General features: G+C 39.4%; 4 protein-coding genes and 1 long non-coding RNA gene across 7 annotated transcripts in view; 4 read left to right on the top strand and 1 right to left on the bottom strand.

Annotated features, from left to right (window-relative positions):
* Positions 1-8,901: 8,901 nt before the first annotated feature.
* Positions 8,902-9,550, bottom strand: LOC147845279 (uncharacterized). The gene is made up of 2 exons (XR_015484422.1): positions 9,420-9,550; positions 8,902-9,228 (listed from the first exon to the last, which is right to left on the bottom strand). It is a non-coding gene; the product is annotated as an uncharacterized LOC147845279 (long non-coding RNA).
* A 2,258-nt stretch (positions 9,551-11,808) lies between these two features.
* Positions 11,809-35,502, top strand: LOC147845278 (uncharacterized). Its single transcript, XM_088649909.1, has 7 exons — positions 11,809-11,849; positions 16,116-16,265; positions 21,562-21,703; positions 21,791-22,583; positions 24,106-24,169; positions 26,177-26,293; positions 31,374-35,502. Exons 2-7 carry the CDS (start codon positions 16,181-16,183, stop codon positions 32,510-32,512), a joined length of 2,340 nt encoding a protein of 779 aa, XP_088506035.1. The 5' UTR covers positions 11,809-11,849; positions 16,116-16,180; the 3' UTR covers positions 32,513-35,502.
* Positions 32,208-52,053, top strand: si:ch73-266f23.4. Of its 3 annotated transcripts, none has more exons than XM_087250105.2 (3): positions 32,208-32,629; positions 36,896-37,044; positions 50,514-52,053. In XM_087250105.2, the coding sequence occupies exons 2-3, from the start codon at positions 36,960-36,962 to the stop codon at positions 51,752-51,754; spliced, it is 1,326 nt and encodes a 441-aa protein (XP_087106231.1). In that variant the 5' UTR covers positions 32,208-32,629; positions 36,896-36,959; the 3' UTR covers positions 51,755-52,053. The 3 variants fall into 3 exon arrangements, with proteins under 3 accessions (XP_087106231.1, XP_087106229.1, XP_087106230.1); XM_087250103.1 differs by lacking the exon at positions 32,208-32,629 and adding an exon at positions 36,388-36,433; XM_087250104.1 differs by lacking the exon at positions 32,208-32,629 and adding an exon at positions 36,388-36,790.
* Positions 52,054-59,110: 7,057 nt separating this feature from the next.
* znf1015 (zinc finger protein 1015) lies at positions 59,111-70,417 on the top strand. The gene is given in 3 exon segments (NM_001030170.1): positions 59,111-59,143; positions 62,906-63,067; positions 68,543-70,417. Coding segments are annotated over 2 exon segments (1,311 nt in total). The 5' UTR covers positions 59,111-59,143; positions 62,906-62,982; the 3' UTR covers positions 69,769-70,417.
* LOC100333228 (uncharacterized) overlaps positions 69,514-72,089 on the top strand; it is a 21,273-nt gene continuing 18,697 nt past the window's right edge. Inside the window, exon 1 of the mRNA XM_087250047.1 lies at positions 69,514-69,881. The gene's annotated coding sequence lies outside the window, so the exon portion shown is untranslated. The remainder of the gene's footprint in view (positions 69,882-72,089) is intronic.

Here is a 72,089-nt window from a genome sequence, read left to right as displayed (position 1 = left end):
GAATTTTGACTTACTAACTCGCAATTCTGACTTAACTCGGAATTCTGACTTACTAACTCGGAATTCTGACTTTATAACTCCGAACTCTGACTTACTAACTAGGAATTCCGACTTTATAACTCTGAATTCTGACTTAATAACTCTGAATTCTTACTTAATAACGCGCACTTCTGACTTACTTGCAATTCTGACTTACTAACTCAGAATTCTGACTTAATAATTTGGAAATCTGACTTAATAACTTTGAATTTTGACTTACTAACTCGGAACTCTGACTTGATAACTCGGAAGTCTGACTTTATAACTTGGAATTCTGACCTATGAACTCGGAATTCCGACTTAATAACTGAATTTTGACGTAATAACTTGGAATTCTGACCTAATTACTCACAATTCTGACTTACTAACTTTGAATTTTGACTTACTAACTCGCAATTCTGACTTAACAACTGTGAATTTTGACAATAACTTGAAATGCTGACATAATAACTCGGGATTCTGACTTATTAACTTGCACTTCTGACTTACTAATTCGGAATTTTGACTTACTAACTTGGAATTCTGACTTACTAACTTTGAATTTTGACTTACTAACTCGCAATTCTGACTTAACAACTGTGAATTTTGACAATAACTTGAAATGCTGACATAATAACTCGGGATTCTGACTTATTAACTTGCACTTCTGACTTACTAACTCAGAATTCTGACTTACTAACTCTGAATTCTGACTTTATTACTCAGAATTCTGTCTTACTAATTCGGAATTCTGACTTAATAACTCGGATTTCTGACTTTATAGCTCTGAATTCTGACTTACTAACTCCAAATTCTGACTTAATAACTTGGAATTCTGACTTTAAAACTCGCAATCCTGACTTAATAACTCGGAATTCTGGCTTTATAGCTCGGATTTCTGACTTAATAACTCAGAATTCTGACTGGATAACTCGCAATTCTGACTTAATAACTCAGAATTCTGACTTTATAACTCTGTATTCTGACTTAACTCTGAATTTTGACTTATTAACTTGGAATGCTGCTCTAATAACTATAAATTCTGACTTACTCAGAATTTTGACTTACTAACTCGGAATTCTGACTTAACACACACTTCTGACGTATTAACTTGCAATTTTGACTTACTAACTCGGAATTTTGACTTACTAACTCAAAATTCTGACTTATTAACTCGGAACTCTAACTTTATAACTCGGAATTCTGACTTAACTGTGAATTTTGACAATAACTTGAAATGCTGACCTAATAACTCGGAATTCTGACTTAATAACACGCACTTCTGACTTACTTGCAATTCTGACTTACTAACTCAGAATTCTGACTTAATAATTTGGAAATCTGACTTAATAACTTTGAATTTTGACTTACTAACTCGTAACTCTGACTTGATAACTCGGAATTCTGACTTTATAACTTGGAATTCTGACCTATAAACTCGGAATTCCGACTTAATAACTCTGAATTTTGACGTAATAACTTGGAATTCTGACCTAATAACACACAATTCTGACTTACTAACTTTGAATTTTGACTTACTAACTCACAATTCTAACTTAATAACTGTGAATTTTGACAATAACTTGAAATGCTGACATAATAACTCAGGATTCTGACTTAATAACATGCACTTCTGACTTATTAACTTGCACTTCTGACTTACTAACTCGGAATTTTGACTTACTAACTCTGAATTCTGACTTATTAACTCGTAACTCTGACTTTATAACTCGGAATTCTGGCTTACTACGAATTCTGACCTAATAACTCGCAATTCTGACTAACTCAGAATTCTGACTTACTAACTCTGAATTCTGACATTATTATTTAGAATTCTGTCTAACTAATTCGGAATTCTGACTTAACTCGGAATTCTGACTTTATAGCTCTGAATTCTGACTTACTAACTCCAAATTCTGACTTAATAACTTGGAATTCTGACTTTAAAACTCGCAATTCTGACTTAATAACTCGGAATTCTGGCTTTATAGCTCGGAATTCTGACTGTATAACTCTGAATTCTGACTTAATAACTCTAAATTCTGACTTAACTCGGAATTCTGACTTTATAGCTCGGAATTCTGACTTACTAAGAATTCTGACTTTATAACTTGGAATTCTGACCTAATAACTCTGAATTTTGACTTAATAACTTGGAATGCTGACCTAATAATTATGAATTCTGACTTAACACTCAATTCTGACTTACTAACTTTGAATTTTGATTTACTAACTCACAATTCTGACTTATTAACTCGGAATTCTGACTTAATAACTTGGAATTCTGACTTTATAACTCCGAACTCTGACTAACTAACTAGGAATTCTGACTTAATAACTCTGAATTTCACTTATTAACTTGAAATGCGGGCGGCGCAGTGGGTAGCACATTCGCCTCACAGCAAGAAGGTCGCTGGGTTGCTGGTTCGAACCTCGGCTCAGTTGGTGTTTCTGTGTGGAGTTTGCATGTTCTCCCTGCCTTTGCGTTGGTTTCCTCCGGGTGCTCCGGTTTCCCCCACAGTCCAAAGACATGTGGTACAGGTGAATTGGGTAAGCTAAATTGTCCGTAGTGTATGAGTGTGTGTGTGAATGTTTCCCAGATGGGTTGTGGCTGGAAGGGCATCCGCTGCGTAAAAAAAACTTGCTGGATAAGTTGGCGGTTCATTCCGCTGTGGCGACCCCGGATTAATAAAGGGACTAAGCCGACAAGAAAATTAATGAATGAACTTGAAATGCTGCTCTAATAACTATGAATTCTGACTTACTAACTTGGAATTTTGACTTACTATCTCAGAATCCTGACTTAATAACTCGGAATTCTGACTTTATAACTCCGAACTCTGACTTACTAACTCCGAATGTTGACTTTATAACTTGGAATTCTGATTTTTTAACTCAGAATTCTGACTTAATAACTCTGTATTCTTACTTTATAACTCAGAATTCTGACTTACTAACTCGGAATTCTGACTTAATAACTCGGAATTCTGACTTAATAACTCAGAATTCTGACTTAACTCTGAATTCTGACTTTATAGCTCGGAATTCTGATTTAATTACTCAAAATTCTGACTTCATAACTTGGAATTCTGACTTAATAAATCTGAATTTTGACTTAATAACTTGGAATGCTGACCTAATAATTATGAATTCTGACTTAATAACATGCAATTCTGACTTACTAACTTTGAATTTTGACTTACTCGCAATTCTGACTTAACTCGGAATTCTGACTTACTAACTCTGAATTCTGACTTTATAACTCTGAATTCTGACTTAATAACTTGGAATGCTGCTCTAATAACTACGAATTCTGACTAACTCAGAATTTTGACTTACTAACTCGGAATCCTGACTTAATAACTTGGAATTCTGACATATAAAACTCTGAACTCTGACTTACTAACTCCGAATGTTGACTTTACAACTCGGAATTCTGATTTTTTAACTCGGAATTCTGACTCTATAACTTGGAATTCTGACCTAATAACTCGGAATCCTGACCCAATAACTTTGAATTTTGACTTAATAACTTGGAATTCTGACCTAATAACACACAATTCTGTCTTACTAACTTTGAATTTTGACTTACTAACTCTGAACTCTGACTTAATAACTCGGAACTCTGACTTAATAACTCGGAATTCTGACTTTATAACTCGCAATTCTGACTTACTAAGAAGTCTGACTAAATAACTCGGCTTCTGACTTTATAACTCGGAATTCTGACTTTATAACTCCGAACTTTGACTTACTAACTAGGAATTCTGACTTAACTCGGAATTCTGACTTTATAACTCAGAACTCTGACTTACTAACTAGAAATTCTGACTTTATAACTCAGAATTCTGACTTCATAACTTGGAATTTTTACTTAATAACTCGGAATTCTGAATTAATAACTGAATTTTGACTTATTAACTTGGAATGCTGACCTAATAACTATGAATTCTGACCTAATAACACGCATCTCTGACCTACTAACTCGCAATTCTGACTTACTAACTTGCAATTCTGAATTATTAACTCGGAGTTCTGACTTATTTACTCGGAATTCTGACTTAATAACTTGGAATTCTTACTTTATAACTCAGAATTCTGACTTACTAACTCGGAATTCTGACTTAATGACTTGGAATTCTGACTCTATAACTCTGAATTCTGACTTACTAACTCCAAATTTTGACTTTATATAACTTATTTATTTATTTATTTTTAAACATTGCTTCACTTGGACATTAAGTTTAAGTGTTAGGATTATACAAATGTATCATTTAAAATAATAAAAAAATTATTATAATTATATATTCTGTTTAGTGTTTTTAATTTAAGTTGAAGCATTTTTTCAGCAACTGAGATATCTTAAGAGTCAGTGACATGAGACTGAAGTGACAGCTTGTTCATACCGTATATGTTTAAGACTTGGACTAACTGGCATCTCTATTTTTCATATGCAACACATTCTGTAATGACAGGTTCTCTCGTTTTAGTTTTCCCACATTTATTACAGCAGCCGGTCTTATGTTTTCCTGTTCTGAACCTTTATTGATTTAGCAAACAATCACAAACACGCAGCCTTGTTATCAGCACATCATTCCTTCTATTACCAAACTTATTGCTAATAACACCCACACATCCTTCAATACAATACCTTTATCTCCATTATCCCACTCCCTCTGCCCTTTCCTACCTATTTCCTTCGCAATCATGCCTTTCACTTCAGGCTTTTTTAACATTTTTATTTCTACTTGATTATGTTGTAATATTTGTTTAGCGAGTTGATCTGCCTCTTCATTGCCTACTACTCCCATGTGACCAGGAACCCACAAGAAGCTCACAAAATGTCCACAGTGTCTTACTCTAAATAAACCTTGAACACCTCATTCACCATGTCCTGTCTTGCTTTAGATCAGGGGCGTCCAAACTTGGTCCTGAAGGGCTGCTTTCCTGGAGAGGTTAGCTCCAACTTGCTTTAACACACCTACCAGGAAGTTTCTAGAATATCTAGTAAAAGCTTGATTAGCTGGTTCAGGTGTGTTTGGTTAGGGTTGGAGCTAAAATCTGCAGGACACCGGCCCTCCAGGACTGAGTTTGGACACCCCTGCTCTTGACATTCTACTAATTAAGCTATTTAGTACTGACAGAGAGTCTGTGCATATTACTGATCTTAAAGGTTGCTCTTCTTCTATCCACTAAAGAGCGAAGAGCATAGCTACTATCTCTTAAGTGAAAACAGATACAGTCCAAAATTCTTTTTGATATTTTAACTTGAAATTTTGGGAATGTACTGCAGTTTTCTCAGATTTATGGTCTTTTGAACCATCCATCTGTACAGAGTTGTAATATGATTGAATGATGTATTGCTGCAGTGCTTTTTCTGTGTTTTTCCTCATATAAATATGAATCAACTGCTGGCATAGGAAAAAGCCAAGAAGGAATTGCAGACGTTGGCACAGCAGGGGCTATATGTACCACGTAAACCCTCCTCCCTTACTGAAAAAACAGCTTAAACCAGCCTGGGCTGGTTGGCTGGTTTTAGCTGGTTAACCAGCCTGGTTTTAGAGTGGTTTTGGCCATTTCCAGGCTGGTTTCCAGCCATTTCCACCCTGGTCTTAGCTGGTCAGGCTGGGAGATGACCAGCTAAAACCAGCTTGACTAGCCTAGCCAGGCTGGGAGCCCAGCTTTATGTCCAGCTTAAAACAGGCTGGTCAAGCTGGTTTTAGCTTGATTTAGCTGGTCATTTTCCAGCCTGACCAGCTAAGACCAGGCTGGAAATTGCTAAAACCCCTTTAAAACCAGACTGGTCAACCAGCTAAAAAGAGCCAACCAGCCAAGGCTGGTTTAAGCAGTTTTTTTCAGCAGGGTCATTTGCTGTCCATCCAAAACTATCCATCTTTTTATATTCCCAGCATTCCTTCAACTGGATGACTTGGCTTTTTATGTTTACCATCTAATCTTTATCTTAAGATATTTCAGATTATCTTATATATATATATTTCACCCATCTCTACTTGTATTGCTGTTATAGCTGTTGTTCTTAATGCTCAGTCGAAACGCATTGTTTTATTATTTGTGTTTTACTCCCCTAACAAATCTCTTCTTCTTAGTTTTTTGGCGAATTGCATTCTTTATGCATATCGCCACCTATTGTGCTAGTTGTGCTACTGGATTCTGTCATTGCTCTGCCCCAATCCATGTCGAGCTAGTGTTTTTGCCATACTGATAAACTTCCGTTGACCTGTTATCGTGATCATTTTTTCCCCCAATTTATATGGTTCCTTTTAGGGTGCTTTCACACCTACACTTTTGTTTCGGAACGTGTCTCGTTAGCCCGGTTCGTTTGGTATATGTGAACAGGGTAATCGCGCTCTGTTCCGCGCCAAAGTAATCGCTCCGAGATCGCTTGAGTGAGGTGGTCTCGGCTCGATTGAAACAAACCCTGGAGCGGTTCGATTGCAGTGAGAAAGCGATCCGATCCGAGCGCGGTTATATCACAGTGTTTTATGGATATGTAATAGGCTTACGGCTATATGAAGAGAGAATTATGAGAAGGGCGGGAAATTTCGTGAGTCTCCGGATGCCCGCAAACGAGTGATGATCTCCCGGTAATCTCGCGTCTCCCTCCTGGTCCTCAACTAGGCATCGTTGCGTACCCTTCTCAGCCCTCCCGACCGCATCTCTCCTCAGACACGTCGCGCGCGCACCCTGTCAATCACCACCAAATCACCACCTCTCCTGACAGCTGAGCGGGACGCTGCAAAATAAACCCTGACACTCTGACCAATGGGAGGAGAGTTTACTCACACGTGACTTGTTTTAGCTCTTTTGGTCCAATTAGAAACTTTGCAGTGTGAAAGCGAAGCGCTCCAAGAGCAAAGAGCAACAATGTAACAATTGTAATCTGTTTCGGAACAACTGAATCGATTCACAGGTGAGAAAGCACCCTTACTCGCACGCGTCCATCAGAATCGGCAGGCTAGCGCAGAAGCTCCATTGAATATACTGGGGTAAAATAAATGCTAATATTAAAAAGACATGGCGGGGGAAATGTAATTTAATGCAGTGCTTCTTGTACAATCTGAGATCCTCTTTAAATCGGATATCACTCAGCCAGTGGAGATCACTGATTTTTAAAGAAAACAAACCTTAAATGTGCTGATTTTGCAATGGCATACACAGGCCCGGCGCTACGAGGGGGCAAAGGGGGGCATTGCCCCCTCAGAAAGAGTTTGTGCCCCCCCCCCCAGTTTTTATTAAGTATTGTTCACTCAAACTGAAAATTCTTTCTGTCATTAATTATTAACACCCCCGTGTTCCAACCTTAACACACATTTAAATATTGTAAAATATATGACATAGTAATTGAATTATGAAAATGGTGAGATTAAAGCTAGTCCTATAGTTCAGAGATCCGGTCCCCGCGTCAGGTCAGGTGCGCCCGTAAATAGCCGTCAAAACGCGCACACAGGAGGCGCACTCAACTCACAAGGGAGAAAAGTGGGTGACATGATAGGAGTGTCACGGGTAGAAGAAGGAGTGAACTCAAGTGCAGAACACAAAGTGTTTATTAAGGAGAAAGTCTTTGCAAAGGAACAAAAAACCCAATCGGGTGAGTGCCGGGGGAGTGCCGTGGAAAAACAGTCCAGAAACAACGGGAGACTCGTTCACTGGCAGCCCTGGACACAAATATGGGGTGAGTAACAGACCGTTATACACACACACCAACGACAACAGACTGACAAACATGAAGGGAAATGCCGTGCTATAAATAGGAACAAAGGGATGAGAAACAGGTGGAGCGAATCACTCCGATGACCTGTGAATACTAGAAAAGCAGGTGACTGAAGGTAATCTGTAACATTGAACTGGAGAGAGTGAGAACTAAGGTACGGTGACAAGGAGCAGCTTAATTCATTACATGTTTTGGTTAACTAATTCTTTAAACACAACTCTCTTGAGCTCTAAAAGGAAAAAAACACATAAGAAACTTGCTGTTAATTTTAGCAGAGACGCAACTGCCAGTCATTTATTAGTTCGGGAAGATGTAGCCTAATAAAAATGTTTTAATAAAAACAAATAGTTCACTGCACAGTCCCACAGTAGGCTACAATATAAATAATATTTTAATTTATTTATTAATATTATCATTAATATTATTACAATTAAGCTAAAATTGACAAAACGCAGAACTCTTTGAATGTTTGCTTTCATTTTGCTAAAAAGCGCACTTTTACAGTTGTGTAGAGAAACATCCCATTATGCAGCAGCAGTCAAGGTATAACACTTAATAAATGCCTTTTGCGTTTATTAAGTCAAGTTTGCAGTGTTATAAATGGAATAGGTATAGTGCTTAAGTGGATTTACCGCGGATCAACCGAGAAACCTCTCGTGCTGCAGGTAGGCAGAATGATAATCTTTTAAAAATATGTAATTTCGGCTATACTGCTATTTGCTCATGCAAAATTAAACAACACAAAATATGTTGTAGATCTATTTTAAGAGCTAAAATACAGCATATCGAGTTTGTTTTGACTTGTAGCCCTAAAATGAAAATAACCTGAAAACAAGCTATTAAAAAAGGCTTAATAAATAAAATAAATAATAAATAAAATGACGGGTAGGCCTAGTAACCTAATGGTTTATGATGGTTTACAATATATCACGAAAAAAAGCACACTTATGATAGCCTAAGATAAATCTTTGTTTTTACATTTAAAACGATGAATAAAAAAGTTACATAGCATATTGAGTTGCGTGTTATCCGTGCCAAAATTTAACCAATTTTCACGGTAATTACATGTGAATTTTGGTATCTTTTTTATGTAACCCATCAGATAATGATGAGTGAATAATAGCCACAAAACTTAATCAGAACTCTATGACTCATTCAAACAGTTTTTATTATAAAGTACAAAACCAGTTACTCGTTAAAACATTGCATAAATGGGGCAATTTCAATTTAAAAAAGAGAATGCTAAAGTAAGCAACACAAAATAACAAAACATTCAGGGCAAACCTCAGGCCTACAACGGGGCAGGACGAAGTGTGAGAAGATGCAACAGATGAGAAGCTCTTAACTCCCAGTAGCACAGCAATCACACTACAGCAACCACAGCACTCCAAAAATATACACAAATCACCACAAACCATTAAAGGGTCCCACCACCTCACCAGTGCCAGTCACACCCACGGAGGAGACGAGCGGCTGCCCTTTAACACACAAGAGTAACAAAACAAACCAAAGAAAAAGTTACAATAATATTTGTACACAGCACACAACAAACAGGGCCTTTCACCTAAATCAACAAACAAAAATAGTAACAATAGTCGTGCTAGTCCTTACATAACTGGACCTAACCGAAAGGAATTAAAACCCAACCCAGAGTTTCTTCTTAGAGAACCTTTTGAATGTAATTCACACAAGTAGCATATCAGTTAAAATCTGCCGACTGTGTCACCAGGCCAATCACCATTAACACGGGTGGGATTCTGCTTGATACCCACTTGTTTGTAGCCTCAATGAATGACAACCAAAAGCACGCTATGCTGTTGTGCGTCTATTTATAGCGTGTACTGACACCTATTACGCTACGTTACGCTCTGCTACGGACTTATGGGAAATGTAGTGCCAAGCCCATACGTCGCCCCATCACATTTAGGTATTTTATTGGCTACACTAATGCATTAAAACGTAACTAAGTAATTGTTTTAAATGACAGTAGATTGTAACCTTTAGGTTTTCCCTAACACTGATGTTGGTTGGGTAATACGTGAAGCAGGATGACTCGGTTAAGCTGATTTGACTATATTAATTTACCGGTTAAACGAATAGTCTGATCGTGGGTCAGCTTGCATGTGTGGCCATAATTTGACGTCTTTACCTAAAACTTTAAACATTCATAGGCCTGTTATTTGAAATAAAACGGAAATAAGGAGAATAACATGTGATTTAAAGCACTCGTTTGGCACTGAAGCTATGATCCGTCTGCATTAATAAGCGGTATGCATTACTATCTTTAATAAAATTCGTAATAGCGAAACTGCATATTGTTATTACTATTAAAACGTAGCCTATATTACTGCCTTGGGTCAGTAACTTAGGCAGTAATGCAAAGTAATAATAAATGTGAATAAATAGCCTAAATGAAAGAAACAAGGCACCAAAATCAGTCACCAGGTCTAGTGCCCCCCTATGCATTTAAAATGCCCCCTCAGTTTTGACTTCCTGGCGCCGGGCCTGGGCATACAGTTGACCGGAAGCGATTAACCCAGGTTACTGGCAAATTCAAAGTCCTATTAGCATACTTCGGCATATACCCTATTGGGTGTGCCTAGGATCCTATTGGTTCACTGGAGTTTTAATAGGTATAGTTTGTAGCACCTGATTAAAATATACACATATATAAATGCAGTGAAATCTCGTTTAAATTTATGTAATTTAAAATAATGTTATAATGACATAAAACTATTTTAAATTATGTATTTCGTATACTGATGTACAACTAAAGGCATGTGTAAAGCTTTTATTTTAGATAGCCTACGACGTGCTACCACTTCTTATGTAAATATATGTAACATATAAATGCATAAAAACATCAAAAAGACATCATTTAATGTTTACAAACGTTTCAATTATTTTAACGATGCGTATCTTTAACTTGTAGTTACCGATAATAATGCTACTAATATGGTTAGTGTTGTTAAAATGTCAAGACTGAGAATAGACTATAAAAAGCACCAAATTTGATTGTAATGTGGAGAAGTACAATAGTTTTTGATCAGGCATTCAATGCAGATGATCCATTGGGGTCCTAAGCGGATTCGATTGCGGTTGCTGCTAGATCGGATTTGGATGCAGTCCGAAGTTAACGAGAATTAATTATATTATTTATTAAATTTCCCATTTATTGTATTTTATTAACGTCTACCCCCACCCCAACCCTAAACCCAACCTTCACAGTAACGTAAAAACAGTCGTTGTATCGAGTATTATTTATGTTATCTATTAAATTACCCAATAAATTATATTTTATAATGCCTATTCCCATCACTGGGAAACATCCACACACACTCGTACAGTACAGACAATTTAGCCTACCCAATTCACCTCTACCACCTGTCTTTGGACTGTGGGGGAAACTGGACCACCCAGAGGAAACCCCCACAAAGGTAGGGAGAACATGCAAACTCCACACAGAAACGCCAACTGAGCCGAGGTTCGAACCAGCAACCCAGCAACCGTCTTGCTGTGAGGCGACAGCACTACCTACTGCGCCACTGCCTCGCTCTAGTTTTATTATTATTAGTTATATATTATTGTTAGTTATATTTTATTATATCCTTTTATCTAATCCTGTATTATATAAAACAATTATTAGAGTCCTGTATCCTATACGGTTATAATTAAACTCATACCCCAGTAGGTATCCTATATCTTTATCTTCCTTTTCTTTCTCCTTAAGATATTCGATTAGATCCTTTCTGTCTTCTCTATATTTGAAACATTCATATATTACATGCTCGATTGTTTCTTTTACATCACAAAATTCACATAATCCATTGTCATGTACACCGATTAAAAACAAGGAATCATTCAGTCCGGTATGCCCCAGTCTCAGTCTGGTATTATCACTTCTTCCTTCCTATTCTTTCCATGAGTAACCATTTTATTGTCTACATTCTTTTTGATTTTATATAGATCTCTTCCTCTCAAATCTGTATTCCATACTCCTTGCCGATGTCTGACAAATCTCTGTATGGGACTTTTATTTTGGCGTGTGTTGTGACGTCACAAGGCTGCGCCCGCTCCCGTGTTTGCGATCCTGAAGCAGGTTTGTGCTTTACGCTTTTTTTAAATCTAAATAAACCTTCAGTTTCCTTTTACGACATCATTAAATATTTGTGAACAACATTAACAACGATGTAGCGAAGCAATGTTTGATATTAATATGGAAAATTATCGTTTATGTGCCATTTAAAAAGCAAGACTAGTGTCTATGTAGCCTGTCGTCAAACTGTTAGTAAACATGGATTCAGTCAATGGCGAGTGGAGATTCTATTCAAATGATACACCTTTTGTTTTAAAAGAAAAGAAGAAAAGTTAAACAATACAAGAAATATTGAGATATAATATATATGAGCAACATGATAGAGGGAACACAAAAATACTAAAGTAATACAAAATACATGGATTACAATATAAATATAATAAAACTAATGAAATTTGTAAAATAAAATAAGTAAATGTACATATAGACTACCCAGTTTTCTAAATGAGGTGATGCACTTTAATCAATGCCCATTTTGCACAGCCAGTGTTTTTCAGCCAATCATAAACTTGGAGTGAAAGCTGTATGAGACTATTTTTTAAATTTCATACGGTTTCTTTCACATCACCGATGTTGTAATGTACTTCATATATAATCAGTTAAATAGACTTAAGCGGCTATTTGGCTGTTAAAGCGTAATAAGACACAAAAACCTGTTTAAACGCAGGCGCCGTCATTAGAAATCCCATTGAAAACACAAAAGAGGTAGTTAGTTTATATTTGCACATTCAGACTTTCCCCTTAATAATATAATTTAAGAAAAGTATTCTTTGCAAACTCTAAATAGCGAAATCATATTAGCAGCCAGTGACTATCAAAGTAGAATTCTGTTGAATTAGAGTTAATGTTGTTTAAAAGTCACACTTGCATGCTAATTCCGATCAAATGCTTAAAGTAACATGGTGAACAATATAGAGACTTCTAAATGAACGAATGTGCGAATACAAAACCAATTTTACCTCTATGAAAACATTGAGGTAAAATTAATTCCCATATTTTAAAGACATGGCACGGTAAAATCTAATTTAATGCAGTGCTTCTTGTTTGGTCTTTACATCATATCTCAGCCTAGCAGTTAAGATCGCTGTTTTTTTTTTGTTTTTGTTTTTTGTTGAAAGAAATTAGATCTTAAACGCTGCGATTTTTAATGGGATGACAATTAGCTGGAAGCCATGGTGCCTGCTGACTGAATTTGAAAGTCTGTGAGCATATACCCCACTAGCAGCTGTTCACTTTGCTTTAATGTGACCAGTGGACATTGATGTTACTGAGGACATTTTGATGAAGGGCCATTTCAAACACTTAACCAATATCGCACATCTATTTGATCTGTTTAGTTTAATCTAATCATCATTAAATGACAGTTAGAATAATTAGCTTCACTTTTAATTTTCTTTTTTAAATATATCTTAAGTGATGTTTAACAGAGCAAGGAACTTTTCACAGTATGTCTGATAATATTTATTCTTCTGGAGAAAGTCTTATTTGTTTTATTTCGGCTAGAATAAAAGCAGTTATTCAATTTTAAACACCGTTTTAAGGTAAATATTATTAGCCTCTTTAAGCTAGATTTTATTTGATAGTCTACAGAACAAACCATCGCTATACAATAACTTATTACCCTAGCTAAGCCTTTAAATGTCACTTTAAGCTTTATAGGAGGGTCTTGATGAATATCTAGTCAAATATTATTTACTGTCATCATGGCAAAGATAAGATAAATCAGTTATTAGAAATGAGTTATTAAAACTATTATGTTTAGAAATGTGTTGAAGAAATCTGCTCTCCGTTAAACGGAAATTGGGGGAAAAAATTAACAGGGGGGGCTACATTATTATTAAATATATATTTTGAATCTAGCTCTCCTCTATACATTAATCTGGAATGGCCATATATGAACATATACACACAATTATTGCTTATGCAATTAAACATTTTGTAATTATTAATATGAAGTGACTTTAAAACTCAATTTGTAGTAGCATCGGCAGTGAAGCTAACTGATAATTCAAAAGCTTTACTCTTAGCCTGATGTTCAAAGGTTACCTTTACTTTAGCCTGCTAAATTCAGCTGCAGTTTGATAACATGGTGTCTTAAAGTATTAAAAATTGATCAATTAATTTAGAGAAATTTTTGCAAGGAGTTAAATTTTGTATCAGTATGCTAAAGTCTGGCTAAATTTAGTCTTTGAATATTGTGATGCTGTGTAGTTTCTGAAATCAAACAAATCCTGCTAGTTTTGACATCACGCTGTTTTGTTTACTGCAGTAATGCTGCGTTCACACCAGATGCGGAACGTGCGTCAAGCGCGAGTGATTTACATGTTAAGTCAATGCAAACGTGCGAATAGACATCCTGTGGCGCGATACGCGCGAATGGTGCGGCGCGAATGACGCAAATTGCGCGGGGCGAATTGAGCGTTTTGCGCGTTTGACGCGCTTAACGAGCGTTTCGCGCGAATCACTCAATTTCAAAAATCTGAACTTCAGCGTATATTCGCGCCGCGTTAACCAATCAGAAGCTTGCTCTTGTGGGGGCGTGATTGTGACGTAGAACCTGTTGTCAGTGTTCTGAGGGAAATCCTTCAGCCTTCACCGACAACAGTTCATCAAACTGGGCTGGGCTCAGTCAGAAGCACCGCTGAAAGCCTCCGTCATCCAGGTTAAGTTTCTGGAGGAGTTTATGAGCTCACAGAGCTGGATGCACCTCTGAAAGGATGTAGTGGACTCAGACACGACCCTAAACGTATCGACGCTGTTTTTCAGTCTTCATAAAGCACATTAACACTGTAATTTTCTTCATAAAATCCATGTTGGCCATTTAGCTATGAAGCTAGAGTTACGGGGCAGACAGAAGCCCTGCCCATCACGCGAATCTGCGTCTGTTCTTAAGTGAATTTGACACGTGAGTGAAGCGGGGTTTGACGCGCGAATGAAGCGAGTAAACTCAAATGTTCACGCGGCTATTTACGCACGAATAGCGCAATTTATCCGCGCGTTCCGCGTCTGGTGTGAACACAGCATAACACTGTTATTCCTGGTGCTGTAATGCTGCGTTCACACCAGACGCGACACGCGCGTCAAGCGCGAGTGATTTACATGTTAAGTCAATGCAAACGCGCAAATAGACATCCTGCGGCGCGATAAGCGCGAATGGCGCGGTGCGAATGACAAGAATTGAGCAAATGGCACGTGCCGAATTGAGCGTTTTGTGCATTTGACGCGCTTAACAAGCGTTTCACGCAAATCTCTCGAGTTCGAAAATCTGAACTTCAGTGGACATTTGCGCCGCGTTAACCAATCAGAAGCTTGCTCTTGTGGGGGCGGGATTGTGACGTAGAACCTGTTGATGGTGTCCCAGTGGAAATCCTCCAGTCATCAAACTGGGCTTGGCTCAGTCAGAAGCACCACTGAAAGCCTCCGTGATCCAGGTTCAGTTTCTGGAGGAGGTTATGAGCTCACAGAGCTGGATGCACCTCTGAAAGAATGTAGTGGACTCAGACACGACCCTAAACGTATGGACGCTGTTTTTCAGTCTTCATAAAGCACATAAACACTGTTATTTTCTTCATAAAATCCATGTTAGCCATTTAGCTATGAAGCTAGAGTCACCGGGCAGACAGAAGCCCTGCCCATCACGGGAAACCGCGTCTGTTTTGAAGTGAATTTGCGAATGAAGCGGGGTTTGACACGCGAATGAAGCGAGTAAACTCCATTGTTCACGCGGCTATTTATGCGTGAATATCGCGATTTATCCGCGTGTACCGCGTCTGGTGTGAACACAGCATAAAGGTGGATGAACATGTTTATTCAGCATATAAATGCAGTTTTAGTTAAGGATTAGTTCCCTACTATCATTATTTAGCAAATATACTGCAGGTTAAAATGTCGGCAATGATACTGGTTGAAACCTGAACTGCTGATGAGGTCTGTTTGCAGAGAGTCTTAAAGGTTACTGAGTTTCTGTATATACCCTGCATAATCGCAGCTTAATCCCTTGTATAAACTATATTTTCCTCCAAAATAATTCTTACTTGGAATAAAAAACTTATGATAGCTTAAGTTGTGATAACCTTCCTGAGACCAACACATGACTAAACATGAACGTACCTGGCTAAAAACCAAACTTGTTTTGTGCAACAGGCCTGTGATTGTGTCTGTTGTCTGTTCCTCAGGCTGACTCCCTCAGCAGTGCACTGAATAGTGAACTAGAGAGCTGACCGAGTGTGGATTTCTTTTATTTCTGTTCATTGTTCTCATTTTGAACAGGACAAAGTGTCCAAACACAGAGAGAAACTCCTGCTGAAGCGACTGATCTCCACACTGTTATAAAGATGGCGTTTATTAAAGAGGAGAGTGAAGATCTGAAGATTGAAGACACATTCACAGTCAAACAGGAGGATCCAGAGGAGCAAACAGGTTGGTTTTCATTCACAAAGATCAACTCATTTGAATAAATGTCCGCGTTTACTATGTTAATTCCTAAATTCCTGACCATTTTACTTCAAATAACTCTACCTGGGTCTTACAGATTGTTGTTGTATTCTGGCATTCGGATGAAATCCATTAGTGGAGGTTCATAGTGTGCTCACTAATGAGGACAAAGCAACAGTAGAGTATGAAAATATTTGCAGATGCTTTATCAAACCCTTCAGCAAATTCATTCATTCATTTTCCTTCGGCTTAGTTCCTTATTTCTCAGGGGTCTCCACAGCGGATTGAACCGCCAACTATTCCCGCATATGTTTTACACAGCGGATACCTTTCCAGTTACAACCCAGTACACTCTTTCATTTAGAGACACACTCATACACTACAGCCAATTTAGTTCTTTCAATTCATCTATAGCGCATGTGTTTGGACTGTGGGGGAAACCGGAGGACCCAGAGGAAACCCACACCAACACGGTAGAGAACATGCAAACTCCACAAAGAAATGACAAGGACTCAAACCAGGGATCTTCTTGCTGTGAGGCAACAGTGCTAACCACTGAGCCACCTGTTTAGTAAATCCATATCTCAATTCAGTATCACAGTCGTAAAGATTAGGGATGTGCATGTCTAGTTGAGTAAACCGTACAGCCTCTACTAGTTCACACTGTAAAGCAATAGAATACAGGAGATACAATTATCCAGATCACCATCGTTTTAATGTTACATTTAACACAACATGTTACATATCTTATATAAGCATATGCTGGATAAGTCGGCGGTTCATTTCGTTGTGGTGACCCCTGATGAATAAAGGTGTAATGATTGATCTGCCAGAGAGGGATCCATATGCAGTACGTTTATTAAACAACTGATAGACAAGAGCACTGGCTAAAGATGTAATACTCGAGTGCATTGGAAGTGTAAACGGGGTCGAAGGCAGGCAGTGGTGTTCAGCATCAGAGTACAGGCAGAGATCGGGGCTGACAGCAGAGAATCAGATTCAAATAGCAGCTAAAGGTCTGGGCAGGCAGCGAGAGAAGACAAGGACGATGAACAGTCTAAGATGTCAACAAGAGAACAATCAGAAGGCAAGTAATATCGCTCAGAAATGTATGCAGGGCAAAACAAGACTTCGCAATGAGAGGTGAGTGAGAGCGATATGTGCGAGTGTGGATTGCGATCAGGTGCAGGGAAATAGGGTATATGCCGAACGTCACGTGACCAAACCGGATCCCTGGGTAGAATACTTCCGCTCATCGCCAGTTCTTATGCGCCATTGATTTGTTATTGAAAGTAGTTAGTTGTAAGTAGTGTTTATACGTCATATTATTGGGTATATGTGCAACTTTCGCGTTCTAGTCAACCTGGGTAGAACACTTTTTCACTCTCCGCTAATATGGTTTGGTATCATAGTCGTGACACTGAAGCAGTGTTTTGACATCTAGGCTTTCCTCCTCCGTTTCTTCAACAACCGGCGTGGTGTTCTCTCCCATACGCTTGGCCTGGCTACCGGTAGTCGTTCCAGGCAAACAGAACAGGCACAGCTCCCTTCTTTAAGTGTCGTCGACCGCCTTGACAGACATCAGCGGGGACAAAATGTCTACTACAGACTGCTGTGTTCCTACTTATAACTAAATTGTCACGTCTGACATTGTGAATCCACATTTTTCTTAAAGGTTCAAACCTGTGGAAACTTACGGTGGAATTGAACTCCCCAGACATCGCGCATTGAAGTACACAACAGAAATCACTGTTGGGATTGCTCCTTCTCTGGTATTTTAGCGCCTTTGATAAAGGCATCTTGCTTGAATATTTAAAATATAAAATTATATAACGTATAAACACGACTTACTACTTTCAATAACAAACCGATGGCGCATATGAAATGCGATGAGCGGGAGTATTCTACCCAGGGATCCGGTTTGGTCACGTGGCGTTCGGCATATACCCTTTCAGCGCCAGATATAGGGACTTCTGGGTGATGGAGTTCTTAGAAAGCCAGTGATAGTGACCCTCTGCTGGTCAGTGAGGGGAATGGCTGGGCTAAAGGGACTAAGCCAAAGGAAAATGAATGAATTTATCATGAAAAAAAATTAAAAATAATAAATGTAATCAATTGTTTTTTTAAATAGTATCTGAGGGTAACTACATTTTGTACCACTGACTGTTTTATTCTGAAAGAGAACCAAGCAATTTTTATTACTAGAAAAACGTCTTTAAATCGTGGTGAAGGTTATGTGACAGAACTGCTGTTGGTCCTTCGGTATCACTGGCAAAACATTATAACTTTAACTTCGTCCACTCGCCTGAGAAGACTCTTTCCTTGCTTATTTATTTAAAAAGGGAGTTACTCTTATTATGAAGTAGATGGATAGTTTAGACATTTTATTAAGCTTTAGTAAGCTGGTAGCAAGATCTTTTACCAGTAAAGTGACCATTTTTTGAGGCAAAACTAACAAAATACGACGTGATTATAAAATGATTTGATGACTAGTCTAACACATAACAAACAAACATACGATAGACAAACACAGGACAGCGAGGAAATAAAAGAGTTTTGATAAAGTATGGCCAATTTTACTCAGCCCCACAGGAATAATGAGACCCACCAAGTATTGATAAACACCTTACGCACACGGGGCTTCAGCAATAACGCTTGACTGAAGGCGTGTCTGAAGTTGGGGCTGAAACGATCATCATAGAAGCGTCAGCCAATAAAATTCAGTCAGCAATAGGCCACTGTCTAGCTGGTGTATTTGCATACAGCGATCTGATTGGCTGACGCTTCCGTCGCCGCTTGAAAAGTTGAGCTAGTCCCAACTTCTGCATTAAGCAACGCCTCTGAAGCAGCGCTGACGGATCCACAATGCAGTTTGGCAATGCCTGACATCACCCATTCAAAGTGAATGGGAAGCATTGACGCCCCGTGTGAATGGGGCGTTAAAGGGGCACAGCTTAAAAATACACATAAAGAAATACTTGCATTCCTCTCCCTCATAATGGGCAAGTTTATTCTGATGCTTGAAATATGGAGTCTCTTACGAAGTCCTGTTGTCATTTGAGCGGAGTTTGCAGTGCAAATCGGAGGATACGCGAGGTGCGATCTTTAACTGAGTTAATATTTGCTGGAAAAATAGAAACGTGGACTCAGGCGAGTCAAGCGGGTACAGAAATGGTGTCTTCCCTGGTGGGGTTCTGTCGGAGATTTTCTGTGCATTTTGCTTGCGTGGATCAAACTTTAAAGCTTTGTTTAAGTAACACCTATATTCTACTGACTGACCAATGGCGTGAGGTGAAAAGTCATGCAGGTAACTTTCTTTGTTCCTCTCGCTGGTTTGGGGCTGTCCCAAGACAGACAGGCAAACTTTAAGTCATGGTTTGAAATTGCACTAAGCATACAAGTCCTAAATTAGGGGTGTCCAAACTCGGTCCTGGAGAGTTTAGCTCCAACCCTAATCAAACACACCAGCTAATCAAGCTCTTTCTAGATATACTAGAAACTTCCTAGCATGCGTGTTGAATCAAGTTGGAGCTAAACTCTGTAGGACACTGGCTCTCCAGTACCGAGTTTGGTCACCCCTGTCCTAGATCATGAACTGTAGAATACCAAACATGATAGTTTAAACACTCCTCAAACAGGATCGATGCATTTCTTTATTATATAACACCATAAGTGTTGTATGTGCATATTCCCCCTGGAATGTCTTTTGAAAACCAAGCGGGGTGGATCTGGCCAACGTCTTGGTAGATAAGATCTCCCATAGGAGTCTTTGGCTTTAGATTTCTAGGCTTAGAGGGCCATAAATGTCATGGTGAAGGAAGGGAGTTTTTTAGGGTTGTCACCTTTAATTGGAATAGGATACAGATAGAAAAGTATTCGGAACAGAGAGAGGGGAAGGGTCGACAAAGAACCTCGAGTCGGGAATCAAACTCAGGTCAAGGTGCTATATCTCGGCACTAGGGGTGTCACGATTTCGATTTTTAATAGAAATCGATCTAAATTTATGCTCAATTTCGATTATTGAATCAAAAACTAGAATCGTCGATGCTGCCACGCCCCCATGTCACATCAGCTTGGCTTGCCAAGCGGGAAATAAAACAGGCTTGTTGAAGTGCTTGTCAAACTGCAGAAGCAGGAGTCCCGTCGACAGAACTTAAACCCTCTCCTCTTTCAATGAAGTCGCCGGTGTGTAAGCATTTTGGATTTCCAGTGAGTTATGTTGACAACGTTCGTGTTGTCGACAAAAAAAACCCCACAGTTTTGCAAGCTCTGCTATGTACGTATTACGTACGGTTCGTCTGATAGACAACACCGGCATCGCGATCCTCCACCCGCCCCCGTTGCAAATCCGCTCGCGAAAAGTTCACACTCAGGCCCTGTTTACACTGTCTTTGTTTTTAAATGGCATTTTAGAACGACAACGATTTGACATCCACAGTGGCGTGTAGCATTTCTGAGCAGCCCTCCTTCCTCTCTACCTCTGAAAATGCACATCACGTGACCACACAGACGCACACACAGCCATGCGCTCGAGACAGCAGGTCCAGGCAGTCAGAGGACTGCTTCAATCTTTCACTCACTTGTACTTAGTCATTTTAGCGAACACCTCAGATACTGTTGGCTGGTTCCTGTTGGTTGTGCGTCTTTTTTACCGACGCCATTATAACGACACAGATCACTGCCTATTCACGAGTCCCGCAGAAAAAAGTGACTGACAGGTGGTAATTATGTGTGTATCTTGCCTTTATTCATTTACTGTATGATTTGTTTATGGGTAAAACAAAGACCATGCAGGTCAGGTAGTTTGAACGGTAGGCTACAAATAATTAATTGGTCATCATTAATTAGTTATTCATAATCGAAAATCGAATCGTGCCTTTAGAATCGAAAATGTAATCAAATCGAGGATTTGGAGGATCGTGACACCCTTACTCGGCACACTTAACCACTAGACTATTGCCGACCTCTCTTTTGTATGTTAATCCACAAAGAAAGTGGTAGTAGCCTCCTAAGAACAGTGATGGTGCTTGTATACAAATGACAACACAAATATCACATTATCGAAGATTACAGACTAATTGTTTTCTGGGGTTTTGGAAAATCAGCCTTTGTGTGTCCTTAAGAAAGCAAAGAGTTTAAAATATTAAGACATTCTGAGATTAAATGCTACTCCTCTTTCATCATCTTAGTGCCTTTAAGAGTTTACATGTTGTTGCATAAAGTGTTGTCTGTCTTTGTGCCTTTGATGCTGAAATTCACTTGTATTTCTTTCTCTCTTTAGAGATGATGTTGCTGAAAGAAGAGACTCGAGAACTGACTGAAATGGAAGAAAGAGATCAGTTTGAGAAACACCAAGATTTAATGACTGATGAAATATCTAAGACAGAAAACACTTTGTCATGTAAAAAAGCTCCGAAGGCAAGGTCTAACGGTTCCTTCACCTGCTATAAATGCGAGGAAAGTTTTACAAGTAAACTAAAACTTGAGTCCCACATGAAAACTCACAAAAGAGAATTGACACCTTGCACTTGCCCTCAATGCGGAAAGAGCTTTACGCAGAAACATCACCTTAAAGTCCATATGAGAATTCACACCGGAGAGAAGCCATACATCTGCCAACAGTGTGGAAAGAGATTCAATCAGTCGCAGACCCTTAAAATTCACGTTTCAATTCACACCGGAGAGAAGCCGTACACCTGTACTCAGTGTGGAAAGAGTTTCAGTCAGAAGTCAAACCTTGACATCCACATGCGGATTCACACCGGAGAGAAGCCGTTTGCCTGCCAACACTGTGGAATACGATTCCGGCAATTGCAAGTCCTTAAAGAGCACGTCACAGTTCACACCGGAGAGAAGCCTTTCACCTGCTCTCAGTGCCAGAAGAGTTTCCGATTAAAACAAGCACTCGAGATACACACGAGAATTCACACCGGAGAGAAGCCATTCTCGTGCCAACAGTGCGGAAGGAGTTTTTCGCAAATACAAAGCATCAAACACCACATGAAAACTCACACCGGAGAGAAGCCTTACAATTGCCAACAGTGCGGGAAACTCTTCACGCGCAAAACATCCCTGAACGCTCACATGAACAGTCACACTGGAGAGAGGCAGTTCAATTGTGGCCAGTGTGGCAAGAGTTTCGCACGTAAATATACTCTTAATAAGCATGCGAGGATGCACTCGGAGGAGAAATGTTTTATATGCTATGATTGCGGGAAGAGTTTCAGTCATAAAAGGAGCTTCAACACTCACATGAGGCTCCACGCTGAAGAACAGACACAGAAACTTTGCTCAAGTTCAAACTGACATGAAAAGAACTGAAGCGGCACACCTTTAATGTACGTGTAAGGCCATGTCCACACATGCATGGGTATTTTTATGAAATCAGCTTTTCCTACTTTAAAGAAAAAGGTCTACAGCAGGGGAGTCCAAACTCGGTCCTGGAGGGCAGGTGTCCTGCAGATTTTAGCTCCAGCTTGCCTCGACACACCTGCAAAGATGTTTCTAGAAAGCCTAGTACAGGGGTAGCCAATCCTGTTCCTGGAGATCTACCTTCCTGCAGATTTCAGTTGCAACCCTTATCAAACACACCTGTCTGTAATTATCAAGTGGATTTCAGGTCCTAATTAATTGGTTCAGGTGGGTTTGATCAGGGTAGGAGCTAAACTGTACAGGAAGGTAGATCTCCAGGAACAGGATTGAGCACCCCAGGCCTAGTAAGAGCTTGATTAGCTAGCCCAGGTGTGTCTGATTGGGGTTGCGCCTAAACTTTGCAGGACACCGACCCTCCAGGACCGAGTTTGGACATAAAAAACACATTCTAATGGTGCGTTCACACCAGACCAGACATGTTAAATCAATGGAAAGATGTGATCAGACATCCTGCGGCATGATTCTTGTGAATGGGGTGATGCGACTTGAGCACTTCAGGTGTTTACCGTGCGATTTGCATGAATTGCTCATGTTGATAATTCTGAATTTTGGTAGACATTTGCGCTTCCTTAACCATCAGGAGCCTTCTCTTGTTGGAGCTTATGATGTAGTGCCTGTTGTTGGAGTCCCAAGGGGAAATCTTCCTGCTGACACAAGACATAAGCTCAGTTGGAAGAACAGATGGAGTAGTATCTGTAATCCTGCCACAATACGTCACGCTACCGCCGGCTGGTCCACCTCCAGCAAATCATACCAACCTAGATACTAATTTCCCTTTTCTGTAATGAGAATACAGATACTGCCCACCTGTGGTTGCATAAATGCAAATAATTCAACCAAGTGCAGAACTTGATCTCTCTTTTCAGTCTGCTGGCGTCTGTTTGGTGTGTTCATGTGCAGCTTTTTGGTCCGGATGGAACCAGACATGGAGGACGAGGGGCAACAACACAGTTGTTTTTTGTCAATGCTGGTTCTTTGGCTTTGCCTTGGTGTGTCCTGGCCTTAAATTGCAGTCAAAAGTGTTCCAAACTAGCAAGTACCAATATATTCCCCCCAAAATACCTGTCATAATGTGGACAGAACCTTAATTTCAAAAACTTCACAGCTTTAATTTCTGGTTTTCCTACATTGTCTTGTTTTTATTTGTACTCTCTTGCTTTGGTTCAGTGTTTCTGTTGATTCTTGTCATGTAGTTTTATTCACAAACTTCAAACAGTCACTGATGAAGGATTCTACCATCTTGCTTTTCCCCCCATAAAGCTACTTGAACACTGTATTGTATGAAGCACTATAGAAATGCAGGTGACTTGACGATCAAAAATTGCCTTTTTAGTCAAATTAAACAGCACTGGTAAAAAGATCTTCACTTCTGATCTTCTCATTCCCCACACAGGTCCTCATAGCAGCAGGAGTGCAAGTTCCACAAACCCATAGTCCACAGCCAGGTTGTAGTACAGGTATATTAGGCCAATTGGATTTGGAGAGTTTGATCAAATCGATCAAAAGAAACTATCAACGAACAAGTAATAAAATTTCATTGTGACAATGTCTTGTTTATATTTATACACTCACTGGCCATTTAATAGCTCGTTATCGCAAATTTCTAATCAGCCAATTACATGGCTGCAACTCAATGCATTTAGCCATGTAGACATGGTCAAGACAATCTGCTGCAGTTCAAACTGAGCATCAGAATGAAGTACAAAGGCATTTAAGTGACTGAACATGGCATGGTTGTTGGTGCCAGACAGGCTGTTCTGAGTGTTTCAGAAAATGCTGATCTACTGGGATTTTCACGCACAACCATCTCTAGGGTTTACAGAGAATGGTCTGAAAAAGAGAAAATGTCCAGTTATGCGGGCGCAAATGCCTTGTTGATGCCAAAGGAGAATGGCCAGACTGGTTCCAGCTAATAGAAAGGCAACAGTACTTTAAATAAACACTTGTTACAACAGAGGTCTGCAGAAGACCATCTCTGAACAGACAACACGTCCAACCTTGAGGCAGATGGGCTACAGCAGCAGAAGACCACACCGGGTGCCACTCCTGTCAGCTAAGAACAGGAAACTGAGGCTACAATTCACTCAAAATTGGACAATAGAAGATTGGAAAAACATTGCCTGGTCTGGAGAGTCTCGATATCTGCTGCGACATTCTGATGGTAGGGTCGGAATTTGGCGTAACAACATGTAAGCATGGATCCATCCTGCCCCACCCCTTTCCGGTACCTTGTTGAATCTATACCACGAAATAGTAAGGCAGTCCGTAAGGCAAATGGGGGTTCAACCTGGTAGCTACTAGTAAGGTGTACCTAATAAAGTGGCCGGTGAGTATATAAACAAGAGCTTGATGCACAGTGTTGATTCTTAAATCTCAATTTAAGTCTTTTAGTATATTCTATTTTGATAAATGAGCATAACATCACGAGTTTGTTGAGCACGTTCTGTTCATATATATTTACAGCAAGTTTCTGACAAACATTTTTGAGTAGTCTTTCCCCCCCCCTGCTCTTTGATGAGGCTGAACAAAAGATTATAGCCATCAGTTGAAGTGGCAAATGAGGCAATATTCTCATAGAGGTACAGCTATATTCACAGCGCTTCACTTTGTGTTACCGCCTTTTATGTTATACACAATTTTTTTTCAGCCTTTTTCCAAAATTGATTAAATGTTTTTTTTTTTAACTCCAAATTATACAAGCAATATTCCTTAATGACAATAAGGTGATAAAAACTTTTTAAATTTGTTTTGAATTGTATTCACAACCTTTACCATGAGCTTAGGTGCATATATATATATATATATATATATATATATATATATATATATATATATATATATATATATATATATATATATATATAACACACACACACAATAATTGTAAAAAGTTCTTTTTAACTGAAATTCTATGTAGTGTGTTGAACTTTTATTTTGGTATTGGTATATGACGTCATGATTCAGCGCGCGGTGCTCTTGTGTGATTGAACCATGGGATGCTACAAATCAAAGGTTTGTGACGTTATTAAAACCGTTAAAACGCTTTCAGGTCCATACAACCATTTCAGATCAATTTTAGAGTTTATTTTACAAGCTGCTAAAATGGAGCGGCGCTAAATGTCGCTCTCATTTCTCTCTATCTACCGTAAATCTGTTAGTAAACATGAGTTCAGTCACTGGCGAGTGGAGTTGGGGAAAACGGAGCTTTTCAAATAGAGTCAGTTGATTCTCAAAATGATTCACTCGATCGATCGAATCATCGGGCGCTGAAGTCATCTGCTTGTCAAACGATTGATAACAAGAAGAATGTGGAGTGACAACTTTTACAAACTTAAATAAACGTTTAATAATATACTGGTCAACGCATTTATTTATTTATGTTCATAAGTACTTATTCCTGTTATTTTCTCATCTTAGACAGGCTGAATCTACACAAAGAAAACATTTCTGGAGAAGTGACTGAGATTCAACGCTTTATTATCATACTCTTATAAAGATGGCGTTTATTAAAGAGGAAAGTGAAGATGTGAGGATTAAAGAAACATTCAGAGTCAAACATGAAGATCCAGAGGAACAAACAGGTTGGTTTTCTTTCACAAAGCTCAATCCATGATTATTTATTTACTTATTAGCAGGACCAGACACAATCTGCAGACATTTTTTGGCATTTCAGCATAAAAGTTTGTAAAAAATTATATTTTTTTAAATAAGTTTGTAAAATTATATATATATATATATATATATATATATATATATATATATATATATATATATATATACATATATATATATATATATATATATACACAGTAGACGTCAGAATTATAAGCCCCCCTTTGATTTTTTTTTCCTTTAAAAATATTTCCCAAATGATGTTTAACAGAGCAAGGAAATTTATACAGTGTGTCTGATAATATTTTTTTCTTCTGGAGAAAGTCTTATTTGTTTTATTTCGGCAAGAATGAAAGCAGTTTTTAATTTTTTTAAAAGTCATTTTATTGTAGCGCTGGACGATATGGCAGAAATTTATATCACGATATATTTCTTAATTTCGGTCGATACGATATAATTCCGATATCGATATGGACAATATTAAAAAAGTCAGGAAAAAACTGCCTAGAACACACACAATGGATGTCTGTACCTACAAATGTCTGCAAACTGAATTTGCTAAGTCTTTAATACCTCCAGGCTTATAATTTTATTATTATTATTTTTTTTTGAAGTACCAAAAAATAATGTTAATTTTTTTTATTTATATTTAGCCTTACAAACAGATATTTATATTTCTGGTTGCTTTTCATCTTGAACGTTCTTTAAAGGTTCTATCTGTCTATTTATATTTGTGTATAATTACCCAATAAAATTAAAAGGTTTAACATAAAATAGTTCCTATATGTTTTATATAGTCAATTTATATAGACTTATATTTTATATAACACACTTTCATTATTCAACATGTTAAATATCTCTCATAATCACATTCTTTCTATTTCATCAGCTTTGCAATAACCAGATTCCTGATAAATATGTCTGTGAATTTTATTTTGTAAGTTTGCTCGAGTGCTATACCAGCAGGCAGCGAGTTTGTGTGTGTGTGTGTGTGTGTGTGTGTGTGTGTGTGGTAATTTGTGTTTATGCGAGAATCAAGTATATGCAAGGATCGAATTTATATGTATGTGTGTGTGTGTGTGTGTTAATGTGGGAGTATATGCAAGCATCGAGTTTATGTGCGTGTGTATGCGTGCATCAAGTGTATATGCGCAAGTTTCAACATAGTGTAGGTTTATATGCGAGTCATTTATTGGAGATATATCCAGCTGCAGAACCACACATGTTTTAGGCACACACAATCTAGGACACACGATTTAGGCAAACCATATATGGTAACTAACTCTTTAGCATTATCGCCACCCATTGAATTTCACAAGTATGGTTTCCCATTTCAGTCATTATTATTATTATTATTATTATTATTATATCGTTACGATCATTTTAACATCTCTGTAGTTTCTGAACTCAAATTATGTAAATAAAAATAATTGGTTAAAGACACTTATGACTTTATTCATGTGTCCACATACACAAAGAAAACACTATAGACCGTCTTATTGTTGTTTAAGTGCAACAAACTAATATTATGATTCTTTGTTAAAATCACTTTGTTGTAAAATATAAAAAGCAAACAATAATATGTCACTTTTAAATAAATTAGCCTATTAGTTAACCGTTTAAACAATATATATATAGTTATAAACTGATTATCTTAACTGATTATCTGATTATAAATATAAGTTTATATATAAACTACTATCTTTTACTAAACTGTCACAGCTGTTAGTTATATATATATATATATATATATATATATATATATATATATATATATATATATATATATATATATATAGTTATTTATTTATTTATTATTTTTTATTATTAATAGTTAATTTGTTCCTATTGCTAAATTTTGGTTTAAAAACAAATTATTGCTTACTATAAATTACTACAGTATTAAATGTGGGAAATCATTAATTAAAAGATTATTAGAAAGTTAACACTAATTAAAATATAAAACAAATAAACACTATTAAATCGCTTGAGTAAAATATGAATATAGTGTTATACATTTGTTACATGTAAAAAGATTTTTATTACATATAATGTAGTATTGCCTATATTAACTTGTTATTTACTTCATCATAAATTAATCCATTACACAAGTTAAACCTGTCCAATTTAGATCGTTCAGCAAGGCCAGCAAACGAGTATCTGCCATATTATTGTCAGATAATAATGACCGATCAGCTATGATGACGGATTCAAAACTGTTCAGTCTATTATATTGAATGGCGATCGGAAACAATGCTCCCCATTCGGCCGTCTCGATTGCAATATTTGTGAAATAAAGTAAAGTAAACGGTATTGTTTATTGTGTACAATATTTATTAACCATATATATCAAAATATATCGATGACGATGTTCAAAAAGACGTTAATAACATTAACATCCGTCGTAACCATGTATGGTTTGCCTAGATTGTGTGTCCTAGATTGTGTGTGCCTAAAACGTGTGCGGTTCTGCGGGCCTGCAGCTGGATATTGGTGTATATGCACGTGTTGATAAGCGAAGTTTGATTTAAATCCTACACGGCGCCTTATAGCCATCTGGGTTTGCTTCATTGCCTTCTCTTCTGACAGCGATGGTGTCGGGGAGGTGGATGGTAAGGCGACAGGTTGGCTTAAACTTTTATGATGCCTCATCTTCTGACTCTCAGTAATTTTTATCGAGTGGAACAGATTTGATGCGTTCCCGCTGCTAGTCGGCACCACTCTCCCGCACATTTTGCAGAAACTTAAAAAGCCGAACCACATTTGTTGCACTCATTTTGTAGCTAAAACTTTCCGCGACGGAGCTTATTTAACCAACTGCTGAGCGCTGGCTGCGTGTCTGTGATGTACGTCATCACGTAAGTGACATCACGCTCTTTCTGACAGCTGAGCACTGAAAGTCATTCGGTGACAAATGATACAATGTATAAGGTCTTATATATAATTAAATATACATATGCAAATTTATATCGAAATACCGGAAATGAGTTTAAAACTCAGATCACCGTTATTGAAAAAAAATCTAGCGCGATATATATTGATATCGAATTATTGTCCAGCCCTATTTAAGGTCAATATTATTAGCCTCCTTAAGCTATATATTTTTTGATAGTCTATAGAAACAAACTATCGTTATATAATAACTTGCCTAATTACTCTATCCTGCATAGTTAACCTAGTTAAGCTTGAAAAATGATGGCAAATATAAAATAAAAATGCGGGAAAACAATAAACGAGAGCGAATGATTCTGACTTCAACTATATATGTCTAACTATATATATATATATATATATATATATATATGGGCATTTATGCAGAAGGATTTTAAAAGTTTAGTAACTAAAAATTTTACACAAAAACTAACTTTTTAACTTTTACTTAAAGTTTACAATGCAAATTGTAATGTCACAAACCCCAGATATCTTTGTTGTTGTCCTTCATTAGCTATTGGCTGTGTTGCCAACTTAGCGACTTTGTCGGTATATTTAGCAACTTTTGAGAGACAAATTTTCAAAAAAGCGACTAGCGACAAATCTAGCAACTTTTTTGTGTGTTACTGGAGATTCATACTGTACCATCTCTACTCTTCTTAATGATTACGTTTACTTGGACATCAGTAATAAAATTATTATTTACTAATTAAAAGAATAATAAGACTAATGTGTTTACATGAGTTGCATTTTGAGTGTTACTTTCATGATCTTGTTTTACATGTTATAGCACATAATTCGATAAACGTCATTGCGTCACCGCGCTATCCACATTTCCTCCGGAGTTTCATGCAATTTCGCGTGTTTCATTATTAATTTGTCGACTTTAACTGCAGTTTGGCACTTTCACTTTCATTCGCGAACATTTCCTGCATTAACATCCTGCATCCTGCATTTCCTATATAATTAAATATACATATGCAAATTTATATCGAAATACCGGAAATGAGTTTAAAACTCAGATCACCGTTATTGAAAAAAAATCTATCGCAATATATATTGATATCGAATTATTGTCCAGCCCTATTTAAGGTCAATATTATTAGCCTCCTTAAGATATATATATTTTTTGATAGTCTATAGAAACAAACTATCGTTATATAATAACTTGCCTAATTACTCTAACCTGCATAGTTAACCTAATTAAGCTTGAAAAATCATGGCAAATATAAAATAAATCAGTTATTAGAGTTTTTAAGGCTGCTTTCACACCTGTGAATCGATTCAGTTGTTCCAAAACAGAGATTATAATTGTTACATTGTTGCTCTTTGCTCTTGGAGCAGTTCGCTTTCACATTGCAAAGTTTCTAATTGGACCTAAAGAGCTAAAATAAGTCACGTGTGAGTAAACTCTCCTCACGTTGATCAGAGTGTCAGGGTTTATTTTGCAGCGTCCCGCTAAGCTGTCAGGAGAGGTGGTGGTTTGGTGGTGATTGACAGGGTGCGCGCGCAATGTGTCTGAGGAGAGATGTGGTGGGGAGGGGTGAGACGTAGCCTATTTGAGGACCGGGAGGGAGACGCGAGATTACCGGGAGATCATCACTCGTTTGCGGGCATCCGGAGACTCGCGAAACTTCCTGCCATACTCATAATTCTCTCTTCATATAGCCGTAAGCCTATTACATATCCATAAAACACTGTGATATAACCGCGCTCGGATCGGATCGCTTTCTCACTGCAATCGAACCGCTCCAGGGTTCGTTTCAATCGAGCCGAGACCACCTCACTCAAGCGATCTCGGAGCGATTACTTTGGCGCGGAACAGAGCGCGATTGCCCTGTTCACATATGCCAAACGAACCGCGCTAAATGGGCAAACGAGACAGGTTCCAAAACAAAAGTGTAGGTGTGAAAGCACCCTAAAACTATTATGTTGAGAAATGTATTGTAAAAAATCTCTCCGTTAAACAGAAAATGGGGGAAAACAATAAATATATTACATAATGTAATTTACTGAATGAGCACTGTGCTGCGTCCGACAGACGCACTGTACATCTGTGTATGAAATGTGCTACACAAATAAACTTGCCTTGCCTTAACGTGTGTTTTTTCACTTTAGGGCTGATGGTGCTGAAACAAGAGACTCAGAACCTAAATGAAATGGAAGAGAAAGATCAGTATGGAAAACACCGAGATTTCATCATCGAAGAAAAACCCACAATAACAAGAAACACTTCACATAAAAAGGCTAAGAAAACCAAACCTTTCATCTGTCACTGTGGAAAACGCTTCACTCAAAAAAGCAACCTTAAAGTCCACATGAGAGTTCACACAGGAGAGAAGCCTATAGCATGCGATCAGTGTGGAAAGGGATTCGCTCACAAACAGAACCTTACAGTGCACATGAGAGTTCACACCGGAGAGAAGCCTTTCCCCTGCCAGTACTGTGGAAAGAGATTCAGGCAGTTGCAAAACCTTAAATGTCACATTACCGCTCACACTGGAGAGAAGCCGTACACCTGCCCTCACTGCCCGAAGAGTTTTGATCGAAAGAAAAAATGCGAAAAGCACAAAAGAGTTCACACCGGAGAGAAACCATTCGCCTGCCAGCAGTGCGGAAGGAGCCTCGCTAGTAAAGATCTGCTCAAAAAACACTTGAAAATTCACAGCGGGGAGAGACCTTACACCTGCCAAGAATGTGGGAAGAGTTTCACTGAAACAGAACGCCTTGGAGTCCACATGAGAATTCACACCGGAGAGAGACCTTACACTTGCTCACAGTGCGGGAAGAGTTACACACAGAAAAACTGCCTTGATTACCACGTGAGGATTCACACTGGAGAGAGACCGTACAACTGCACACAGTGCGGCAAAAGCTTTAAATGTAGAACCTCGCAAATCCGCCACATGAACATTCACACTGGAGAGAAGCCGTTCGCGTGTGTTCAATGCGGAAAGAGTTTTGCACAAGAGTTTCACCTGAGGAATCACGTTATTTGTCACAGCGGAGCGAAACCTTTTACATGTGACCAGTGCGGAAAGAGTTTTACGCGTAAAGATAACCTTAAAGAGCACAAGACCATTCACACAAATGATAAATCGTTTATATGTGATCAGTGCGGGAAGGGATTTACACGTAAAGACTACCTCAGCCAGCACATGAAGATTCACACGAAACAGATTGTATGTCCCCGGTGTGGAAAGAGTTTCGCTCAGAAGAGGAACTTCAACTTGCACACTGCCAGGTGTAGCATCTGATCAGACACTGTATTACCTACCAAATATGATAAACAGCAACCCCCACTCGACAACCAAGCTATGTGTTACTCATACTCCCCCAATACCTGAACTCAGGGCAAGTCTCTGATAACTGTGGTAAGGGTTTATTGCACTAAAGCATTTGAGTTTGCCTCTGAACTCTAAAACAGGGGTCACCAATTTCGATCTTGGAGGTCCGGTGCTGTGCAGGGTTTAGCTCCGACTTGCCTCGACGCACCTGCCTGGGTGGTACAAGTATACCTAGTAAGACCTTGATTAGCTTGTTCAGGTGTGTTTGATTAGGGTTGGAGCTAAAATCTGCAGGACACCGGATCTCCAGGAACAAGTTTGGTGATCCCTGCTCTAAAAAAATGCACTTAGTTTATCACACTAAAGCATTTACCAGTTTGTAATGTTGCCATTCCTTTTCACAACACTTAAAACACAATTGGGAACTGAAGAAACCAAGTGATTTTGGTGTAATTTTGTCCTGCAAACAAATCTTAAGGTGAGCAACAGTATGGGGTCTCCGTTGTCGCATTTTGCGCACTATTGGAGACAGGTCAGGACTCCAGGCAGGCTAGTCAAGTACCTGTACCCTCTTCCTCCACAGGCAGGACTTTGTAATGTCTGCAGAATGTGGTTTTGCATTGTTGCGCTGACACAACCCCCTTGACAGACCCTGGCTTTGGGACTTGTTTCTCTCTGAATGATCCACTTCTTCTTTGGTCCAGGGCACACGACATCCATTTCTCCCAAAAATACCTGAAATACTGATTCATCTGATCAGAGTACACGTTTCCACTTTGTGATGGTCCATCCCAGATACCTCCGAGCCCAGAGAAGCGCTTCTGGACACTGTTAACATAGAGCTTCCTTTTGGCACAGCACAGTTTTCACTGACATTCGTGGATGTAACTACATATTGTGGTACTTGATAAATGTTTGCTGAAGTAGTCCTGAGCCCATGCGGTGATATCGCTTATAGATGAATGAGGATTCATAATGCAGCGCCACCCGAGGGATCAGAGATCACAGTAGTTCAGCTTAGGCTTGTGCCCTTGTCATTTACGCACTGAAATTCCTCCAGATTTCTTGAATATTTTAATAATTTTCTGCACTGTTGAAGATGAAATATCCAAATGTCTTCCTTTTTTTTCTTTGAGGAACATAGGGATGGCTGACGTGAAACTGATGTTTTGACACAGTGTCGAGATCCCGAAGCGCAAGTGTTTCGAATCACTGCACCGAAGCATGATCCGAAGCACCCAAGTCACGTGACTAAAGTGTTTCGAAACACCTAGTCACGTGACTAAAGCGATTCAAAGCATCGATCAGCTTAGAAACGTTTCGAGACCTGGTGAATCCTAACTTGACTGCCAAGGTCTCCAAATTATCTCTGTCTCAAATGGCTTAGAGCACTGTGGGTTTGCTTATTGATTCTATGCTTAGCATGATGTTTTGGGTTCGAATCCCGACTTCGAAATCATGGTTTTATGTATTTTAATCATGTTTCTGTTTTGTGTAGCCTAAATAGGATACAGCTACAGTTACGCCATCAATTTAGCATCATTTTTGTAACACTGTAAAACAATAATAAATATTTTTACAGTATGGTTGGGTTTAGGGTTTGGGTAGACATTAATAAAATACAATAAATGGGAAATTTAATGAATAATATAAATAATTCTTGATAACTTCAGGCCACCGTTTTTGATCTAGCAACAACCCTGTTTTAAGACAAACACAAGACATATTTATTCACAAATTGTTTATTCGGATATCAGACCAATGTTGAAACAAAACGATACAAGAGCAAAGCATTACCAACTGGTATTAAACCATTTTAAAACAACTGCTACTGACTGGCTTCGGAACCTACTACTCCTGCATGGATGTCTGACACCTTAACCACTGTACTATGTTACTTGAAAGATTTCACTTTCACAAAGTGGGGTTTAATCCCTCAATTTGTTCAAACGTTCTTTGCTGAAGCTGTTTCAGTGCATTATATATAAAAAATGACCACTAGATGCCACTGTAGAGTGAGGTTTCGAAACGTTTCGAAGCTTCGACACATTTGCTTCGACTGTTTCAGTGTTTCACGAAGCCTCGCTTTGCCCACCACTAGAGGAACATTGCTTTTAAACATTTCAATAATTTTCTTATGTATTTGTTGTCAAACTGGCGTTTCTTGGACCATCTTTGCTCCTAAAGGACTAGACCAGGGATGGCCAACCCTGTTCCTGGAGAGCCACCTTCCTGCAGATTTCAGTTGCTACCCATATCAAACACACCTGAACCAGATAATTAGGACCTGAACACCACATGATAATTACAGGCAGGTGTGTTTGACATGGGTTGCGACTGAAATCTGCTGGAAGGTGGCTTTCCAGGAACAGGGTTGGCCACCCCTGGTATAGACCTTTCTTAGATGCTGCTTTTGAACCAAATCATAAATGCAATCACCTGTTGACATCACCTGTTTCAAATCACATCATTATCTAACCAGTTTACCCGATTACTAGCCCTAAACTGCTCATGTCCCAACTCTTTTGGAAAGTGTTGCAGGTCTGAATGACAGGAAAGGATGTAAATTTACAAATGAAATGAAGTTGACCAGGCAAAACATGAATTGTTTTGTGTTCACATTGTCTGCGATGAAACACAAGTCAAAGTAAATTCGGAAATCTCTACTTTTATTTGCGTTTTCCATACTGTCTCAACTTTTTCTGATTTAGGGTTGTACATAAAACTAATTCAAATGCACATAATCATAATAGTTATGATTAATTAGCCATTTTCCCCCGTGAGCTAGTTACATATAGGTGTGTGTTAGATCTGAGTTTCCACGTTGCAGTTTGACAGGTTCATTTTACCTTCATCCAAAAGGTAAATGAGGCAGATAATTTCAAAGACTGTAGTTCGCAAACCATTTTATTGTATTTTTGGGCTGAATTGATGTAATAAAATTGTTTATGCGCTGCAAACTTTGTTTATTTAAAACTTATTTACTGAAGTCATAATTACTGAAGAGGCCATGCATATGAAAGAAATTTTTTTTTCAGGCTTTTATTTTCTCATGAAGTGCAGTTGTCAAGAAAAAGTTTTCTCTTCATCACGACTTATTTATGTCTGCTTAAAATATTATTAATTATTATTATTGTCTGCCCACCAGCGTTTCTTTAAATAGACACTTTAGTCTTGTAGGATAAACTAATTAGGTGTAGCATAATCGCGGTGGCGTTCTTGTTGCATTGCAGAAGAAAAAATGAAAACATGGTTGCTTGTACTTTTATTTTAGTACAATATTATTATCAATAAACAAGAAGTCCCATCTTCCACATGTAATCATGTTTAGCATTTGTGTTTGCGTAGGGCCGCAGTTGGGTCTGAATCTAATAATTTATTATTTGATTATTATTTATATAAATTATACTGATAACAGAGAGAGGTGCAGACATGCAAGACATTAAGGGTGTTTATCAGAACAACAGCCATGTAATAATCTGACATGAGTGCAAACGAACTTGATTAAATTATTAATAGTCTTGTATGTGATTTTATAATTATTCACGTTAATAATCCTTTACTGTTTGTACCATTTTAGTGAGTAGGTAATGGATGCAAAGAAATCAGCTACATGAATTATATAATAAATGATGATGATGGTCATACTTTTGATTTAATGTTTTCGCAAAGTAATTTTTAAAAATTTCCGTTACAAAAACAACCATACACAGAGGCTTTGTTTACTTTTATTTAAAGCGTTTGTGTAACTTTCATTTAAACAAAATGTTCTGCGGACTATTGATACTCCTGGGCATTATGTTTTGCCTTGTTAGACTCTTATTTTGGTACGGGATTATGACGTCATAAATCAGCGCCGCACTCCCGTATATGCGGTTGAGCAAGAGGAAGGTTTGTGTTTTAAAGCATTTAAGCGGTTTAAATCCATTGACAGTATTGTAGTTTATTTTACAAACGATGCCAAATGAATTGTCATTAAATGTAGCATGTAATATTTTATCTAACTTTTTAAATTATTATTTTAAGCGTAGATGTGTAACGTTAAGCAGAAAAGGCGCTTCTCGTTTCTCTCTCTGTATCGTCGGTCTGCTAGTAAACATGAGTTCAGTCACTGGCGATTAGAGATGAGGTGCTTTTCAAAGCTCAGAGTCATTTGAATCACGTTTTCCTAAATGATTCACTGAATCGATCGAATCGCCGTGCGCTGACGTCATTTGACGGTCAAAACTGTCAACAAACTCAAGCCAGGTTTACAAGCTGTCAATGCTTTCATGAACGTGTAATATTAATTGTATTGGTCGATACATTTAAAAAAATATATATTATTTCTGTTATTTTTCTCATCTTTAACAGAGTAAAGTGAAGGAAAGAAAGGAAAGAGTAAAGAAAAGTGACTGAGATCTACACTATTGTAAAGATGGCGTTTGTTAAAGAGGAGAGTGAAGGTCTGAGGATTACAGAAGTGTTCACACTGAAACATGAAGATCCTGAGGAAAAAACAGGTCAGTTTTTATTTCTCCAAGCTCAACTTAGAGTCATTTAATCCTCAATCAAATGCGCAGCTCTAAATAAATGAATCATATTTTAGAGTAATCTTGGGTGTTTTGATAAGTTTTGTTTGACATAAAGTGGCTCACATGATCAAACAAACTCTAACAAGTTGTACAATTGTTACTACGTGTTGCGTGTCAATATAAGAATGTTCTGGAGTGCATTATTCTGCTTTTACTACATTTCCCACAGCTGTAGCTACTCTTCAGATGATGTGACCCTGCTGAAAAGTCCAGCTTAAACCAGCCTAGGCTGGTTGGCTGGTTTTAGCTGGTCGACCAGGCTGGTTTTAGAGGGGTTTTGGCCATTTCCAGGCTGGTTTCCAGCCATTTCCAGCCTGGTCTTAGCTGGTCAGGCTGGAAAATGACCAGCCAAATCCAGCTAAAACCAGCTTGACCAGCCTGGTTTAAGCTGGATATAGCTGGTTTTGGCTGGACTCCCAGCTTGAATAGGCTGGTCAAGATGGTTTTAGCTGGTCATCTCCCAGCCTGACCAGCTAAGACCAGGCTGGAAATGGCTGGAAAACAGCCTGGAAGTGGCCAAAACCCCTCTAAAAACCAGCCTGGTTGACCAGCTAAAACCAGCCAACCAGCCCAGGCTGGTTTAGGCTGGATTTTTCAGCAGGGTTTTAGACGTTTGTCAGGTTTTTCAGCATTGTATGGTTCAAAAACACCATACGAGCAATTCCATGAAAATGTCAACCTTGTCATGGATAAAATAAACTTTTGACCAAAATAACAAAACCAATTTAATTCTGCTCATTAAGGTCGACAAATTATTTACATAATATATGTACTTTCTTTTAAAGGAAATTGCTCTGTTTATCCATGAAATATGAGGATTGTGCCAAAAGTAAATTTCATTATCATCCAACCACATTTCGTGCTTTCAAAAAAGGGTTAAAGACTCACCCTTTCCTTGCTTTATGTTAACTGTAAGCATTCTGCAGAAGGATTACGCTCTGTAGTATAAAACACCCTCCCTTTTTCGTGACATTACTGCCCTTTTAATTTATGAGCTACATATTTAAGACGTCACGCAGCTTTGATCACGTGTCGCGTCCGTAACGATTTAATGAAAACGTTTATATTGTGTATTAAATATTACCACAAATAAAATGAAACTTTGTATACAAAGCCAAAATATGACCATGCTTATTATGATCGACAACTCAATTTTGCGTTGTGTACGTGATCATTTTGAACTCCTTATTAATATAAGCCAGTAACTAGCGCATATTTGCTGCATTACAATTACTGACTTACAATACATAATATCCATGTGTTATATCAAGAACTGAACATTTCAGTTAAATATAAACCACTTTAGTAACATTTCAGAAATAAATGTTTAATAACGAGAATAGGGCTGCTCGATACATCGTTTCAGCATCGAAATCGCGATGTGCGCATCCGCGATAGTCGCATCACAGGAGGTGCCAGATGCAAAAAAAAAAAAAATTTATATATATATATATATATATATATATATATATATATATATATATATATATATATATTATGGGTGGAGCCGAACCCGAATACGGTATTCGGATGAGCACGATTAGCGTGTTTTTACCAATACTTATTTCGAACAAATACTTGAAAAATTATTTGCATTCGGGAACAAGAAAAACACTACATCAAAAAACTGCGTTTCCTCATGAGACCACAGTGCATGCCCGTGTGAGCGAGTGAGTGAGTGAAACAGACGTTCAGGAGTCAGGGGACGGGGTGGGGCCGGGATAAAAGGTGACTGACGCAGACTGCTGCTCCACACAGCAACTGAGAAGGCTTGGCAGAGCGAAAAATACTTTACTGCATTACTATTTTTTGTTAAATAAATTTTTGTATCTGAACTGGGTTCCAGAGGCAGTTTATAAACTTGTAGCGTACTTAAAGCGGAGTTTGATCGGTATATTATTCCATTACGCTGCATTATTGACGTCTGCAATCTGTTGCTCTCCGTTTACGTAAGTTAGCTCTGTTAGCGCGGTAATTAAGACAATAGACTGCCGACAGAGTAACGTTAACGTTCGGTTATAAAGGTTAAAACGATGCTTTTGTAGTTGTGTCGAATTGTATGCACTTATAGGAGTTTTATGGTACGTTTGAATTTCTGTCATTTGCAGACAGCAAGATATATGCTAAGCTAGTTAACCTTAGCATAGCTTCCCGTCACTCATAGATATATACATCTATGCCCGTCACTTATTAACTTTTAGGCACCCAAATAAGTAAGAGTGAGGCTGCTACTGAGTCATTCTTGGTCCTCCACCAGCCAAAAAAAAAAACTTGCTCTAGTTCTTTGTGGAAGAATTTTACAGTCAGTGGTGCAGCAGATAAAACAGTGATACTGTATGTAATTTGTGCAAAAGTATATCTTAAGTATATATATATATCAATAAAATATCAATAAAAAATTGATATTGCGATATTTTTTTCCCTGCGATATATATATTGCGATATATATATATATATATATATATATATATATATATATATATATATATATATATATATATATCGCAATATATATCGCAGGGAAAAAAATATCGCAATATCAATTTTTTCCAATATCGTGCAGCCCTAAACGAGAACTTAACGATTTACATATCGCCATAATCTTGGCGCATAATCTTGGTGTTCTGGCGATGCAGCACCTTGTGTTGAAGCACTTCTCGTTTCTTTTGTAGATAACTGACCATCAAATAATACATCAAATAGTTACGAAACGCAGACAAGTCACGTCCGTATTGATAGCTTTTCCTCATTAAAACCAAAATCAAAAAACTAAATAAAACGAATTATGTATGTTCCATGCAGAGCCAATCCTTATCCCTTTTGACTGCTATATTTTTTTTCAGTATTTTTATTTACAGAATTTCCACAACTCACAAAACTCGTGTCTTTTTTTTTTGTCACGTCCGTATCGCATTTATTTTGCCGTCATTTTAAATATAAAACACATGTATAGACTGATATTTTTTGATGCCTGAACTCCATGGTTAAGGGCTAAAAAAAATATTAAAGGGCCATGAAACCCCCTCGTTTCAGCAGGGTGTTTTTACACCTCTACTTTGGAAAAAGTCCGGAAAGTGGGCGTGTCCAGCTCTGTTTAGGGGGGAGTGTCGGAGGAAGAGTGTCTATTTGGGCGCGCTGAATTTCAGAGTCAAAACACACAACCACAGGGGACAATGTGACTGTGTTTACATGGACATCTGTAGTCGAATTATTTGCCAAATTATTAAATGGTGGACTTTAACTGCAGTTTGGCTCTTTCATTCAGGGAATTCATTCATGTCCCTCCCGACAAACGTAATATTTGATTCGAGGAACTGCTCTAAGCGTGTATTTTTTATGCAATGTTTGATACCGCACGGCGAATGAGAGAAAAAAAAACTCAGCATTTCCCGGAAACTTAGATGCACACAGCAGGTAGCGTCAGAAAGCCGCGTGTGTTATTCCGGTCACAAAATCCTACACGAGGTTAGAGTTTGGTTGTAACTGTTAGTGCTAACTTGTTTACACTCGTTGCAATAGTTTGTTTGATACGAATAAAATACGAACTGAATAAACAAAGAGCACTGGTCGCTCACTTACCAAATCTGTAGAGACAGGACAATCCACAGCAACTAGAGGCGCGTCTTTATTAAGAGGAGACTACAAGCGAATCCGGATCTCAGCGTTTGCAGATGAGAACAGCTCCCAGGTAAACAATAATCCTCCTTAGCCACGTAAGTTATTGTTGTCGAGCGTCGCGTACACTGTTAATCCACACGTAACGCCAGCTGCGCTTTCACAGAGAGAAAATGAAAACAAAACTTAACTGCAGCAAACTATAAAGCAACACTTCACGCTTGTTTTGCCAACACAACGTGGCGTCTCTGCCGTCTAACCACTGTGACAGTAATGAATATTAATGAAGTTGCACAATAGAGCGCGCTGATTGGTTTGAACCAAGCTTTACTCATGCATTAATGCAACAAACTGTAAGACGTAATAAGACTCACTCTGGCACAGACGTCCAGTCTGCACGCTGGAATACACGCTATTATGTCATGACCGTGACGCAGCTTCAAAAATTCGTTTCAAACTGGAAGTACGAATTTGCTTGAAATAACGCAAAAACAACCAATTTACACTTTTTAGTGAAATATAGGTGTCCTAATAGTGTTTTTAGCAGTGTGGGACACATATACGACTGTCAACAGCTCAAAAAATGTGTTTTGGTGTTTCGTGACCCTTTAACAGATATTTTAATATACTGTTAGCATATACCTTCTCTGAGTTTATACGTTTCATTTTTTTTTACTGCAAATGTCACGTTCATAACGCTGGAGTCAGTAATAAGCTTAATATAAATTACTATAATACAGGGCTGCGCAATCATTTAGGCCTGTCACAATAATCAATATATAAACTTATCACACAACACATGGACATGGCCGCAATCGTTTTTGGTGGTTTAAAATGTATCGTCCATACATGTATAACCCGGTTCTAGCCGGCAGCTAGCTCTCTGCAACTCTCACATGGTTGCCCACTGAAGCTAAGTACCTGAATGGGAGACCACATGGGAAAGCTAGGTTGCTGCCGGAAGTGGTGTTAGTGAGGCCAGCAGGGGGCGTTCAACCTGCGGTCTGTGTGGGTCCTAATGCCCCAGTATAGTGACAAGGACTCTATACTGCTCAGTGAGCGCCGTCTTTCGGATGACACGTTAAACCGAGGTCCCGACTCTCTGTGGTCGTTAAAAATCCCAGGATGTCCTTCGAAAAAGAGTAGGGGTTTAACCCCGGCATCCTGGCCAAATCTGCCCACTGGCCTCCTAACCCTCCCCATACCATAATTGGCTTATCAACACTCTGTCTCTTTTCCACCAATCAGCTGGTGTGTTGTGTGCGGTCTGGCGCAAAAATGGCTGCCGTCACGTCATCCCCCCATTGTGTAAAGCGCTTTGAGTGTCCAGAAAAGCGCTATATAAATGTGAGGAATTATTAATTGTTATTATTATTATTAGCAACATTTCAGCTGATTGTGCAACCTCTCTATCACTATTGGAGGTGTCTGTCAGTATAGTTAATAAAACACACCATAGTATTTACTACAAATTACTATAGTATATTTCCATGTGGGTGTCTGACAGCTGAAAATAGATCTGGTACACTGCAAAAAATGCCTTTCTTACTTAGATGTTTTGTCTTGTTTCTAGTCCAAAAATCTAAAACTTCCTAAATCAAGAGGCATTTTCTAGACAAGCAAAACATATTGTCTTGTTTTAAGATATAATATGCCAATATTAAGTGAGTTTTTCCTTAAAACAAGCAAAATAATCCGCCAATGGGGTTAGCAAAATAATCTTACATCAAAAGAAAAAACTAGATTAATTTGCTAACCCCATTGGCAGATTATTTTGCTTGTTTTGAGGAAAAACTCACTTAATATTGGCATATTATTTCTCAAAACAAGACAATATGTTTTGCTTGTCTTGAAAATGCTTCTTGATATAAGAAATTTTAGATATTTGGACAAGAAACAAGACAAAAAATCTAAGCAAGTAAAGCATTTTTTTGCAGTGTAGCAGATGTCACGGCCTCTGTTGCTCTTCACCTTGCACTTTTTTCCTCATTATTTATTATTTATTTAGGATATGCGTTTCACATTCTACGGAACCCCGGAAGGGACGTAGTGGAGGAGAAAAAAAATGGGTGGGTGAAAAAAAAATAATGGGTGAAAGAAAAAAAATGGGTGGGAGGAAAATATATATTTCTAAGTTTTTTGCGTTCTCTCGCAAAGTTTTGCGTTCCCTCGCAAAGATGTTTTGCGTTCCCTCGCAAAGATGTTTTGCGTTCCCTCGCAAAGATGTTTTGCGTTCCCTCTCAAAGATGTTTTGCGTTATCTCGCAAAGATGTTTTGCGTTCTCTCGCAAAACTGTTTCTCCACAAACACTTCCTGTTCACTCCACTCACGTAAACCCTCCCGTTTTTGCCGAAATTCTCCCGTATTTTACCATTCTACCCCACTTTCTTTTCATAACTGTGCGTATGCTACCTCTGAACCAGTGAATGCATGTATAAGCGCTGACTGACAGACGCGCTTCGTACAATAAACTGATCCCAGATCAGCGTCTGTACACGTCATTTACAGAGGAGCGGGTGTATGTTTAAACAGACAAATACACTGAATAATATGAAGTTTTTAAAGTAATGGACTGCTTTCATTATAGATCTGTGCATTCTTACAGAGACACCTCTGTTATCAAACTAAACAAAACATGTGATTCATTTGCTGCGCACTTGTTTGATAACAGAAGTGTCCCTTTAAATGGCGCGTACAGACGCTGATCTGGGATCAGTTTATTGTATGGAGCGCGTCTGTCAGTCAGCGCTTAAACGTGCATTCACTGGTTCAGAGGTTGCAAAGTGAAAGGCGACAATCAGCGCACAGTAATGTAAAGAAAGTGGGACAGAATGGTAAAATATGGGAGAATTTCAGCAAAAACGGGAGGGTTTACGTGAGTGCAGTGAACAGGAAGTGTTTGTGGAGAAACAGTTTTGCGAGAGAACGCAAAACATCTTTGCGAGGGAACGCAAAAAATCTTTGCGAGATAACGCAAAACATATTTGCGAGGGAACGCAAAACATCTTTGCGAGATAACGCAAAACATCTTTGCGAGGGAACGCAAAACTTTGCAAGAGAACGCAAAAAACTTAGAAATATATATTTTCCTCCCACCCATTTTTTTTTTCTTTCACCCATTATTTTTTTTTCACCCACCCATTTTTTTTCTCCTCCACTACGTCCCTTCCGGGGTTCCGTAACATTCTGATTCCAATGCCTGATTATTAAATTGTTAAAATGACTGTAATGAAATATTCTTAAGAATAAAATATGATGTGTACTTTGGAAGAGTGCACTTGCATTGTGATGATATTATATTTTCATTATGGCATTGTATAAAGAGTGGCATGAAATGGCGTTAAAATGACAATAATATCCTACTTTAACAGTAGTTTGAAAAAAAAGTGCTGTTCATACACGCAACCAAGTTCTGTAGATTTTCTGGAAAGCACCATATATAAATATGTTTCAAAATACTGGTAAAAGCGATATGATTTGTCCATATAAATATGGATTTCCGTATTTTCCGAGTGTAAACCCGCCGGTCCTACACCACCCAACCCGCTTCGGACTGGGATCGAACCGGCGACTTTCCACATGGGAGTCGGTTGCTCTAACAAGGAGGCTAAAGACCATGGCTTCTAGCGTCTGTCTCTAGAGCACCTTTGAGGTCAGAGGAGTGAGGTTTACCTGCACAGCACTTACTAGCTGGCCTCCATTACACTCAATTTAACCCCGCCGGTCCTACACCAACCAGCCTGCTCAGAGCTGGGATCGAACCAGCAATCTTCCGAATGGGAGTCGTTGCTCTACCAAGGAGGCTAAAGACCATGGCTTCTAGCGTCTGTCTCTAGAGCACCTTTAGAGGTCAGAGGAGTGAGGTTTACCTGCACAGCACTTACTAGCTGGCATCCGTTACACAAGCTCAGTGTTTTCCCTAAATTTACAGTTTTGGTGCGGTGTGGTGCGACTATTCAGACTGACACCGACACAAACACAATAAGTCATGGTGTTATGTGTTTCTTTTAGTGACAGCAGTACATAACTGAACAGTTATTTGAAATGTACATCTGTGCAACCTAAAAATTAAATATATTTGTATTTTTTTATAAATCGTCTCGACCTGCAAATGAATTGTTACGAATTCAATTAAAAATCCTTAATCAAAAAGAAGTTTAACCAAAACGTAGCAAGATAACAGGGATTAAAAAACATGATCCCTGCTGCCCCCGTGCTCTCGACCAAAACACAAACCAATGAAGGGCGTCACGCACCGGATGCACCGAACACGGCAGACACATGACAATGAAAAGTATCGCACACCCAGGGCCGGCGCGTCCATAGAGGCGACTTAGGCGGCCGCCTAGGACGGCAGTATAGAGAGGGCGGCATCCGCGACACCTCCCTTACCACCCGCGTCCTCAGTTATGTCCGCGACACCTCCCTCACCACCCGCGTCCTCAGATATATTTTCGCATAGACGACAGAATAGAGAGGGCGGCGTCAGCGACACCTCCATCAGCACCCGCGTGTCCTTAGTTATATCCGCGCATAGGGCGGCAGAACTAAGGGTCCGCGACACCCGCGCGTCCTCAGTTATATCCGCGAATAGGCCGGCAGAATAGAGAGCGTAGTGTCCGCGACACCTCCCTCCCTCAGCACCTGCACATCCTCAGTTATATCCGCGCATAATGCGCTGGAAAAGAGGTCCGTGACACCTCACATCATTTTCATAACCGGTCACTTTCCTTTTCACATTGGGGTTGAGGGCGGCGTGATCGTCCTCTGCCTAGAGCGGCAGTTCAACTTGCTCCGGCCCTGCGCACACCAGACGCGCATATTCGTATGATATTTAAATTTAAACCAATCAGATGGGGCTCTGTGGCGCGGCAGAAATATGAACAGTGTCCTGAGTCATGGCTGGGCGCCACAGACAACCGCCGACTTGTGGCGCCGGTGTGTGTACCCTGATAGAAACCTATGTTTAGAATTGTAAAATGCGCGACGCGGCACTTCTGGTGTGAATTAACAGGAAAATGTGATTTATTTACAGAAAATAAGGAGCAAAATAACATCGGGAGGGGGGTAAGCCAAAATAAATGACAATAAACCAAACTAAATACATTAGAGAAAACTTCCCTGGAAAATAGATACGAAAATAAAATACAGAAAACTTACCTTCCTCCTAACAACACGAAAATAATAAACAGAAGGCACCAAACCTCCCTACCATGCTCCAAGCCAGGCAGGCAGGGATACAGAAAACCGGATTTCTCCGGTTAAAATTTACAATTTTACATCGGCATCTCACAGAACGCCATATAAGAGACATCAGCAACTCAAGTAACATCTCCACAAACAAAAGCCTCTGAATCAATGTTGTCAGTAGTGTTAAATATGGCCGCCGCTAATCGCAATCAACAGTAATCGGCTGCACCTGCAAATAATTCAAACCAAGAGAGAGAGATTGAAAGAGAGCGAGAGAAAGAAAAACACCACACACATACTACAACTACTCGTAACAATTAACTGTTAAAATTTATCTTAAAGCAGCGAATGCTGTTGTAAAAAGAATTCATGGTTGAGAAGTCCCTCTGACGCCCCATTCACACGGGGCTTTAGTGTTAACGCTTGACTGAGGGCGTGTCTGAAGTTGGGGCTGAAGCGATCGACATAGAAGCGTCAGCCAATGAAATTCAGTCTGCAATAGGCCACTGTCCAGTCGGTGTATTTGCATACAGCGATCTGATTGGCTGACGCTTCCGTCGGCGCTTAAAAAGTTGAGCTAGTCCCAACTTCTGCAGCGAGCAACGCCTCTGAATCTGCACTGACAGATCCACAATGCAGTTCGGCATTGAATGACGTCACCCATTCAAAGTGAATGGGAAGCGTTGACGCTGACACCCCGTGTGAATGGGGCGTTACAGTTTACACTGCTGACTGGGACCGTCATGACAATAGAAGCCATTTAAAACTCAAAATAGAAAACTGTACTCTTAAAAACTAGAAAGGCGATCAGTTTGTCTGAAGCGCTATTAGTACACAAGTGCACTACTAGCACATTGATATCAGTATACTTAGTTTACTTTTATACTTGACTTTTGAGTCTCATTCGTTGAGATGAACGAATCTTTTTTTCGAGTCATTTCGTTCATTTTACCAAAATATGATTAAAATGTTACGAGTTTCGGCTGCACGGTGGCGCAGTGGGTAGCACGTTTTTGTAAGATATTAAATACAGCAATTTAGCTTGTTTATTAAAAGAAGTTGGCGCTATATATAACGTACAATTAACTTTACTTCAAGGGGGGTGGGGAAAGCCGGTGGGAGGGCGGGGCGCCTTCATTATTCATCGTTGTGCGAAAGAAGTAACTGCTTTATTCTGGACATCATTCAGGGATGGGATTGTAGACCTACCTTGGCTACTGTGTGTATAATATAAGGATGTTGTGTACTCCTATAATGTTCGGTGAACTGATGACCTTCACAGCCAATCATAGTCATTTCTGTTGCGTACATAAACACAATGGCAAATCAGCACTGTTTAAACACGTGCTCAACAGATCTCAAATGTTAGCGGGAAATAGGAGGGTTTTTTTTAAACTTCAGTACCAATTGGTACCGAATTTTAGTATTGTGACAACTCTAGACTGCACCAGACACGACACAACAGAAGCATTTAAATACAGCCAGTCAGAAGCACATAATAGTACACTGCACTCCAACAAAATGGTAAGCTTTACAATCGAATACATATTCAAGAGTCACATTTCCAACATTCATTTTCACGTTTATTTTATTTTCCAGATCTGCTGCTGCTGTCAGTATGTCAATAAATGTCACTTAAATGTTATTCATATTCACATCGGCTGCATTTAACACTGAGAAAATAGCACATGATCACTACCTGAATTGATTGTTGTCTTAGTACTTAAAGGGTCGCGAAACACCAAAACACATTTTTTGAGCTGTTGACAGTCGTATATGTGCCCCACACTGCTAAAAACACTATTAGGACACCTATATCTCACTAAAAAGTGTAAATTGGTTGTTTTTAGCGTTATTTCGAGTAAATTCGTACTTCCGGTTTGAAACTAATTTTTGAAGCTGCGTCACGGCCATGAGATAATGGCGTGTATTCCAGCGTGTGGACTGGACGTCTGTACCAAGGCGTCCCGTCCCGTCCGAGTATGACTTAGTTCAAACCAATCAGCGCGCTCCATTATGAATGCGCTGCAACTTCATTAATATGCATGCTAGCTTTCTTAGACTGTACCTGAAACCGTGTTCAGACGGCAGAGAGGCAACACACGTTGTGTTGCCAAAAGCTGTGGGAAAAGAATAAGAATTGTTTGTATATAGGGGTCGCCAGTGTTGCTTTCAAAATGTGAAGGTTTTGTTTTCATTTTCACACGACAACAGGCGCCATGTCATAATCATAATCAAGAGAAAATTGGTTAACGCGGAATGTCAGCTGAAGATTTCCCAACTCGAGCGATTCGTGCATTAAGCGCGTCAATCATGCAAAACGTACATGACAATAGAATGGAAAATGAATGATCCAAAAAAAGGCGAGTGAATAAAAACGTCTCTTTAGTCTTGCAAAGTAACTACACCACCGCTGCTTTACTTCTGTTTTTAACTCTTTCACTGGTGAGTTCAAAAGATTCTGGAACCAGGAGTCGACCATTATTTTAGGACATTCACCCTTAATGTTTTCATTGCGACGTGTCATGTTTGTCACGTGACATCGCAGCCACAATAGCGCTGTATGACTGATGCATCCCTTTTATTATGCTTTCCAACATATTCACATGCTTGCTCATCATGTCATCATCTACCTGATAGCTGAACTGAACTGAACTTAAACACTAAAAACTGAACTACACTGTTCCAGTTACTATGACCATTTATGTGAAGCTGCTTTGACGCAAACTACGCAAACTTGACGCAACTACAAATAAAGCTGAGTTGAATTGAATTGAATATTAAAATTCACAAAAACGTGTAACTCATCGTGATCTATAACGTGAGATGGGTGTCGACATGTGTAATTGGACGTTTGCCTTATTCATAAAAGTAGAACACAGCAGGATTCAGCACGTAAATTCATAAGTTACTCCAAAAATACATGCAAGTAAGTGGCTGGTGAACTTAGAGATGAGTAGATTCAACTTTATAGTTACTTTTACTATGTGTATCTGATATGAATAAAACACATGGGCAAATTATATTTGAATGGTTTGTTAGACTTCCTTGTGCGTTTTACTAACTCTAAATGTATTGTTTTACTAATACTTGTGTGTAGGCGAAGCAGTGGCGCAGTAGGTAGTGCTGTCTCCTCGCAGCAAGAAGGTCGCTCGGTCGCAGATTCGAACCTCAGCTCAGTTGGCATTTCAGTGAGGAGTTTGCATGTTCTCCCTGCGTTCGCGTGGGTTTCCTCCGGGTGCTCCGGTTTCCCCCACAGACCAAAGACATGCTGCAGGTGAATTGGGTAGGCTAAATTGTCGGTAGTGTATGAGGGTGACAGGCCCAGACGACAGGCTGGCCGGAATGTGTAAAAAAAGTCGTTATCGTATAGACAAGTCTAAATGAAGGACTTGTTCCAAAGAGCCGACCCCACAACCATATGGGACTAAGGCCAAAGAAGAAGAAGACTTGTGCGTAATTACATGTCTAAAACATAAATGCTAAGACAACGCGTCAAAAGCTCAGTTTAAATTATTTCAGTTGCCGCAGGGTAAACAAGCTAACGTTAACTTGTCATGCTTGTCAAGCTGGATAACGAATAAAAACACAAGCACCAGGGACTTTACGTTCTTCACCTGAAAACGGAACAAAAGTAGGATTCTTTAGTGATTTACCCTGCTGTTGAACTCCCTTCCTCTTCATCCCTGTCTATGAGGCGCCGAACTCTGTATTACTGCCCGAGAGAGACTGCTCCGCGCTGAACTAATGTTTATTTATTTATTTTTCTAATAAACGTCCCCATGTTGTGTGACACAGCGAATTGATTATGAAATTCCTTGCCGCCGCTTTTGGTAATCGATTTTTATCGATTTAATCGTTTCGTTGTTGCAGCCCTAATGTAAATCACTCGCGACTGACGCTTCAGCCATGTCTGGTGTAAACGCAGCATCAGGCTGTAGCTCGTGTTGGTGTTGTCAAACCTGCGTGGAGTTGTCAGGGCCAGGTAAATAATGTTTTGATTTTGAATTGCAATACCTAATTCGACCACTGGGTGTAAATCTTCCATTAATTTCCCCTCGGCTTAGTCCTTTATTTATCAGGGGTCGCCACAGTTGAATGAACAGCCAACTATTTCAGCAAATGTTTTACGCAGCGGATGCCCTTCCAACCACAACCCAGTATTGGGAAACACCCATACACTCTTGTATTCACACACACACAGTCATACACTGCGGCCAATATAGTTCATCAAATTCATCTATAGTGCAAGTGTTTGGACTGTGGGGGAAACCGGAGCACCCGGAAGAAACCCCCGCCGGAGAACATGCAAATTCCACATACAAGTGTCAACTAGCCAGCCAGGACTTGAACCAGCAACCTTCTTGCTATGAGGTGTAAATCCTACATACTGCACCTTTAATTTTAGTGTATGAACACTGCATTATCACACACAATTTGCTGTTACTAAAATCAATGTGGAGTTTCAGTGAAAACAATTAAAAAGAGAAAATCAGAGGACCCAATACTGAGCCCTGTGGCACTCCCTACAAGTTTTCATGTCCGTGCTTGCTCGTGTAACTGGGGTTAACTGTTTCTGTTTTACACTTTAGAGCTGACGATGCTGAAAGAAGAGACTCAAGAACTGGATGAAATAGAAGAGAATGATCTGCATGAGGAACACCAAGATTTAAGGACTGCTGAACCAGCCTCAATGAAAAAAAACACTCCTAAAACCAAATCTCCGAGTTTGTTCACGTGTCGTCAGTGTGGGAAACACTTCACTCTAAAATCCAACCTCAAAGATCACATGAGAATTCACACTGGAGAGAACCTTATAAAATGTGGCGAGTGCGGAAAGAGTTTCACCAGAAAGGGTAATTTCGAAAAGCACTTGAGAACCCACACCAGAGAGAAGCCTTACTGGTGTACCGAGTGTGGAAAGAGTTTCAGTCAAAAGCACAACCTCGAGGTGCACATGAGAATTCACACCGGAGAGAAGCCTTTTCCCTGTCAGCAGTGCGGAAAGAGATTCCGGCAAATACAAAACCTTAAACTTCACATCACCATTCACACCGGAGAGAAGCCGTATGCCTGCCCTCATTGTCCAAAGAGTTTCAATCAAAAGAAGAAATGTGAAACGCACATGACCATTCACACCGGAGAGAAACCCTTCGCCTGCCAGCACTGTGGAAGATGTCTTGCTAATAAAGATCTACTTAACAAGCACATAAAGATTCACATGGAAGACAAGCCTTTCACCTGCCGACCTTGTGGAAAGAGTTTCACTCAACCCCAACTCCTTAAATTCCACATGAGAACGCACACCGGAGAGAAGCCTTACACTTGCTCTCAATGCGGGAAGAGTTTCACACAGAAAAACGGCCTTAACTACCACATGAGGATCCACTCCGGAGAGAAACCTTTCACCTGCGCACAGTGTGGTAAAAGCTTTATATATAACACCGCCCTTCTTCGCCACAGGAAGACTCACTCCGGAGAGAAGCCGTTCACGTGTGGTCAGTGTGGAAAGAGTTTCACGAAAGATTACTCCCTGAAGTATCACTTGATTAGTCACACCGGAGAGAAACCGTTCAAATGTGATCTCTGCGGGAAAAGATATCTACGTAAAGACAACCTTAACCAGCACATGAGGATTCACAATAACGACAAGTCCTATGTATGCGATCAGTGCGGAAAGGGTTTTACCCGTAAAGATTACCTCAGCCAGCACACGAGGATTCACACAAAAGAGAAATCCTTTAAATGCCATCAGTGCGGAAAGAGTTTCGCTCAGAAAAGCGCCCTGAACGCGCACGTTATCAGGCATTCAGCCAAGTCGCCAGCCACATAGGCCGTTTACAAACGTTTGATTCTGGTGCAGCGTGAATTTCAGGTGAAGGCTAGGACGTAAAAACCCAATAGAAGACATGGAGGAAAGTTTATATTATTGCGATTTAGACCAAAGATGGAAAGTAACCACATATATTGGATGCGATAATTATATTTATAGGAGGTTTCCACTGAACTGAGGAAGCAGTTTAAGCTACTATATCGACAGGAATATCTACGGTGTTACAAACCATGCAAGTTGGATTTAAGTCTCCTAAGCATTTAGTCTTCTGTTTTTCAATTAAAATCACTGGTGATCAACTTTGTATCTCTGAAATCAATGTTATAACTTTTTTTTTTGCCAGGTGATCCCACGGATTTCAAGCAATATATGCAAAGAAAAATGATCTCACACTAGATACTGAGCGCTGCTCGTACCGCGCTGCAAAAAGGGCCTGGGTTTAACAAGATAATTAGACATCTTGCAAGCAATTGGTCCATATTGTAAATATCTGTAGGGAGTGAGGTCATCCTTTGATCCTCTATTGGTCTCACACAGTCACTTGATACAATTTTGAAGGTCAAAGTTCATCAACTTCACCACCTTTACAATGCATCGAATTGCGAAACTTGTCACACGAGCTTGCGTTTGGAGTCTGCCGAGATCGCATGTGTATGAATGGAAGACTATGGGGTGAAAAGTGCAGTATGACCGTGGCTTTAGACAAGGCTGGCACACTTAAGCATGGTCGTCATACTGTGAAGAGATTGGTGGTGGATTCAGAGCACAGACAAGTTTGTGCAGATCAAGGCAGAATGAGGAAGTCTCTGCCAGACAAATCCACTGGATTAAAAGAGCAGCAGCTAAAATGCAAGCAAATCGGTATTTAAAGCTACTGGTGCCTCTGGAGTCCCACAAACCTTAAGATGCAGGATCCTCCAGAGCAGTGGTCTCAAACTCCTCCAACTCACACCTGGTTAATGGTTTCTAGTAGTCTTGAACACCTTGATTAGCAAATAGCAAAACTATATATAGCTGCGGCCCCTCCAGGAATCAAGTTCGAGACCCATGCTCTAGAGCAGGGGTGTCCAAACTCGGTCCTCGAGGGCCGGTGTCCTGCAAAGTTTAGTTCGAATCCCAATGAAACACCTTAATCAGCTACTCAATCTCTTTCTATGTACACTAGAAACTTTCAGGCAGGTGTGTTGAAGAAAGTTGGAACTAAACTATGCAGGACACCGGCCCTCCAGGACCGAGTTTGGCCACCCCTGCTCTAGAGGTTTGCAGTTGTGCATAAGTCCACTATTTGGCCACTCCAACCCATCCTTAAAAGCAGAAGATGTTGCAGTGGCCAAGAACGTATTACTTATTATTTTCAAACAGTCTTGTTTACTGATGAGTAATTGGGAGCCACTGGAGTTGTAGGAGGTTGCTGGATAGCCACCATGTCCCAACAAGGCCTCGACATCAGTAAGGAGATGGTGGAGCCATGTATTGGGTCAGAATCATGTGGAAAGTTCTGGTGGGTTCCTGAAGGTGTGAAGATCATCTCGATACAATGTCTAGAGCAGGGATCACCAAACTTGTTCCTGGTGTCCTGCAGATTTTAGCTCCAACCCTAATCAAACACACCTGAACAAGCAAATCAAGGTCTTACTAGGTATACTTGAACCACCCAGGCAGGTGTGTTGAGGCAAGTTGGAGCTAAACCCTGCACGGCACCAAACCTCCAAGATTGAAATTGGTGACCCCTGATCTAGAGCATAGGTCTTAAACTCAATTCCTAGAGGGCCACAGCTCTGCAGTTTTGCTCTAACCCTGTCTATCACCCCTGATCTAGAGCATAGGTCTTAAACTCAATTCCTGGAGGGCCACAGCTCTGCAGTTTTGCTCTAACCCTGTCTATCACCCCTGATCTAGAGCATAGGCTTAAACTTGATTCCTGGAGAGCTGCAGTTTTGCTCCAATCCTTATCAAACACAGCTGATCCACTAATCTAGACAGAGTCTATTAAGCAGGTGTGATTTGGACGTGGTTGGAGCTAAACTATGCAGAGCTGTGGCCCTCCAGGAATCGAGTTTGAGGCTATTGGTCTAGAGTCTCTGACTGATCACTTCCGTAGTACAAAAAGATAAACAGTACCTTTTGTTGCAAAATCATTTTCATAGCAATGGCTGCTGTGGGCATAAAAGCAGGGATACTCATGGTGTGGCCTCCATCCTCCCCTGATCTCAACCCTATTAAGAAAAACCAAGTGTGCCGCAAGCCTGCGTTTGAGTGAAGGTCTCGGCAGTTAGATCGCCCCCTGGGGGCTGGCTGCAGTACAAGTCATAAAGCCCGCCTCCTCCGTGTTAATGAAGGAGACTTGAGCCCAAATAAAAAAATTAATTACACTTGCAATAAAATATCCCGAAAGATGGTTCTGGTCGATTAAGGCACTGGTTATTGTTCTGAAATAGGTGCAGATCTTCATTTTTGTAAACAGTTTGTTTTTAGCAGTAATTTAATGCTGGGCGTGTCATCGTGATTGACAGTTTCTCAAAGCAGCGCGTCTGAGCTTCGGCAGGAGACTGAACTGTTATTATTCGATTTCTGTGTTATTTTACTATGACAAAATGAGTTCAGCAGTAAACTATAGTTTCTGACATACATGATCTGGTGGAACACTGTTTATTCGCTAAGGTCAGGGCTTTTTTCGGGCTTTATTAGTTTGCTGATACACGTATGCCTAACCACCCAGATAGCAAAATACACTCGGGCCAGTTCCGGCTAGATTCTCGCCTGCCGGAGACTTACCCCTCAGAGCTCAGACTGACTACCTCTGCTGGACCTACTCCGGATGCCTGGACTCACTACCCGATTCCAGCCCGAGTCAATCGAGCCAGATGCGGCGGCCGAGCGAGCCGGCGCTGCCGCATGCGAGCCGGAATCAGCCCGCGACGCCGCGAGTACGTTATACGCTGCGGTCCGGAGCTGGCGCGATTGAATATATAAAACCCTCATATTTGTTAACGTTATTACATCCATTTGTGTTGATATGACAGCAAACGCATGCTGAGAAGTTCGGGGGGCGTGGTTGATTTTACATAAAGCGTTTGGTTGGAAGCTCGACTCATTTTCGCGGCTCCTCCTCTGGCTCCATCAGACAGTCCTTCTGCGCATGTCAAGGCTCCAATTTCAGCAGTCTTTTGCGACAGTTTGTGCCCGTCAAGCAGGCGTTTTGCCCTCAAGGCGTTCAATGGGAAAAGGGGCTGTCGCGTCGTCCATATTTTTTACAGTCATTGGAGAAAAACATTGCAGCATCCTCAAGCAGATCTACACTGTAAAAAATCGTATGTGCTTTTTACTAAAAAAAAATAGTGGTTGCACTATTGCACGTAATATTTTTAAGTAGTTTTCAAGATTTATTTATTTTTTTTAGCAAAAACCACTCGAATGAATCATGTGAAAATTACTACATTTTTTGAGTAAGAGATTATGATTTTAATATTATTAGTAGAATATGCTTTTACAATTTAAGAAAATTCACCTTTTGCCCAAAATTGTTAATGAAAATTACTCATTCATAAAATTTAAAATATATAACTTATATTGAAGTACATACACAATTTGGCATTTTTGCCAAATATCATTTTATTACATGTTCCACCGATAACAAAATGGTACAATTTGTTGAACAAACCTATTTAAATTTACAGCAATGTTCACTCATTCATGTTCTTGTCGGCTTAGTTCCTTTATTAATCCGGGGTCGCCACAGCGGAATGAACCGCCAACTTATCCAGCAAGTTTTTACGCAGCGGATGCCCTTCCAGCTGCAACCCATCTCTTGGGAAATTACAGCAATGTTAAGCTCTGAAAAAAGTCCTTTATCCACGTCATGGAAAAAAAATGTTCTGACAACTTTCTTTTGTAGGAATAGTCACATTTTAAAATCTGACAGAATTTCTGTATTGCATAACATATAAAACCAGTATAAAAGCTGTCCCTCAAAGCATTAGCAACACCATGTGTCAGTCAATGCAGTGGCATTTCCCCAAAAGGATGTTGCAGAGAATTTGTGGCAGAAACTTAATAAAATATATTACGTTTTATAAATACTTGTTTAAATCCAGCTCAGCAATTTTAGATTTTCCAAGCCAGCCAAGAAAATGCAGCCGTCCTCATGGCTGGTCATCCCTCTGGGAGGCAGCAATTCTCCATGAATTCCCACATCGTAAAACAAAGATTAGGTTTATGATTGTTAAATTATGCAATTGTAAATTTCAAATGTTTAAGGTTTACCAAAACACAATAAGGAAAGGCTTTAAGGAAATAAACCATTTCTTTGTATCTCTAATTCTCCAAAATGTTCGAATAAACGTTACCGACTGACACTATAACACAAGTGTTTTGACTTGTAATGGACAGGATGTTTTCAAAATGTATACTAGAGTACAAAGAAATAAGTTTATACAAGGAATCGTGCATTCAACAATGTAGCGACCAAGCTATTTTTTTTGTAAAAATGCAAAAAAATTCAAATGCCGTTTTCTGAAGACCATAAATATCTGAAACGCGGTTTAAGACACTTACATTGCACTCCTGGATGAGCTCTTCCGCTTTTTCAAACAAATAGATCAGCAACAGAGGACGACATCTCTCGTCTCGTCCCTGATTTAATGTCTAATGTAACAAAAGTGTAGAAATTAGTGATATTGCCTAAAAATAATACACAAATGACAATATAAAAAATTACCTGCCGTTTGGCACCCGTTCTCTTTCTCAAAATCTGAGTAAACTGCTCCTCTTTTGTGGGAAAATACTGTAAACATTTTCTTCATTAATCCGAAAAGTTAGGCTAATTAATATTAGTATTTATATACAGTATTATATATAAACACAGCTAATTACATTTCATCGTCAATGCTGTACCTTCTTATGAAATGGAAAAGCACTAGCTGTGCATAAACCCCATTGAATGGCTATAGCTAACTTGGCTTAGGCTAACCAACAAGATCACGGTTGTTCGTCCACTCCGCTTAAATGTTGCCTGTTAAATATCACACATAATGGGCTCTATTTTGACGGTCCATGCGCAGGGCGCAAACGCTTTCAGGGCGTGTCAGAACGCATTTTTGCTAATTTAAGGACGGGAAATCTGCCTTGCGCAATGGCGCATGGTCTAAAAGGGTTGAAATAATTTTCTTGATGAGTTATAGGTGTGTTTTGAGAATAAACCAATTAGAGTCTCATCTCCCATTCCCTTTAAGAGCCAGCTGCGTCGCGCCAAGAGCGCATTCGCTATTTACAGGACGCAAAGTAAGTCTAAGTGGAAAAAATGAGCATTTCACAAGCAAATAGTTAACAGTTATTTAACAGAAAACTGTTAAACAGAGCATCTACTGCGTGTGAATGAGAGATAATGGATCACTTTCGCTCTTGGATAGGGAAACCTTTACGCACAGACATCAATTAGTCTATAAATAATTAATTGCGTTTGTTAAACGCAAATATTCGTTTCAAAACTATTTCTAAATTCAGTTCTAATTTCCAGCAAACGAATAAATGAATAATAATAGCAAAATGTCTTCAAAAACCTGAGTTATATCCTAAAACACATGCTGTGCCCCATATGGTCTAAAACCTGCAGGTGGGCAAATCTAAGCTTGTTTTTAATAAAACAAATATAAATATGGATATAATAAATAATACTGCTAATAATAATAACATTATACAAAAGCAAATTGTTATGAATGAACTGAAAAAGCCTCCCGAGATACAGAAGACATATAAAAGCAGTGATTTTTCATATTTATGTAGGCTAGAAAATAATGTTTTGTAATATTTTAATCCTTTATATTCTATATCTATTCTTATTATATCCTATAAATATCCTTAATATTTACATTTTTTCATATGTAAAGATATTTGCCTATTGCTCTCTTGTGCGTATTAAGCAGTTTGTAAGCGAGGCACAACTCTGTGCCGGAGTTTAGACCGAGTTTGTTTTGGTCTAATGAAAAATCTATTATAGATTCTCAAAATAGCAACGCGCCAGCGGTCCGCCTCAGAACGCCTTCCTTTTTAGACCAGAACGCCTATGGGCGCACAAATGAGCGCTAATGCATTTGCTATTTAAACACCGTAGCGCAACGCCTCAAAACGACTCTTGCGCCAAGCTTAAACTAGCAAAAGACTACTGCGCCACGCCTTGTGCCACACTGCGCTGGGTGTATGATAGGGTCAATATGTTCAGTTTCAATTAATAATTCAGAATGAACATTGAAGCAAATCATTTTCAAATAGCATTGGTTGGTTAAAATTAATCGTGTATCCCTATATCCATCATATGGCAAAAACCAAGCTCCCGAACAAGCTTAAACAGCATGTGTCTTTCCTGAAGGAGCAATAAAAATGATAAACTGTTAAGGCTTACATTTAAAATGCTAATCACATGACATCATTTGTAAAATGCGCATTTGTAAGTAAATAATTTGTCGTAAAATAGTATGGTAAACTCTGGCAAAAGTCGAAAAGTGTGGTCATGAGCACCATCTGACAAGTTAATCCAGCAAAGATTAGTGGTTAAAATGTCACTAAAATACAGCACTAACTACCCCTTTCAATAGGCTGGCTACAGGCCTGTCCTGAGTGTTTTGGCTCTCAACTTTTAAATAATTTCCTTATTTAACCTAACAATTCTTTAAATATCTTAATCACTTTTGTTTCTTGTAAATAATGAATAAATCGACATTCTATCTGTGATCTCCTTTCCTAACAAGACCTGAAACGAGAGGTTATTTACACCATTTGATCTTAGGACTTGTTTCCCAGAGATGGATTGCGGCTGGAAGGGCATCCGCTGTTTAAAAACTTGCTGGATAAGTTGGTGGTTCATTCCGCTGTGGCCACCCTAGATTAATAAAGGGACTAAGCCGGCAAGAAAATGAATGAATGAATCTTAGGACTTGTCTTAATCGAAATCTCAATCTTACGCCACACATTCCAGATGTATGTGTTGTTTCATGTTGTCCACATTTATCACAACATGTTTAATACTTTCCCATTCTATTCAGACACTGATTTAATAAACAATGATGTCCACTACGTGTTTCTTAACAACACCACATCATTCCTCCTGCTGCCAAACTTTTTTTCATTCTTTAAATAAGATGCAAACGTCTACCTTTTATTCTGTTACCCCACTCCTCGCCCTTTCAGTAAACTTAAAATCATTGATTAAATCAAAACACACACACGTTTTATATTGTTCAGCGTGTTGTATTACTCTTATGAAGTGTGTATACGCACTGTTGAAGAATGAATTTTCCCCAAATCGCTCAGGTCTACACGAGACTCTTATTTTGAAAATGGACTATGACGTCATAAACCTGCGCCGCGCAACCGTGTTTGCGGTTCAACAAAAAGGTTTGTGTTTTAAACGCTGAAGCTCTGTTCATATTATATTATAGAATAGTTTACAAGCAATGCTAAATAAATGCTATATAATAGTAATAAAAGCGTAATTATTGGGAGTTTAAAGCGAACGCGAGTAGCGTTAGCAGAAAAGGTGCTTCTAATTTCTCTATCGTGAATCTGTCAGTAAACAAACACGAATTTAGTAGAGATTAAACCAGCAAAAGTCAGTAACGTCGATTTGAATCAAATGTTTTTAGAAATAATTCATTGATTTACGTTGATAAATGTATTTTCTGTGATATTTTGCTTCTGACCATTTGAGGTCGTTTTAAAAGGTTACACTAATTTATATTAATTTACCCTGGCATTTTTGTTTTCATGTTCTGTTTTTGTTGTTACTACTGGCTGCACCTTTAGTTAGTTAGTTTAAAGCTTCCCTTTGGGGCAATTCATTCTGACATGGTGGTGCTGCTTCACATATCCCTGATGAAAAATCCAGCTTCCACCAGCCTGACTTTAGAGAGGTTTGGCCATTTCCAGGCTGGTTTCAGCTAGGGATGGGTGATGCCAATATTTTTGTTTCCGTTCTGATACCAAGTATTTCAAGACAAGGAACATCGATACCACTACTTAAATTAAATATTTTATAGTGATTTAAAAAAAAATGTTTATCACCTTTGTCATTTTTATTATCATTATTATAATTAAATAAAACACAAGACGCATGATTCCTTTTTACATTCATTGAAATTACAGACCCATAATTGGCTAAATAGCACCAAATATTATGAAAAATAATGCATTGCACAAACCTTTCCTTTAATAGTTTATTTATTGAAATAAACGACTGTTGAAACTCTCCTTTTTGAGCCTGTTTTTTGTTTACCGATCAAAATCTTTTGCTTTTGAAAAGTACAATATAATAAAACAAATAGTTGCCTAACAAAAAATAAATAAAGCCTTGACAACAGACAATTGATTGCCACTGTGGCGAATAGTTTTGTGACAGGTATGCAAAGCCTCGTCAATATTTACTGTAGTAAAATAACTTCAGATAATACTTTTATGTTCAGTCATGATGACCACAGCTCCGCTCTCGAGTTTTACGACCTGCGCTGGGTGTGTGCGGTATCTGTACTACTGTGCCGTCATCTAACGATGTCCTATTAGCAGAGATACAGCGGAAGAAAGTTATAGTTCCCAGTCGTGTTCCTATTTAAGTAAATATTTACATAATATGCGGCTGTATAACTATTAAGATATTCTAAAAACTCTGATCACCCTGTAAGAAAAACCCCCAGAAAAGATAGATACTTTTACTTGAGGATCGATCCTATTGATACATTCCCGGTATCGAAAATATCGATACTTCAGGATCGATCCGCCCATCCCTAGTTTCAGCCATTTCCTCAGCCTGAACAGCTAAGACCGGGCTGAAAATGGCCAAAACCCCTCTAAAACCATTAAGGTAAAGTTGGTTTTATATTCGCACATTCAGTCCTTCTCATTAATAATATAATCTCAGATAAGTATTAATTGGAAATTCATAATAGTAAAATCATATTAGCAGCCAACAACCAGCAAAGTACAACATAGTTCACAGTCAATTAAAGAGTGCTAATGTTGTTTTGTAGTCATACTTACATGTGATTTTAGTCTGAATATTCAAAGGACCATAGTTAACAATGTATGGAGCTGTCACTGAACGAATGTGTGAATATAAAACCAAGCTAAAACCAGCTGTGTCCGTCTTAAACCCTAGCCTGACCAGCTAAGACCAGGCTGGAAATGCCCAAAACCCCTCTAAAACCAGGCTGGTTTAAGCAGCTTTTTTTTAGCAGGGAGAACAAGAATAACACATAAACACCAACACTTAACATCAAGGACACAAACAAAACTGAAAAAAAAGGAGGAATAAAATCAACAACAATAATTTACATTTTAAAAATTAATAATAATAATAATAAATAATGACTAGGGCCAGACAGAATCTGCGGACGTTTTTTGCTATTCCTGCTAAGTATTTTAAGTAAAAATCTGCGGATTTCTGCAGAATTATTTTGGGAGTATCGTAACTAAAACCTTAATATGCGAAATAAAAAAAATACCTTATTAACTTTTATTTAATGTTTACAATTGCAAATCCAGTTAGACTCACTTTATTTGGTAAACAAAGCAAGTCTCATATAATATCTCTTCTAAAAGACAGAAAGTAGTACTGTATTGTACATAAATCAGATGAACGTTTTCATATTAGTCAATAAGATTACTGTAATTAATTTAAAAAGTGAATAAATATAGATGTACACACATTTACTCGAGTGAATAAACAGAATTAGTTATGGGCTAAACATCTGCGGGAATCCAACCGCGCAGATTCCATGTGGGCCTAATAATTACCCATCGGTTATCTCCGTTTATTACATAACTGAATTGCTGAGTTGATTTTCCGTAGACGTCGCCCAAACGGCATCCACTCAAAATATTTGTTCAAGGAGTGTGTGCTGTCTCCTAGTAGTGTCTATCTTTGGTGTCTTATTTGTATTCTTGTTGATAGTTCTGGTAGTAAATAAATGATACGTCACTGGATTCGTCACGTTGATGTCATTATCTAGTCCAGGGGTGTCCAAAACTACGGCCCGCGCGCCATCTGCGGTCCGCAATCAGTTTTGTGGTGGCCCGCGAGGCTTTTTATAAATATTAATAGAAGCTGGCCCGCTATACAAAAATGAACGTAATTCAATAAATAACCACCGGGTGTCGCTATTACATGACTTCAATTAGGCAGCACTTCTTGTTATGATGTAAAACCAACCGACCAAATCGAAGGAAACATAATTGATAATCACATTTTGGCGAATGAGATCAAAAAGTAAAACAATTAGCAGCTGCCCTATCAGCTCAACAACAGCAGTTTTTTTGTGCTAATAAAATGCAAGAAAACTCTAAACTGCACTGCAAAAATGCTAAAAAATCTTAAATAAAGGAGAATTTTCTAATTTGTTTTGAGAAATAATATGCTAATATTAAGAGAGTTTTTCCTTAAAACAAGCAAATTAATCTGCCAATGGGGTAAGCAAAATAATCTTGTTTTTCCTTTTGACGTAAGATTATTTTGTTTACCCCATTGGCAGATTAATTTGCTTGTTTTAAGGAAAAACTCTCTTAATATTAGCATATTATTTCTCAAAACAAGACTATATGTTTTGCTTGACTAGAACATTTTTCTTGATTTGCGAATTTTTAGATATTTGGACTCGAAACAAGACAACAAAAATCGAAGTAAGAAAAGCATTTTTTTGCAGTGTGGCTAGTTATGAGGTAGCTCAGCTGATCGCACAGCACAGGAAACCCTTTACTGATGGAGAATTTATAAAGGATGAGTGTTGCAACTGTAATTTGCCCAGAGAAGATTCAAGTTTTTTTAAAAACTTAAGTCTTTTTAGAAACACAGTTGGATGACGAAATAAAATAATTCCATAATAATATACACACACACACATCTATCCATCCATCCATATATATATATATATATATATATATATATATATATATATATATATATATATGTATATATATGCGTGTCTGTGTGATGTGTGTAAAATTTGGCCCGGGACAACATTTTTTTTTTTTAATCTGGCCCTCGGCCCAAAAAGTTTGGACAACCCTGATCTAGTCAAAACAGTGTAAACAAGCTAGTTTTACAAACTCAGTGTTTTCATGAATGTGCGATATTCATTTAATTTCTCTTTTTTTTCTTATCTTAAACAGAGTAAAGTGACTAAACGCTGAGAAAAACTCCCGGAGAAGCGACTGAGATCTCTTTATTATCATCAACCAATATAAAGATGACGTCTCTTAAAGAGGAGAGTGAAGATCTGAGGATTACAGAAGTGTTTACACTGAAACATGAAGATCCTGAGGAACAAACAGGTTAGTGTTCATTTCTCAAAGTTCATTTCTCGGTAACTTAGGCTGCTTTCACACCTGTGAATCGATTCAGTTGTTCCGAAACAGAGATTACAAATGTTACATTGTTGCTCTTTGCTCTTGGAGCGGTTCGCTTTCACACTGCAAAGTTTCTAATCGGACCTAAAGAGCTAAAACAAGTCACGTGCGAGTAAACTCTCCTTACATTGGTCAGAGTGTCAGGGTTTATTTTGCAGCGTCCCACTCAGCTGTCAGGAGAGGTGGTGGTTTGGTGGTGATTGACAGGGTGCGCGTGCGATGTGTCTGAGGAGAGATGCGGTGGGGAGGGGTGAAGGGTGCTCGACGATGTCTATTTGAGGACTGAGAGGGAGACGCGAGATTACCGGGAGATCATCACTCGTTTGCGGGCATCCGGAGACTCGCGAAACTTCCCGCCCTACTCATAATTCTCTCTTCATATAGTCGTAAGCCTATTACATATCCATAAAACACTGTGATATAACCGCGCTCGGATCGGATCGCTTCCTCACTGTAATCGAACCGCTCCAGGGTTCAATTCAATCGAGCCGAGACCACCTCATTCAAGCGATCTCGGAGCGATTACTTTGGCGCGGAACAGAACGCGATTGCCCTGTTCACATATGCCAAACGAACCGCGCTAACTGGGCAATCCAGACACGTTCCGAAACATAAGTGTAGGTGTGAAAGCACCCTTAAATGCATTTGGTAGGTGGCGCCAGACTCCTCTGACCTCTAAAGGTGCTCTAGCAACAGACACTAGAGGCCATGGTCTTTAGCCTTCGTAGTAGAGCAACCGACTCCCATGCGGAAGGTCGCCTGTTCGATCCCAGCTTGGAGCAGGTTGGGTGGTGTAGGACTGGCGGGGTTACATAGGCAGCTGATATTAACAGGTGGAGTTTAGTGAAATTCGTCATTTGTCAATCATTGTCCAGTCCTCCATTAGCTCCACCCCAGGCATAAGTCCTCTTTTTCTACGAATTCTCTGCACAACAGTAAAAGCATAAAACTTTGTGTGCTCTGTGTTCACCTTTCTTCAGACAGGAAGTTTCTGCAGAGCTGAATTTAATTTTGGACCAGCATTTGTCTACTTCTGCAGAAATGCTAAATAGTATGCACAGCATCCCACACACAGCAGTAGAAGTTCAGTGAATATTCATTCATTCATTTTCTTGTCGGCTTAGTCCATTTATTAATCCGGGGTCGCCACAGCGGAATGAACCGCCAACTTATCCAGCAAGTTTTTACACAGCGGATGCCCTTCCAGCCGCAACCCATCTCTGGGAAACATCCACACACACACATACACTATGGACAATTTAGCGGTAATTCACCTGTACCGCATGTCTTTGGACTGTGGGGGAAACCGGAGCACCCAGAGGAAACCCACGCGAAGGCAGGGAGAACATGCAAACTCCACACAGAAACACCAACTGAGCTGAGGTTCGAACCTTCTTGCTGTGAGGTGACAGCACTACCTACTGCGCCACTGCCTCGCCCTTTCAGTGAATATATGACCCTTAAACGACCAATAATTGTTTGATGAAAGGAAAAAGAAAAATTACATTCCTTTTTCCCAGGAGTATAGACTATCCTGTCACAAAATGCGGCGAAAATCCTACATGACGGTTATAGTTTGATTGCGGTGTTCTTTCTGGGGATCTTTCAGTCTATAATATTGTAGTGATATTAACGTACCGTAAACTCAGTAACTAAATCATTTTGACTAAGGTCCGTCTTTAAACACTGAAAGAGTACTGCTGACGATACGAACTAACGTTGCCATCATAAACAAACAAAGACCACTGATCGCTTACCAAGTTTGTAGAGACAAGACAATTAACACCAACTAGAACCGCGTCTTCTTTTAAAAGGAGACGAGCAACAAATCTGGATTTCACCGTTTCCAGATGCGATAAGCTCTCGAGTTAAAAATGTTCCTTACAAACGTATTTCTGTCGCGTGTTACCAGACCACTATAATCCACACGTGAGTCCAGCTGCGCTCTCATAGCGGGGAAATGAAAATAAAACCTTCGTTGCAGCACATTTATAAATGCAACACTGATGATTCGTTTCTCCAAACAAATCTAATCACTGTGACGCAACTTCAAAAATAAGCTTCAAAACGGAAGAACAAATTTGCTCAAAATAATGCAAAAAAAAAACAAATTTTCAGTCTTTAGTGAAATATATGTGTCCTAATAGTATTTTAAGCAGCATGTGACACATGTATAACTATCAACATTTAAAAAAATGTGTTTTGGTGTTTCATGACCCTTTAAAATTCCTAAAATCATCAGGTGACTAAACGGGGAGCAAGCTGAATCCTAGATTCTTTGCCGGACGATTGGGTTGTTGTGATCCTAACCTTTGATCACCACCCGTTCCACAATGCACCGGGCCCTTGGGGCTCCTCCAGGAGGTGGGCCCACAGGAGGATGGTCCCACGTTGCTCCTTTGGGCTAAGCCTGGCGGGGTTCTATGGGCAAAAACCCGACCTCTCATATGAGCCCCAACCCCAGGTCTGGTTTCAGGGTGGGAACGCTTCGGGATCCCCCCCGGAGGAGCTGGAGGAAGTGTCTGGGGAGAGGGAAGTCTGGGGTTCTCTCCTAAGACTGCTGCATCTGCGACCCGGTCCCAGGAAAGTGGTTAAAAATGAATGAATGTAACCTCCTAATGCTGCTTCCAGCATCCCTCCCAAGGAAGTCGGGAACTCTGCACTGGCATTTGACCCGCAGGCTCAAACTACAGTGACCAGAAGGCACAGGGGCGCGACCCTCTCGTTCACCAGGGAAAACTCCAACACATGGCGGCTAAGTTGGGGAGCTATCAGCAAGCCCACACTAGCCTGCTGCCTACCACCGTGGACAGCTCCAGAGTAAAGGAAAGCCCACCCATCTCAAGAAGTAGAGTTCCAGAGCCCAAGCTCTGCCTAGAGGTGAGCCCAACTATCTCTAGTCAGTATCGTTCAAGCTCCCGCTCAAGCTCGGGCTCCTTCCCAGTGAGGTGAAATTCTATGTGCCTAGAGCCAGTTTCTGTGACTGACAATCGGTTTGATGTGGTCCTAACCTTCGACCACCACCTGTTCCACAATGCACAGGCCCTTTATAGCATAAAGGGTTTTTGAACTGCGTTTAGTATGACCTGTCACCTAAGACCTTTTTGCTTGGAAGACCCTACCAGGCATTAGCCCCCAACAACATAGCTCTTAGGATAGCTCAGGCACTCAAACCCCTCCACTACGATAAGGTGGTGATTCACGAAGGAGCGCAGTAGCATTTATAATGTAACACTTAAGGAATCAAGAACTGAGTCTTGTGGGACCCCACAGTGTACTTTTGATCGGTATTATGGCTTTTCAATAACTGACACGAATTAATAAAGTTCAGGTAGATAAGACCTGAACTAAGCCAATGCAGTTCCAGTAATACCAACATCATTTTCAAGCTTGTCAATGGGAATGTTATGATTACTAGTATCAAATGCAGCACTGTGGTCCACGAAAAGAAATTAAGCAACACGAAGAGAAATGCAACCATGGTAGGAAGATAGAAGCAGGTCAATCGTGACTCTTATGCTGTGTTCACACCAAATGCGGAACGCGCGGATAAGTTGCGCTATTCCAGCGTAAATAGCCGTGTAAACATTTGAGTTTACTCGCTTCATTCGCGCGTCAAATTCACTTCAGAACAGATGTGGATTCGCGTGATGGGCAGGGCTTCTGTCTGCTCCGTGACTGTTGCTTCGTTGCTAAAAGGCTAACATGGATTTTATTGAGAAAATAACAGTGTTTATGTACTTTTTGAAGGCTGAAAAACAGCGTCGATACGTTTAGGACCGTGTCTGAGTCCGCTACATGCTTTTAGAGGTGCATCCAGCTCTGTAAGCTAATAAACTCCTCCAGAAACTGAACCTGGATCACGGAGGCTTTCAGCGGTGCTTCTGATTGAGCCAAGCCCAGTTTGATGACTTGTTGTCGGTGTCGCCTGGAGGATTTTCCCCGGGACACCATCAACAGGTTCTACGTCACAATCACGCCCCCACAAGAGCAAGCTTCTGATTGGTTAACACAGCGCGAATGTCCGCTGAAGTTCAGATTTTCGAACTCGCGCAAAACGCTCAATTCGCGCCGCGCCATTCGCACGTATCGCGCCATTTGCGCAATTCGTGTCATTCGCGCCGCAGTCTGTCTATTCGCGCGTTTGCATTGACCTAACATGTAAATCACTCGTGCTTGATGCGCGTTCCGCGACTGGTGTGAACGCAGCATCAGGAGTGCTGTTTTTGTGCTATGAAATGCTCTAAATCCAGATTGGAATTTCTGACAAATGTCGTTTCTTTGCAGGAAGGAACCTAATTGAGTAGTTCCACCTTTTCCTAGTATCTTTGATAGAAAATGCAGGTTTGAAACAGTTCTATAATATATTAATTCTTTGGGATCAAGTTGTGACAGAGGTTTGGGTACATTTCCTAAAAGTAAGGATGAATTTAAAATGTTAAAAACAGGTTCAGCAACTTCTGAAACCAATTGTTTTAATAATTTGGTTGGTGTAGGACAGGGATGGCCCGGTGTCCCTGCAGACTTTTGCTCCATCACTAATCAAACACACCTGAACACACTACTCAGAGTCTTCAAGATCACTAGAAAGCTACAGGCAGGTGTGTTTTGATTAGGGTTGGAGCAAAACTATGCAGGACACCGGCCCTCCAGGACCAAGTTTGCCCATCCCTGGTGTAGGATCTAACATAGATGTTGTTGATTTGGAGGACTTTGACAGTTTAGGCAGTTCTTACCTACTGCTGAGAAAGTCTGAAGTTTATCCGGTAATGATCTACAGTGCTTTAATTGGGACAGTGCTGTAGGAGACAGATTGATGGTGCTTATTTTATATCAGATATTATCAATCTTGCATGTGAAGAAACTCATGAAGTCGTTACTGCTTGTGTGGAGTAAAGTAATTTTTAGTTAGATTAGCCACATTGTTATACGGAACCTTAGGACGTTGTTTTCTTTTATTAAAGTTGAAAAATAAGTAGATCTGTCAGACTTTAAAGCTTTTCTAAAGCTAAGTATACCTTCTTTCCAGGTCTAAAATCTCTAGTTTTGATTTCTGCCATCTACTGCTCCTGCTGTAATCTTTGCCTATTCTAAATAAATGCTGCATTCGGATCGTCACACTAGTTGTCACGGTTAGTTTATTACAGAAGACTCTGCCGTAAAATATATCCATATGTTTGGCTCATTCAGACTAGTCAACATGAGCGTGTCCTCGAGGACCAAATTAAGGTCTTTTTACCCCTTGCTTGCCTCACAGATCGTTCTGACTTTAACGGTAAAAGTAGAGGACCTAATGCTGAGCCCTGTAGCACTCAATGGTTTCAGTATTATGTGCTGGTTTTCATGTCTGCTGTTTTGTGCCTTTTTAAGCTGGTGTTAACTGGTGTTTTTTCACTTTAGGGCTGATGGTGCTGAAAGAAGAGACTCAAGTACTGAATGAAATTGAAGAGAAAGATCAGTGTGGGAAACACCAAGATTCAATGACCGATGAACCATCTTCAGTGGCGAAGAACACTTCATGTGAAAGAGCTGAGAAAACCAAATCTTTCCCCTGTCATCAGTGTGGAAAACATTTTAGTCGAAAACAAAGCCTTAAAGTTCACATGAGAATTCACACTGGAGAGAACCTTTCCACGTGTGATCAGTGTGGAAAGAGTTTCAATACAAAATCAGGTTTTGACAAGCACATGAAAACTCACAGCGGAGAGAAGCCTTTCTGGTGTACCGAGTGTGGAAGGAGTTTCTGTAAAAAATACACCCTTGAAATGCACATGGCAGTTCACACAGGGGAGAAGCCTTTCGCCTGCGAGCATTGCGAAAAGAAATTCCGTCAAATGGGTAATCTTAAAGCTCACTATCGTGTTCACACTGGAGAGAAGCCGTACACCTGCCAACAGTGTGGAAAGAGTTTTACAAAAAAGACAACCCTTAGGTCTCACATTATCAGTCACTCCGGAGAGAAACCGTTCACGTGCGATCAGTGTGGAAAGAGTTATGCATGCAAAGATCACCTCGACCGACACATGAGGATTCATACGAAAGATAAATATTTCATATGTGATCAGTGCGGAAGCAGTTTTAAACTGAAAGAAAACTTTGACCAGCACATGAAGAACCACGCGGAGAAATCTTTAATATGTGAGCAGTGCGGAAGGAGTTTCTTTTGCGAAGCAACTTATGAAAAGCACATGAGAGTTCACACCGGAGAGAAGCCTTACTCGTGTACAGAGTGTGGAAAGAGTTTCAGTCAAAAGGAAAACCTCACATCGCACATGAGAATTCACACCGGAGAGAAGCCTTTTGCCTGTGAGTACTGCGAAAAGAGGTTCAGTCAATTACCAGCCCTTAAAGTCCACATGAGAGTTCACACCGGAGAGAAACCTTACACCTGCGCACAATGCGGAAAGGGCTTCGCCCAGAAAAACGGCCTTAAAATTCACATGAGAACGCACACTGGAGAGAGACCTTACACTTGCATGCAGTGTGGTAAAAACTTTATAAGTAAAGAGACCCAAATTCGACACATGAAAACTCATCACACTGGAACAAAACCGTTCGCATGTGATGATGTGGAAAGAGATTTAGATGTGAAATTCCCTCAACCAACACATGAAGCTTCACACTGAAGAGATTACATGTCATCAGTCTGGATAGAGGTTCACTGAAAGGACCTGCAAATTGCACATAGCTAAGCACATCTAAAGTCTGGCCACAATAACAATTCTCAAAATTTGCCCAAGCGAGCATTTCAATTTGTCTCTTGCCGATTATTCTAGCAACAAACATTCAATGCTGCTGTTTACTCCACTGAAATGCCATACTTTTAAATCATGAATAGGCAACTTAGGTCCTGGAGAGCTGGTGTCCTGCAGAGTTTACCTCCAACCCTAATCAAACACACCTGCCTGTAGCTGGTCTTGAAGACACTGCCTAGCTTGATAAGTGATGAACTCTGTAGGCCAGTGGCCCTCCTGGGCTGAAGTTGCCAGCCCTAAGTAGTGCACAATTTGAAAGAGCAGCCATTGGTAGTGGTGTCCGAAACCATAGTGGACGTTCTGAATCACACTCAAATCAATCTCATGCACTCCCAATAAGTCATTGTCTTTGTTGCTTGCTTGGTTCTGGTGTTTTTTAGCTACTCCTCTTTTCAAAAAATTAAAGGGTTACGGCTGAAACTTCTGCTATTTCCTTGTCCCGACTTAGGACAGGGGATTTAAAACTGAGCTATATCGCCGAAAGCAGTTGTGAAATATGCCAATAAATCTGAAGTAAGCTGAAGCTTGTCCACTGCTTGTTTTGTGACTCAGGAGGACCTGAGTGAATTAAAAGGAGAAAGGGGGGACAATCTATTCTTAATATTTGGTTTTGAATGGAAGGAGATCGATTTAAAGGGGCTGTACGTAAATTTTTGACTCTTCTAAAGCATAAAAATACCATAAAACCAGATATTTAAGAAACTTGCCAAGAGAACTTTCTTGTTTATCTAAAAAACAATGCAATGCTTTAAAAATGTGCTTTCCATGTCACAACGGCTGTCTTTGTTTTGGTTCTGTACCCCACCCACTGCCAGTTTAGCCAATTATATTTCAGCAGCCCGGGTTGCCTTGTTGGAAGTCCGCGTATTTAATTCATTCAGTCAGGAAGGCTCTCAAACTATATTGTCCACAACTGAAATGCGACCTCCAGTGGACAGTAGTAGACTCAGAAATGAGATGCAGATTCAGAGCTCCCTATGAGGTTAATTAGCAGATAATGTAAATATTACGAATGTAAACATTAGGTGTAACCTAAAACTCAGGGTATGTTAACCCTGAAATAAGAGAAACTCTGGCTGTTTCTCAATATGCGTTCTTCAGCGGTCTTGCGTCCTCATGTAACGTCATCATCCTCTGCCAAAGTTCAGTTCCAATACTCAAGAACTCGTGAAACTTCCTGTATGTATTCCTCATATCGAGTATATCGAGTTTGAGCACTGAACTCTCTCTAGAAGTACCAGAAGTCTTTGCGACTGAAGGTACGAAGTGCAGCATTTTATATAGATTTATTAATAAAGTTCAGAGATTTACCTCAGGAGTTTCTCTAAACGAAACGGTGAGTATAAACGTAACCATAAACATCTTAATAAAGGAATAAGCACATTAAGGGTGTTCATTTGCGGAAATTCGTATTAAAATCAGTTTTATTTATATTGTACAACGTATATTTGTACGGCCTTTATGCATAGATATTTTGCTGAAGAGGGGAAAAAACAATAAATTATTGTATGAATGCTGCAATGTTTAAATAATTGTACATTTAAAACGTGTGAAGGTCATGTGACCATGTTGAACGCTGCATCTCATTTCCCACAGGATGCATTCTCTGTTCTTTCAGTCTCACGAGTTCGTACTTCCGAGGTGACCTGGCAAGACCAGTCTCCCAAAAATGCAAGCGTGTTCTCTGCGTTCTTGGAATTGAGATACAGCCTCTGGGTTTTCCGTTTTAAAATGGCAGGTTTGTCAAACTAAAGAAGCAGGGTAAGTCAAGCCTGTTTCTGTAAGAGAGGTAACCTTTACTCTGAGTCGGTTAATGTGGTAACTTACTCTGTGAACCTAACCTGGTCATGAGGAGATTTTATTCTTTAAACTCTGAGTTTTTGATGGCTTTTTTTTTTAAAAGACGAAATCGTATTTCTCGCCTTAGCCTTACAAGCTAAGACAAAAGTTATGCGCATCTTAACATTTCCATGAACCGTTTTTTTATGCGCATAAAAATAGTTGGATGGAAATCCCAAGATGCGCATAACTTTTAAAACTACGCATAAAATATGTATGCACATAACTGAATAGGATAAACTTTTTATTCAATAAGAAAATATGCGAATAAACTGCGATGGAAACACTTTTACCGAACAAATTCCAGCATGTGCATTAAAATAGGTCCTGTGATTTTGTTATATGAGATCATG

Source organism: Danio rerio, chromosome 4, assembly GCF_052040795.2.
Source record: "Danio rerio strain M-AB ecotype USA chromosome 4, GRCz13ab, whole genome shotgun sequence".
NCBI classification, from domain to species: domain Eukaryota; kingdom Metazoa; phylum Chordata; class Actinopteri; order Cypriniformes; family Danionidae; genus Danio; species Danio rerio.
This window is presented reverse-complemented; position numbering and strand designations above follow the sequence as displayed.

Bases quoted from the DNA above. Each gene is read 5' to 3' on its own strand.
- LOC147845278 (XM_088649909.1), top strand. From the start codon at position 16,181: ATGGCGTTTATTAAAGAGGAGAGTGAAGATCTGAAGATTGAAGACACA. The intron at 22,584-24,105 runs TGACATGAAAAG...TTCCCCACACAG, and splicing joins AACTTTGCTCAAGTTCAAAC to GTCCTCATAGCAGCAGGAGT. The intron at 24,170-26,176 runs GTATATTAGGCC...GAAGTGACTGAG, and splicing joins ACAGCCAGGTTGTAGTACAG to ATTCAACGCTTTATTATCAT.
- si:ch73-266f23.4 (XM_087250105.2), top strand. From the start codon at position 36,960: ATGGCGTTTGTTAAAGAGGAGAGTGAAGGTCTGAGGATTACAGAAGTG. The intron at 37,045-50,513 runs GTCAGTTTTTAT...TTTACACTTTAG, and splicing joins AGATCCTGAGGAAAAAACAG to AGCTGACGATGCTGAAAGAA.